At 38.7% G+C, this 59,731-nt stretch overlaps 4 protein-coding genes across 5 annotated transcripts; all 4 read left to right on the top strand.

Moving 5' to 3' along the window:
- The first annotated feature begins 20,006 nt into the window (after positions 1-20,006).
- On the top strand, positions 20,007-27,896 carry LOC141633564 (protein DEEPER ROOTING 1-like). Of its 2 annotated transcripts, XM_074446014.1 has the most exons (8): positions 20,007-21,121; positions 21,272-21,377; positions 22,549-22,678; positions 25,669-25,741; positions 26,344-26,897; positions 27,118-27,292; positions 27,404-27,462; positions 27,563-27,896. In XM_074446014.1, exons 4-7 carry the CDS (start codon positions 25,681-25,683, stop codon positions 27,421-27,423), a joined length of 810 nt encoding a protein of 269 aa, XP_074302115.1. In that variant the 5' UTR covers positions 20,007-21,121; positions 21,272-21,377; positions 22,549-22,678; positions 25,669-25,680; the 3' UTR covers positions 27,424-27,462; positions 27,563-27,896. The 2 variants fall into 2 exon arrangements, with proteins under 2 accessions (XP_074302115.1, XP_074302114.1); XM_074446013.1 differs by lacking the exons at positions 20,007-21,121; positions 21,272-21,377; positions 22,549-22,678 and having other exon boundaries at positions 24,411-25,741.
- Positions 27,897-29,904: 2,008 nt separating this feature from the next.
- LOC141633560 (sm-like protein LSM1B) lies at positions 29,905-33,795 on the top strand. Its single transcript, XM_074446010.1, has 5 exons — positions 29,905-30,089; positions 32,302-32,370; positions 32,458-32,573; positions 32,668-32,730; positions 33,411-33,795. The coding sequence occupies exons 1-5, from the start codon at positions 30,029-30,031 to the stop codon at positions 33,486-33,488; spliced, it is 387 nt and encodes a 128-aa protein (XP_074302111.1). The 5' UTR covers positions 29,905-30,028; the 3' UTR covers positions 33,489-33,795.
- Positions 33,796-40,586: 6,791 nt separating this feature from the next.
- Positions 40,587-46,747, top strand: LOC141633559 (uncharacterized). The gene is made up of 5 exons (XM_074446009.1): positions 40,587-40,868; positions 42,183-43,098; positions 43,752-43,847; positions 44,723-44,859; positions 46,287-46,747. Exons 1-5 carry the CDS (start codon positions 40,672-40,674, stop codon positions 46,444-46,446), a joined length of 1,506 nt encoding a protein of 501 aa, XP_074302110.1. The 5' UTR covers positions 40,587-40,671; the 3' UTR covers positions 46,447-46,747.
- Positions 46,748-56,337: 9,590 nt separating this feature from the next.
- LOC141633558 (exocyst complex component EXO70B1-like) lies at positions 56,338-59,010 on the top strand. The gene has a single exon (XM_074446008.1). The coding sequence runs from the start codon at positions 56,499-56,501 to the stop codon at positions 58,515-58,517; it is 2,019 nt and encodes a 672-aa protein (XP_074302109.1). The 5' UTR covers positions 56,338-56,498; the 3' UTR covers positions 58,518-59,010.
- Positions 59,011-59,731: the final 721 nt, after the last annotated feature.

Raw genomic sequence — 59,731 nt, 5'->3', positions numbered from 1 at the left:
TACATAATTTTGTTTGCGTAAAGTTATATAATAATTTCATATACTTGTTTACTGTTGTATCATATGCACTTGTTAGATGAAGAATGTAGTTAAAATAGATGAATTGATTGGAAAAGATGAAGTAAGGAATTGCATGAGAATATGAAATTCATGTGGAGAACATGTTTATGTGATGGAAGTGGATTTCTACTCTTACTATGTTAGTAACATGTGAATAGGATATTTTATGTTGTATATTATGTTATTGTTGTATGTAAAGGTATAGAATAAAAGCATGTGGGTAAATCATGGTTGACGAGTTAAATAATCTATGTGCATAATGAATGTTGTTGCTTGGCTTTTGAAGATAGTAACATGTGATTAGGAATACTGGTTTTATGAGTATTGAGTTGTTTTTATTTACCTTGTTGTCGTTTAAGTTGTTTGGAAGTAAAAATCAAGTAGTTGTATTTTTCGATTATAAAGAGGTTGTCTTTAAACTGTTATAACTTGAGATGTATATATGATTTTGATGCGATTCCAATTGGAGCTGATAACTTGTTCTTTTACGATTCTAACGATAGGTCACATGCCCAAAACGACCATGAAACGAGTGAGTTATGACCGTTTTACGAAGATTGGACAGTGCTGAGAAATGCGTAGGGTACTCGATCGAGTGGCCCTCACTCGATCGAGTGCACCTCTTGGTACTCGATCGAGTATCCCTAGTAATTTGTTATACGTGTCTCTGACCTTCACCTACTCGATCGAGTAAGTCATTCACTCGATCGAGTGGCGTGTACTCGATCTAGTGACCCCTGTTTTGGGTCATATGCTTGTCTTTTGACTTCGATGCCTGTTATGTTTAATTCAAAGGTGTTATTTCATTTCTTTATGCATTGTTTTACGTATTTATTGGTCCTGATGCGTAAGTTACCGATCTTATGATGTAAGGAGTGGCACCTGTGGTGAGTTTGAGTTCGGTGGGAGGACATGAGATATATGTGGTTGTAATTGATAGTGGGAAAAGGAAAGGAACTTTGTTGAGTTGATTGAGGCATGGTGCAAGTTTTGTGAGACGTGGTGAGTGATATAATTGCGAATTTGAGTGATGTAAAGGCAAGTGTATATGAGCAAGGAGTGATGTAAGTGTAAGGAATGTGTTAATAAAAGGTTGATAGGAAGGATGTGGATAGTAGCAACTTGAGATGTGTAAGAATTATGGAGGGAGATGGTTAGATTGTGTTGGTTAAGAACATATGGAATGGTAAGGTCGTTATAGATAGATGGAAAAAGATGGTGTATAAAGAGCTTAGATTGAGTTATGCAGCGATGTGGATTTGTAGATAGAGATTTAGTTTGGGAATTTGGATTATCAAGAGGTGAGCCTAATGTGTGATTTCCTTGGGCAATTGACGATATGAAATGAGTTTTGGGATTCTAATAAAAAAAAAGAGAGAAAAAAAATTATTGGTGATCAGTGTGAGTGATAACATGAGATGGTCTGGACTGATTGGTGATAAGTGTGAGTGATAGCATGATAAGGGAAGATCCACGGTAAGAAAGAGTGAGATGATACTGATATGAAATAATGAGATTTGAGCTTTGGAGCAATGAGAAGGTAACCGAAGCACTAAAGAGTTAGATAGAAGTAATAAGGAGTTGACCTATTAATTGGTATTGTTGAGTGTAAAGAGAAAAGAAGGATAAAAGTAAGCCGAGAAAAAAAAAATGTTGACCGGAGTTGTGTGATATAGAAGTAAGGAATCGTCGAGATGTATGATACTATCATGAAAAATTGAGTTAACGGTTATATTCCAGGATGACATGTTAATCATGAGTTTCGGGTAAAGAATTTGCACGGTATGAAATCTTGGTGGTGAGTTAGATGACGATACAATTAAGGATAGTATTGGAAATAATGTTGAGGTAATTTATTTGATGGGTTTGATGTTCGTTATTTGGGATGTTAACCAAAGATAGGAAAGAAACCGTGATTTTTAGAGTTGAGTGTAAGAGGCTTGATATCCGAACGATGGTAGTGTTGAGGTGTTGTCACTAGTGGTTAATGGTGATGATAAATAGGAAAGATGGTCATTCTAAAGAGGTTGATTTTGTAGAAGACCAGATTGATGTGTATGGTTGTGAGGAAGTATAAGATGTTGTTATAGGAGGCGGTTGCTAGTAGTTGAGTATTAATGGTATGGTTATGTTTGGCAGAAGGTGGTGGTTATGCGAATGAGAGAATGTGTTATGAGGGGCATACGAGTTAAGCTCGGGCGAGAGGTAACCTATATCAGGTGGTAACTTACGTGATCAGGACTGACTAGTTGGATGTGATTACGGGTCTATGATGTGTATAAATGTTTATGTGAGGTTCTGATCTCACGAGAAATAGTAGGGTGTGATAGTTATAAAGTTGTTATATGAATGTTTTGGTGATTTATGTTGGGTATGGTAAACTAATGGAATGAGGTTCAAAAGGTAATAATTTGACTGATCTGGCATGGCTAGTTAAAATTATATGTGAATTGATGATACATGTTTATTCCGTGAAATGGTAAGGATGATGTTCATGAGGTTCTTATCTGTTCATTCTGTATAATATGTTGCGTTGTGATCTAGTAAAGCGGTTTTGAGTAAGTTTTCTTGTTCGTGAAGTTGTCCTGAGTCAGTGTGTATGAGAATAGTGTAAGTTGTGATGTCTATCGATGTGGTTGTTGTGCCTCGGGTGGTGATCCGGGCATGGTACTTCGTGTTGTGATGCGGGTGTTTTCGCACTGCGGTGCGGCTGTTGGTGGCGGTGTTGCGATGCCGTCACCGGTTGTGGTTGAGTAGGCGGGATGATTATGATACGAGTTCTCAAAAGTACATACCAGTTATACATAGATCGTTGTTTTGTTTGCTGCTGCTTCCTGTGAGTTTCAGTTTGTGCAGATAGGCAGTTGTTTTGTTTATTGATGTTTCTTACCAGTTTGAGTTTGGGAATGAGGGTAGAATATGATATAAAAAAAGTGATAAATTTTCTTTTATATAGAGGGTAGAGTACACCATTCAACTCAAACACTATTAGCAAGGAATGTAGACCAGCTGTTTAGATATAGAAATTGGGTCTGCCCGTGATTAGACAAAGAGTAAACTCTTAGATTTTAATATTGCTCGAACGCATTTCACGAAAGTTGGACTCTCTGTAATCGCTTGAAAAAAGCTTTCTTTATTAATATAGATAGATAGATATATAGATAGATAGATTATTATTATTATTATTATTGTTGTTGTTGTTGTTGTTGTTGTTGTTGTTGTTGTTGTTGTTGTTGTTGTTGTTGTTGTTGTTATTATTTTTTTTTTTTTTTTTGCAGAAAGTTAGGATCATAATATTAATAAAGAAAGAGGTTACAAGATCCTAATATTCCTACAAGGAAGGCCAGAGAGACCACCTTACCATAACAAACATCCAAAGAAAAACAAGAACCAACAAAAACCAAGCTAGTTAGACAAACTAGAGGACCGAATAAGTACAAGACTCTTTATTTTCCAAACAAGGCTTTCAGGGGGAGAAGACTTGTTGGAAAATATCCTCTTGTTCCTCTCCTGCCAAATGCTGTACAGAGCACAAAGGAAAGCACATCTGCGTTGATGCTTCAGCAGGCTACGACCTCTATTACAGAGTTGGAACCATCCAAAGAGAGCACCGAGGTCAAAAAGAACCCTCATATGCAACCACTGAGAAACATCCAGCCAAACAGCAGCAGAGTAAGAACATGTAAAGAACAAATGATCCCTACTCTCTGCCTGTTGCTCACAAAGAGCACACCTGTTAACCATGACAAGCCCTCTGGTACAGAGATTATCCGTTGTAGGGAGCTTATTCTGGACAGCTAACAGACCAATAACAGCATGTTTAGGATAGGGGAGAGTGTCACACAGAGTTTTAGGCATAGGAATCAAGCTACCCCTGGTCCTAAACAGATCATAAGCCTGCAACTTATAATCATGCTGGCATAAAAAAGAATGTGCAGCAGCAGGAGATCCTACAGAATCAATCAAGAAATCCCGACAGGAAATAATGCTACTCCATCCTCAAGAGCAAGCAGAAGTAGGAGTAAAGTCCCATATACTAGCACCTTTCAGTACATAAGCATTAATACACTTAACCCAAATGGTAGGAGAATCAAGAACAATCCTCTTAATCCATGATAACAAAAGACACTTGTTCCAACTGAGCACTTCCTTAATATTAACACCACCTTCTTCCCTAGGACAACAAAAGCTCTCCCAGCTTTTAAACACCATCCTTCTTTGGCCATCACCAATACCCCATAAGAAATCCTTGCACATGTTGTTGATATTCTTAACCACACCCTTGGGCAACAACACACTAGCACCCCAAAAATTCTGAATACCAAAAATCACAGAATTGATCAAAGCAATTTTACCTGCATAGCTTAAATAGTTATTAGCCCAATGAGTAAGTTTGCCCCTAATTTTATCCAACATTGGAAGGAACATCTTATGAGTCAACCTGGCACTGAATAGAGGAATACCTAAGTATCTGACAGGAAAATCACCTTCAACATAACCTGTAGAGGCTAAAATAAGCTCCTTAACTGGCTGAGAAACCCCACCAAAATACAAATTGGACTTCATGGGATTAACAGTCAATCCAGAATAAGTAGCAAAGAGATTCAAACATTGGTGCACAGCTAACACTGAAGGCAAGTCCCCCCTAGCAAAAACAAGGAGGTCATCAACAAAGATTAAGTGAGTAAGGTTAATCTTAACACACTTAGGATGATAAGAAAACCCAGGAGATTAGGGCAATCCTCTGAGCAGCCTGGACAGAACTTCCATACACAGGGCAAAGAGATAAGGAGATAGAGAGTCTCCTTGCCTGAGTCCCCTTCTACCAGGAAAGAAGCCTTCAACAGAGCCATTGACATTAAGAGAAAAATGAGAGGTGGTGACACAAGCAAGAATCCAAGTCCTAAACTGAGCAGGGAACCCAAACAGCATAAGACAGTCAGCCAAAAATTGCCAATTTACAGAATCAAAGGCCTTCTTGATATCCACTTTTAAGATACACCTTGGGGTAAGATAAGCTCTATTATACTTAGCAGCTAACTCATGAGCCAACATGGAGTTATCAAAGAGGTCTCTACCCTCAATAAAGGCAGCTTGCTCTAACCCAATGATATCATCCAAGACAAGCTTCATTCTATTTGCAAGAATCTTGCTAACTGTCTTATAAAAAACAGTACAGCAGGAGATAGGCCTGAACTCAGTAACAGATTTAGGAGAAGCAGACTTAGGAACCAAAGATATAAGGGTATAATTAGCAGCTCTAGGCATGATTCCTTTAGTGAAAAATTCAGTAACAGCAGCTACAAACGCAGGTCCAGTAATATCCCAGGTGTCCTTAAAAAAACCAGAGGTGTACCCATCAATCCCAGGACTTTTATTACTATCAATAGAAAACAAAGCTCCTTTAATTTCAGAAATAGTAACCATAGTATCCAAGGAGGCAGGTTGATCTAAAACATGATCCTGAAAGATAGCAGTGGGCAAAGGGACACAAGATTCAGAAGACCCCAGCAAATCCTGATAATAAGTTAGAAAGGCCTGAGCAACTTTCTCATGACCAATACAAACAGTACCATGAATATCACTAATGGCTCCAATAGTATTCTGAATTCTCCTAGCAGAGATGTTAGCATAAAAATACCTAGTATTAGAATCACTGAGCTTCAGATGCTGGATTTTAGCCTTTTGAGCTAACATCTTTAACTCAACATTCTTAATTTGCACAAACTCCTGAACCAAGAGCTTTTCCTTATGCAGCAACAACAAATCTTGTGGGGAAGATTGAAGTAACTGTTGGCATTCAATTAAAGAATTCTTAGCTGCTTCAACACGAGAAGTGAGCCCATTGAACTCAGATTGATGAATTTGCTTCAGCTCAGGTCGAAGGTTCCTCAAGTGAGAAAATAAAGAGAAGATATGACTACCCATCCTGGGAGACTGCCAATTCTGAGCAACAAGGGCACTGAAATTGGGAGAGAGAGCCCAACAATTCAGATATCTGAAGGGCCTACGAAAAGAACAAGTAGAAGCAGTAGTGAGAAGAATAGGAGCATGGTCAGATATACCAGGAGGTAGAAAAGTCACAGTGGCAGTTATAGAAAGGAACCAGGCAGGATTAACCAGGAGCCTATCCAATTTAGCCCATCTGGGAGAAAGACTTTGCTTATTGTGCCAAGTATAAACACCCCCTGTGTAAGGATGGTCTACTAGAGAGCAAGCATGAAGGCAGTCCCTAAATTCTTGCATATCTCTCTCAGGGCTAATACATCCAACCCTTTCATCTAAGCTAAGGGAGACATTAAAGTCACCAACACAGAGCCAAGGACCAGTAAGACCAGCAGAAATATCAGTGAGCTTATTCCACAGGTCAATTCGCTCATTGGCACGATTAAAAACATAAACAACAGTAAAACCAATAGTCTGCTGAGAGTAATGAAACAGTGAGCAGTGAAGAAACTGAGCCCCTTGAGCAAGCACCTGAACATGAACAGAAGCAGGGTTCCAAAGGATCCATATTCTCCCTCCACCATGATCCAAATTATTAGTTACCAGAGAATAAAAACCAAAAACTTTTTTATGGATAGCCTTAACAAATTGAGGTCTGATGTGAGTCTCAAGAATAGCACCACAATCAACTTTATTCTTTTTAAGAAAACCTAAAACTTCCTGTTGTTTTAGAGGATCATTCATCCCCCTCACATTCCAGGAGGAAATGATCATTGAGGTGAGAGAGGGGGGGAGACACCCCCAGGTTCAATTTCCACAACTTGCCCACATTCAAACCCAACCTGAACTTGCTCATGGTCTACCTCCAAGTGCAGTGAAACTGACTCAGTAGGTGCCAGCACAGAGAACTGATTATCCAATTTGGCAATAACAGAATCAGTAGATAGATCAGAGGATTTCCTCTTTGTATGAACCACCTCAAAACCATCAGCATCCTTCTTAGCAGGAGAAGCCCTAGGTTGAGCTACAACCACTACTTCCTTTTGTATAGGCTGATAGACCTTTTTAGGCTTATTTTTGTGACACCTATCTTGAGTATGGCCAATCTTGTGACATGAATGACAGAAATGAGGCAGCCATTCATACTCAATTTTTTGAAGGACTGTCTGTAACACTACGGATTTTCTTTGGAGCCTACTCGACCGAGTAGAGCCTACTCGGCCGAGTAGTACTCTGAGTGCGTGTTATTTTGGTTCTGCCGAGGAATACTCGGCCGAGTATAGTGAATACTCGACCGAGTATTGGACACTCGGCCGAGTATGCACTTACTCGACCGAGTGTCCGGTTTGGCGAAGTTATATTTCGACGGTTTGATTAAGGAGTGATTAGGGTATTTTATATTTCCGCGTCAGTTTCTAATATCATTTTTCACAGCATTATCATTTCTACGTTACCCTAATCATACCCAGATCATTCCCTAATCCTTCCATTGAGCATTTCGTAGCATCTTTGTGTGGATAATTGCGGTGATTCTTGCGTATAAGTTCTTGTTGCACTGTTGGTAAGTTCTATCTTTGTAATTATTGCATCTTTTTGGGTTACTGTACATTTATATGGGAAGGGGATGTTGGGAATTGTACAAAGTGTAATTGTGTTGTATGATCATTGTATAGGAGAAGACTTCGTAGAGGAGCTTTTTTGATTGTCCGTGTTGCATACTGCTGTGATTGCTACGGTAGGGTTTCCCTACTCAGTTTACTGTGCTTTATATGACATGTTGTTGTAATTATCGTTGTCTGTTGATCATCGTAGTATGGAGATTGTTGTGACAGTGTTGGTGTGAGGGGTTTGAGATGACAGTAATGTCATGTGATTGTGATTGTGGTGGAGTCACTTGCGGGAGTGGCTTCACACCCTAGTTCGCCCTCCGTGGAACCCGCCACGGGAGGGGATGTGCACATTAAGGGACAGGGATCGTTGTCGCTCGTTGAGGAGCTGGACTAGGTGGGATCGGCTGCGGTCACCCACTGGCGGCGAGGATTACCTATTGCGATGGGTAATCTGGCAGGGCTACACACTTTAGTGTGTAGTCGGTTACTATGGGAGCTTGGGTGATTGGGAGTTGATGATGATCAGACGAGTATTGCATTTGTTTGTCTTGTTTGTTGCATAATCGACCCCGTTGTTGTTTGTGGAATCTGCGGTGATCCATTCGGGGATGGTGAGCAGGCTTGACAGGTTTTGCTAGTGAGAGCTTGGGGATTATCTTGGGAGATTTGCCACCACGAGTCATAGCATCACCGTCTGAGTCTTAGCGAGTTTTCTTTTATTGTTAAGACTTTGAAGTTGTATTTCATTAGACAGTATTCGGTTTTGGATATTGTAAACTTGGCATTTTACATTACTTTAATAATGATGCTCAATTCAGACGCTTTGGTATATACTAACCTCGGGAAACCGAGATGGTAACGCACTTTCATGGTAGGGTGGTCCTGGTAAGGCACCTTGGTATGAGGGGGTGTTACAAAGTGGTATCAGAGCCGAAGATTCCGGCACCTAAACAAATGAATTTAATGAACCTAGGGAGTCTAAATAAAATGAACCCGGGGAGAGTTGTTTGGAGCTACCGCAAAGACTCGGGAGACGTCCCGGAGTCGCACATTGGCCCTTACTAACTCGAGCCGGTAACATGGGGGAAACTGTGATGAGGACTAGGCTTTGTATGTGCACGTATGTGAAGATACATGTTGGAAAAAGTCGATAATTGCATATATGTGTGATGAAGTTCTTAACTGTTGTGATGGGAGAAGTAATAGATGAAACGGGTTGTGATTTCAACGTTGGATTTAGCATATGTGCAAATTGGATGTTGATATGGTTACAATATGGTGTTAAAGTTTTAATATATGCATTACATGCTGACGTGATTATAACATGGTTTTAAATCCTTAAGTATTTGCTGCGGGAATAGTGAGCATGATAGGGGAATCGTAATCTGTAAATCTTTTTATAGCGTAACTCGGCCGAGCAGGGTAGGCACTCGACCGAGTATGGAGTACTTACGAGTAGCCAAAACTCGACCGAGTGTTGTTTGATAAGAAGTAGCAATTGCTACTGTTTGTGATAACTCGACCGAGTATGAGTGTATACTCGACCGAGTAGCGTCCACTCGGCCGAGTGTTGTTGCACTCGACCGAGTGTTCTTTTTGGTGTTTGTCTCTGGAGTCGATACTCGACCGAGTATCTGGAAAGGTACTCGACCGAGTTATCTTTACTCGACCGAGCATGATGTATACTCGGCCGAGTGTTCTTATGGCGGAAGGGTGTTAAATTTTGAGCATGTGTTTACGTTTCTTTCTTTCTTATCAGCTCAAAATGCCGCCCAAAAGAACTCCGCGAGATCCAAGCTTCGAGATGTCTCTTGATGAGGTTGCTCGCATGATTGAGCAACAAGAGGCTCTCCTTGAAGCTCTCAAAAATGTGGGAAAAGGAAACGAGAAGACGATGGATGCAACCCAGCTTAGCATCAACATTGCTCGTTTCCACCCTCCCACATATGACGGGGTAGGTGAACCAAAGCTGCTCGAGAAGTGGCACCGTGAGATTGAGGCTCTCATGGAAATGGTTAAGTGTCCTGAGGACATGATTGTTGAGCAGGTAGTGTACTACCTAAGAGGAGAAGCTGATTTGGTGGCGTAACGTCAAGGATGATGCTAGAGCTTACTACCGGCGGAAGGGGCTATTCCGTGATGCAGGTTGAAGAGTGCTATGAGAGAGCAGTTTGTGCCAGAGCATATCCGACACAAGATGAGATCCGACTTTGAATCTTTCACTATGTCTTAGGAGATGACAGTCACTGATTACTATCAACGGTTTATGGAGCTATCTCGTTATGTGGAAGATTTGCAGCTCGGACAAAGAGGTTTGGCTCTCCGATTTGAGAGGGTTTGTCTCGCTAAGATCGTGAGTCGTATGCCGGTGGGGTTGCTCTCGACCTCCAAGGAAGTGTATGCGAGAGCGGGTCAAGCCGAGAGAATGGTGGATCTCTCAAGGGAGATCGAGGAGAGGATCACACTGAGTAAAAGAGGAAGGTTGATAGCGGGAACAACAATCCCAACCAACAAGAAAGGGAATTTCAACCATGCCAAGGCTTTCTCTAGTGGAGCGGGTTTCTCTGGAGGTTCTCGTGGCTGGGGAAAGAATGGAGGTCGGGCTATAAGTGACAACACCAACTTTACGTGCTTCAACTGTGGTGGGATAGGTCACAAAAAGCGAGAATGCACGAGCTACAAGCCCGGCAATGGTTCAGGAGCTAGATCAGGAAATTTCTCTCGGGGCCGACTCGAGTTTTGCTAGTAACCGACCGGGAGGTTCATGGGGCAACGAGAGGTGGACGGGGGTAACCGGGCGGTTACAACCGCGGTGGTGGTGGATCTTACCAGCGCCGAATAACAAATGATGTCACCCAGGATTCGGCAGCTAAGCCTAGTACCTCCAATGCTTCAGTTCAGGGTGGAGGACAGAAGAATAGTGGAAAGCTCTTCATGATGGATAAGCAGGAAGCACAAGATGATGCTCATGTAGTTACCGGTACTTTTCTTGTTAATAATGTACCGTCCTTTGTTTTGTTTGATTCCGGGGCTACACATTCTTTTGTGTCTAAAAGTCATCTTTGTGTCTATGGGTTTGGGACAGTTTGAGGTTGTAAAAGATGATGTGTTCATACCTTCGGGGAGTCTCGTGTCGTGTCTCAAGTTATATAAGGGTATATCTATGGTGATTGGAGGGGTAGATTTACCAGTAAACCTGTTAGAGTTTCCGAAGGATGGGTTTGAGGTGATTGTCGGGATGGATTGGCTAGGTAGGTATGACGCCAGGATAGATTGTAGACAAAAGAGAGTATCTTTAAAGGGTCCCAAGGGTGTTAAGGTGTCCTATAGAGGGTTTGTGGTAAAGCCTAAGTGTAGGTTTATAGCGGTTATGACTTTAAAGTCATGTTTAAGGAAGAAGTGTCCCTTAATTCTTTGTCATGTGAGAGATCACCGAGTAGAGCCGCCGACAACTTCCGAGATTTCCGTGGTGAAAGAATTTGAAGATGTATTTCTGAGGAAATACCGAGTTTGCCTCCCAAGAGGGATGTCGATTTCAGCGTGGAGCTTAAGCAGGGAACGGGTCCTATATCTAAAGCACCTTATCGTATGGCACCTAAAGAGTTGCATTTGAGTTGAAGAAGCAGATACATGAGTTGTTAGACAAGGGTTATATCAGGCCTAGCGTGTCACCGTGGGGAGCTCCAGTTCTTTTTGTAAAGAAGAAAGATGGGAGTATGAGACTGTGCATTGATTACAGAGAGCTCAATCGGGTCACAGTGAAGAATAAGTATCCGTTGCCAAGGATTGACGATTTGTTCGATCAGCTAAGTGGAGCTGGTGTGTTCTCTAAGATTGATCTGAGGTCGGGGTATCATCAACTGAGGATAGCGGATGAGGACATTCCTAAAACAGCGTTCCGATCTCGTTATGGTCACTACGAGTATGTAGTGATGCCTTTTGGGTTGACCAATGCGCCGGCGGCTTTTTATGGATTTGATGAACCGGATCTTCACACCGTTTTTGGATAGGTTTGTGGTTGTTTTCATCGACGATATCCTAGTTTATTCCAAGACTAAGGAAGAGCACGAAGAGCACTTGAGGATAGTTTTGCAGACTTTGAGAGAAAATCAGCTTTATGCCAAGTTATCCAAGTGTGAGTTCTGGTTAGAGGAAGTGGCTTTTCTAGGCCATGTAATATCCAAGAAGGGGGTATCTGTGGATCCTAGTAAAATTGAGGCCGTTACCAAGTGGGAATCGCCGAAGAACGTTGCTGAGATTCAGAGTTTCTTAGGCCTTGCCGGCTACTACAGGAGATTTGTGAAAGATTTCTCTACCATAGCGCGGCCTATGACATCTTTGATGAGGAAGGAAGCCAGATTTGTTTGGGATAAGAGTTGTGAAACGGCGTTTCAGACCTTAAAGGAACGCTTGACCACAGCCCCTATCCTAGCCTTGCCAGAGGGTTGTGAGAACTTTGAGGTCTATACCGACGCTTTAAAGAACGGTCTAGGTTGTGTTTTGATGCAGGGAGGGAAAGTGATAGCTTATGCTTCGAGGCAGTTGAAGCAATATGAGGAGAACTACCCTACTCATGATTTGGAGCTGGGTGCAGTTGTGTTCGCTCTTAAGATTTGGAGGCACTACCTTTATGGCGCAACTTTTAAGGTGTTCTCTGATCATAAGAGTCTAAAGTATATCTACACTCAGAAGGAGCTTAACATGCGACAGAGGCGGTGGATGGAGCTGATTGGTGATTATGATATGGAGATCATCTATCACGAGGGTAAAGCTAATGTTGTCGCAGATGCTTTGAGTAGGAAGTGCGTTCATTCGCTATGTACATCTATGTCCTTGCTGAAGTTGAGAGATGAGATGTCTAGATTGGGGATCTTTATGATTCGAGAGGGGAATACCATCGGGGATTTGTCGATCGAGCCAGAGTTGTATGAAAACATCAAAAGTAAGCAAGAGCTTGATCCTAAGATCCAGGAGTGGAAGTCAAAGGTAGAGAGTGGAGTAGCTTCCAGGTTCTCTATACATCCAGATGGGAGTGTTCGTTTTGATGGGAGATAGTGTGTTCCTGACGATGCAGAGTTAAGGAGAATGATCTTGTCAGAGGCTCATTGCACTCCTTATTCAGTTCACCCGGGTGGTGACAAGCTTTACAAAGACCTTAAGAAGACTTTTTGGTGGCCGAACATAAAGAGAGATGTAGCTGAGTTTGTGGCTAGATGTTTGACCTGCCAAAGGGTCAAAGGTGAACAAAGGAGACCTCAAGGTAAGATTCAGTCTCTGACAGTGCCCGAGTGGAAGTGGGAGTCGATCTCCATGGACTTTATTGTGGGGTTACCTAGGTCACAACAAGGTAACAACATGATTTGGGTGATTGTGGATCGGTTAACCAAATCAGCCCATTTCGTCCCCATGAAGGATACTTGGTCTAAGATGCAGCTGGCATTGGGTTACAGAAAGCATGTGGTTCGGTTACATGGTATTCCGAAAGATATTGTTTCTGATCGTGATGCGAGGTTCATATCAAAGTTTTGGCAAGAACTGCAAGAGTTGATGGGTACAACGCTGAAGATGAGTACATCTTTTCATCCGGAAACCGATGGTCAGACAGAACGGACCATCAAGACCTTAAAAGACATGCTAAGGGCATGTGTTATGGACTTTGGAGGCAGTTGGGAAGACAAACTTGATTTGATCGAGTTTTTATACAATAATAGTTATCATACAAGCATTGGGATGGCACCTTTTGAAGCTTTGTATGGCCGGAAATGCCGAAGTCCAGTTTGTTGGGATGATAGTTCCGAGACAGTGGTTTTAGGGCCACAATTGGTTCAAGATATGGTTGAGCAAATCCAGTTGATTCGCCAAAAGATGAGAGCAGCTCAAGATCGTCAGAAGAGCTACGCCGACTTACATCGCAGGGACATTGAGTTCGCGGTAGGTGACAAGGTGCTTTTGAAAGTGTCACCTATGCGAGGTGTTATGAGGTTTGGGAAAAAGGGTAAGCTAAGCCAAAAGTTTATAGGTCCTTATGAAATTCTGGACCGTGTTGGCGAGGTAGCCTACAGGTTAGCTTTACCACCAGCTTTGGATAGAGTGCACAATGTTTTTCATGTGTACTCCGGAAATATGTGAGTGATCCGTCGCACATCCTCGAGATGGAGAACATCGAACTCGATGAATCCTTGTCCTATGCCGAGATTCCTAAGGAGATTCTTGATCGCAAGGTTCGTAAGACCCGGAATGGTGAGACGGTCTTACTCAAGGTCCTTTGGTCTAATCATAATGTGGAGGAAGCCACAAGGGAACCCGAGGAAGCTATGCGAGACCGTTTTCCTAACCTTTTTGATCAGGTATGTTTGGTTACGGGGACGTAACCGTTGTCTTTTTAAGGGGGTAGGAGATGGTCGCGATGGTGTTTTGTTGTTTCTTTTGCTTTGTTTGGTTCGAGTCGGGAGATGCGTTTGGGGTAACTTGTTGTGATGCTTGTATAGTTCCTTTGAGTTGTCTCATGTGATTGTTAGAGTCTTGTGTCGTGGTGTTGTGCTTGCTTGTAGTAGAGTGTGAACTTCGGGACGAAGTTCTTTTTAGGGGGAAAGATTGTAACACTACGGATTTTCTTTGGAGCCTACTCGACCGAGTAGAGCCTACTCGGCCGAGTAGTACTCTGAGTGCGTGTTATTTTGGTTCTGCCGAGGAATACTCGGCCGAGTATAGTGAATACTCGACCGAGTATTGGACACTCGGCCGAGTATGCACTTACTCGACCGAGTGTCCGGTTTGGCGAAGTTATATTTCGACGGTTTGATTAAGGAGTAATTAGGGTATTTTATATTTCCGCGTCAGTTTCTAATATCATTTTTCACAGCATTATCATTTCTACGTTACCCTAATCATACCCAGATCATTCCCTAATCCTTCCATTGAGCATTTCGTAGCATCTTTGTGTGGATAATTGCGGTGATTCTTGCGTATAAGTTCTTGTTGCACTGTTGGTAAGTTCTATCTTTGTAATTATTGCATCTTTTTGGGTTACTGTACATTTATATGGGAAGGGGATGTTGGGAATTGTACAAAGTGTAATTGTGTTGTATGATCATTGTATATGAGAAGACTTCGTAGAGGAGCCTTTTTGATTGTCCGTGTTGCATCGCTTTGTGATTGCTAAGGTAGGGTTTCCTACTCGGTTCTCGTGCTTTACATGACATGTTGTTGTAATTATCGTTGTCTGTTGATCATCGTAGTATGGAGATTGTTGTGACAGTGTTGGTGTGAGGGGTTTGAGATGACAGTAATGTCATGTGATTGTGATTGTGGTGGAGTCACTTGCGGGAGTGGCTTCACACCCTAGTTCGCCCTCCGTGGAACCCGCCACGGGAGGGGATGTGCACATTAAGGGACAGGGATCGTTGTCGCTCGTTGAGGAGCCGGACTAGGTGGGATCGGCCGCGGTCACCCATGGCGGCGAGGATTACCTATTGCGATGGGTAATGGCGGGGGCTACACACTTTAGTGTGTAGTCGGTTACTATGGGAGCTTGGGTGATTGGGAGTTGATGATGATCAGACGAGTATTGCATTTGTTTGTCTTGTTTGTTGCATAATACTGACCCCGTTGTTGTTTGTGGAATCTGCGGTGATCCATTCGGGGATGGTGAGCAGGCTTGACAGGTTTTGCTAGTGAGAGCTTGGGGATTATCTTGGGAGATTTGCCACCACGAGTCATAGCATCACCGTCTGAGTCTTAGCGAGTTTTCTTTTATTGTTAAGACTTTGAAGTTGTATTTCATTAGACAGTATTCGGTTTTGGATATTGTAAACTTGGCATTTTACATTACTTTAATAATGATGCTCAATTCAGACGCTTTGGTATATACTAACCTCGGGAAACCGAGATGGTAACGCACTTTCATGGTAGGGTGGTCCTGGTAAGGCACCTTGGTATGAGGGGGTGTTACACTGTCCCTCTGTAAGGAGTTTGGAGTGTCATCCCTTTAGGAAGCTCTTTAGATAAATCCACCTCCACCAAGATTCTAGCAAAAGCTATCTTGCTCTTAGTGGTAGTAGGCTCATCAGCACATATGGACTTACCCACAAAACTAGCAACCTTACTCAAAGCAGTTTGAGACCAAAAGCAAGGATCTAAATTAGGAAATAAGACCCATACAGGCACTGTAGAGACTACCTCTAATTTCTCAGCAATAGTAGGCGACCAAGTCTTAAAAACCAGCGGATAACCATTAACATTCCAGGACTCAGTTTGAATCGTTGCCATATCATCAGTAGATAGGAATCTAAAATAATACCATCAACACCCTTAACAAGGGATAGTGACATACCCTTACCAGAAGACTTCAAAACCTGAGCATAAGGCTTCTTAACAGGCCCATACATGTTAGAAATAGGAGCAGTTTTAGCAGCAACACCAGAGTCAACCGTAACCTTACCAGAGGTAGGCTTAGAAACACCAGAAACAAGAGGTGAAGAAGATACCTGTGGAGCCACCCTACCACCAGATTGAGAAGCAGAAATATCCCCAACATCAGCAGAAACCCTAGATCCAGGAGTTCGAGAACAGCCTTCCCCATCACCTAGAGTACCACCAATAGGACCACTAGAGCGTGTATTACGAGAGATGACCTGAAGTTTGGGCGGCCGACCCCTCGGCATGGCGGCGGGCCTTCAGAACGAAGGATGAGTGAACCACTCGTCGTCGCTAATTTGAGAGAATTTTCGTAGAGAGAGAAAGAAGAGAGAGGTCGTTAATTATATTATTATTATTATTATTATTATTATGATGATGATGATGATGATGATGATGATGATGATGATGATGATGATGATGATGATGATGATGATGATGATGATGATGATGATGATGATGATGATGATGATGAGGTTGCATGAGCTACTACACGGTTACACACGGTCCAATAAACGACCCAACTCCCTTTCCCGACTCATTCATTATTTTATTATTTTATTCCGTCTCACAACATAATTCTTTAATTAATAAATATAATAACAACATATGTTGAAATATAATTTATAAATCACATATTGACATTTCCACCGTTGACTAGACGGAGTATTACAAATAATACTTCCGCCTCAGTTATTGATGAAGTCACAAATATTCTTGGGTTTGAAACGACTAATGATTTGGGCACATATTTGGGTATGCCGGCTATAAATGGGCCTATAACGAAAGATACATTTGTCCATCTTGAGGAGAAATTTAACAAGCATCTGGGAGGCTGGCAAACCAAGCACTTATCGTTGGCGGGGTGGAATACATTAGTGCAATCAACCTTGTCCACGCTTGCTAATTATAGTATGCAAACGGCGAAATACCGCGGTCTACTTGCGATTCTCTTGATAGAAAATCCCGGCGTTTTCTTTGGGGAGGCAATGAGGATCAAGGGAAAGTCCATTTAATTTCTTGGGACACCATCCAAAAACCGAAAGCTTTAGGGGAACTAGGCATAAGATCTTCGCGACAATCTAATGCCGCTTTTCTAACCAAGCTAGGTTGGCGAGTGTTAACTGAGCCGCATAGCTTGTGGGCTCGTGTTCTCCGTACAAAATATTATAATGGTCGTTGCGACGTGGATATGTTTCAACCCAAGCCAAATATGTCAAACGTTTGGTCAGGTATAACCTCGCAGACGAAAATTATTAACAGTTGCAGTAGGTAATGGTCGCAAGACTCTCTTTTGGGATCACTCATGGGTCGATATGGGCTGCCTTTCAGATAGAACTTTGGCACCAATCCCAGAAGCTACTCTAGGTGCTAAAGAACAACATATGGGAAGAAGGATCCAGGTTGGAAGTGGGATATTTTTTCGAGTATTTGTCTCGAATCGACATCCTCAAAATTGCCGCTTATTCCCTTTCAGGAATCTTGTTTAGAGGATTGTGATTATCTTATTAGTCAATCCCCACATACACGACGATTTTATTGGTTTTGTTTCGTAAATTATAACTTCGTTAGGTGTTAGATTGATATGAAGGTAGAACTTTGTTGAGTATATTAACTCACAGTACAAAGTATAGTTTTGTGTAGTCAAGAATAAAGTTGATTAGCTCCAAATCTACTTTTTTCTTACATTTCAAACATTTTATTTTCTTAGTAATTTTGATAAGTCTAAAGATCGACAATTGTTGATCAACAACTTAGTGAATGTTAAATAGAGAATTTAATAATTTTCCAAATAATTTTACCAATCATTTAACCTTTTTCATCTCTAAATTTAGTTTTAATTATACGCTGTAACAAATATCACAAATTGTCAATAGTTCATGAGGTATAACCTAGAAAACCGAAAAATTTAAAGATACCCAAATAGCAAAAGCAAAATTTCCCTCCAACTCAACCTTGCCGCTGCTCCAATTGCATGATCACTCTCCCCATTTGATTTCAATGGCTTCTCACTTCCGAAATTAACCTTTCAATCTTCCGAATTTCACATTCCTTCAATTTTTAATTCACATTTACCTTTCAATGGCTTCAAAATTGCACATATATTTCTCTCTATTTACCGTATTTCATACCACAAGGTAAATTTTTCGCACTTTTTTCTCTCCTAATTTTAACACGATAAATTTAGCTATGTTATCGCTGAGATTTATCATAATCTTGTTATTTGTTTCTTTGATTTTACAGGCGTATCTTCGCTGAAGAAATCAACGGTTTGTTCCTCAATTGTTTCTGCCGATTGATCATAATTGAGGTGTGTTAATTGCTTAATTTGTGTTTATTTTTAGCATTATGACCTAATTTTTGCGGAATTATTGCTGAAAATTTGATTATTATACAATTTAGTGTTTGTTTGACACTCGAAGTGCTATATTTGAATAATTAGGTTAACTGATATGTGAATTTCAAAATGGACTTAAAACAAATGAAATTTTAGTGTAATTTATATATTTGTTTGATTGATTAATAGGAGTATAATTTGGTGCGGAGTAGTCCGAATGCCGCGTGTAATTTGGTATAATGTTGTGATAAAAATGGGATAATTCGGAGATATTAGGAAATAATATTACTAGGATCAGGTTGTTTTATCTCATATTATAGATCTTTACGGCAGTAAATTACATGTGTTAGTTAATCTTGAAGCTTAAATTTTGTTTCTAAATAAATTTGCTTAGTTGCATCATGTGTAGGCGTGAATGGTGTAATGGAGGCGTTGTTTGTGTCTGAAACCGTTATCCTTGCAGGTAGTGATGTCGAGTGTCAAAGTAGCACAAGTGGTAGGCTACTAGGCATATGACTTGCGTGTTCAGAAGTAATGAGTAGTGCTTGTCAAGGTGTTTGGAAAGCGAAAGATGTTTGAGCGGTCTAGCCTCAGTGTTTCACATGTAGATGAGGGTAGAACTTAACTAATTATTTTTTGATTAACCGCGGCTTGAGAATTGTGAATATGAACGTGCGATAGTGTCAACGAATAAATACTTTACTTGACACCTTTAAGATAAATGGATGCCGATGCAGTGTATTTTTATGAGAGTAGACGAATGATGATCATGTATAGAGCTATGTCTCTTTCAGATATTGTGTGTTTTCTTTAACTAATGTTTTACTTTTCTTTGACATGGGAATCCACCCCTTTTGTTACGCTCGTATGACTCTTGTTTGTTTGTTGACATATTTTTTTGAGATGTCGTGTGGCTCCGTAGACTGTCCAAATTGTCCGTAGTTAGATGAACAAGTATCTCCAGCATCTTCTACAGTTTTTAGTTATATGTCTATCTCTAAGGCAATGCAATCTCCATGTGATGTCTTCATGATCTATGATGCCAAGCTTGCGTAGGCTAGTTCTTAGTATCAATTTTCCCTTAGAAATGATTCGACATAGACCTGTGTTATTTTGCCATTTCTGCGTTCATGCTTTCCTTTAATCTTAGTTTGAGAAGGCGCAAGTCACACTGAGGCGATGGGGTCCCAAGGGGCTGAGGCGCAAGGCGAACGCGCGCGCCTTTTGCACAGGAGGCGCACTGATTTTTTAGAAGAACATCCATATTTTACAATCAAATTTTGTGCGAAAATATTCCCTTTTTTGTTTTAAAGAGGGCTAACATGTACTTTAAAAGTGAAAATTAAGGATAAGGGGGAGAAAACAAGGGTAAAATAAAAGAATTTGGAAAACAAATATGGAATTGCACACTAATGCGCCTCGTTTACACCTTGGTGCGCCTCACTAGTTGCGCCTTGTGTGTGCCTCATGCGTCATAGGTGTGCCTTTTGTATCACACTGTCTAATGCGATTCCTCACTGCGCCTTGCGCCTAGGCGCGCCTCAGGCACGCTTTTTAAAACTAAGCCTTTAATTTGAATGTTTGTGATCACTTCTCTCGGAGACCTGACTCTCCTATTCACTGGATTGTTTCAAGTTTTTTTTACAGAAAGTTGATCATTTTTGGTTTCACATTTTGTATTGGTTTGAGTCATTATCACCATTGAAATTATTTCGCTGTGATGGTGTAGCTCTGCAGAAGGAATCCTGCATTTATATGTTTTTCTTTAGGTGTACTATGGGTAACTGGATCTAGAAATTTGTTTGAAACCGTGATTCCTGGAGTTTGTGGTGTTGAGCGTCAAAGTAGTATAGAGTGGTAGGCAACTAGGCATGTGACTTTTGTGATTTTGAATTGATGAGAAATGCTTGTCAAGGAATTTAAAGATAAAAAATGCTTAAAAGGTTTAATCTTTGAGGTTCACTTGTAAATGAGTTGTGCGGAGCAAATTTCAATTATCTTTTGATCAACAGCGGCTTGAGAACTTAAATATGGATGTGCAACATTGTCGAAGGTTAATTAATATACTCCTCACATATAAGATAGAAATTTATGCAACTGGAGTGTTTTTGTATGAGACTATGAGAGTAGACAATTGATGGTCATGTTTAGAAATTGTGTTCTCATATAAAATTGTGTTCTCATGAACTAAAGTGTTACTTCTCTTTTACATGGTACCACATCTTGTTATTCTGGTACAACTCTTCTCTATGTGATGACACTTTTTTTTGTACTCTGGCATTTTAGACTCATAAAATACTTGACGTTTGAAGAACAAGTTTAGCTATGTGTCTATCTAATGCTTTGGCTATATTTTCACATGAAGTTTTCATGAACTACGATGCCAAGATTGTTAGGGTAGTTTATGCTTCTGAGTAAGTCGAATAGTCATGATTCTCTCTCTCGGAGACCTGACTACCCTATTCATATCATTGTTTTATTTTTTTATGTACATCTTTATTATTTTCGGTTTCATATTTTATATTGATTTGAGCCATTACACAACCTTACCCCTGTGTTGAAGAATACATATCAGGGACTGCAGCTGGAGCCATTTGGCTTAGTTTGTCACTCTATAATTAGTGGTTCAGTGTAAATTTTGTCAATCACTTGCCAGTTTGTCACTCTATAATTAGTGGTTCAGTGTTGGTGATGGTTCTGGAGAAGGACAAAGCTGTCGCTAATTGGCGTATGCTGATGCTGAGAAATCCAGGTCAATCATTGTTAAATGTCGCTGGCACTCATGATCAATTTTATGTTATTTTGTTTTGAGATTGAAGGCTGAATGTGTTAACATTGACTGTAAATTGTGATTTTGTTAGTTAATTTCTTTATATAAGCCCTTTGTAATCCTTCTTATCAGGGCAATGTCTGGTTTTGAATTTTTGATGCTACAAGCCGACAAGGCATCGCTTTCCATGTGTCAGATTCTGTTCTGTTTGCTTCAAGGGAGATATTGTTTTTCTTTGGTAATAATTTCTGGCTGATCGCATTTTCTTTTTACAACTTTACGTCTGTAGACAATATATTCACATGCTTATCATGTTATGGATTGTATAGTTTAATGTTCTTGCTCTAGGTGATTCACTATCTTGTTATTCCTTTTAAGTTTATCTGGCCAAACATGATGCTGAGTGCGCAGTACCTTTCCTGTATGACCTGTTCTTCTTTCAATCACAGATATACATGAAACAAGGGATTATGAGTAATAACCATGTAAGGACTCTGGAACATATTTAGTATCGGGAAGTCTAGTGCCCTTTTTTCAGTGAGGTCGTGATTATTAGTCCGTATCTTAGCGTTCACAGTCGGATTCAAAGAAATGGCGAACACAATGTTGTAACTTTGCGTTTGACGCTTGGTGATCACCATGCTTAAATCAGCAATCTTTAACACTTTAACAACTAGAGTACAAATAGTTTGTAGTAATCTCCTCTCAGAGGTTACTACAAAGGCTCAAACAGGATGAGTAGCGCCTGAACCTTCTCCTTCCTGCGGTCTTTTAGTGTCCTGGTATTCACATAGAATGTTGATACTGTTTTCTGGCCTTAAGCTATAACAACCATAATAGGCTCTTTACCTTCCCTCTATATATCTTTGAAGTTTGAAACACCCAAGAGGCAAAAGAGTTCTCTCTTTACATCTGACTTTTCTTCAGGGTTCTTGAAAGTCATTTGCTTACCTATTGTCAAAAAGTTATCATCCCAAATAAATCGTTTCTATAGGAGTTCCTCTTCATAGCTTTTTTTGCGAGCATTTACCTAAACCTGGGAAGTAACAATATGAATGATGCTGTTCATAAAAAAAAATATGATCGTAGTGAATTCATTTCCAAACCCGTTCTAGAATAAATCACATACGAATTTAGCTCACAGACTACTTAGTTCTTGTAAAGTGAGTACTCAAGATTTGAACATTTTCTCACCTGATCCTGAGTTCATAACGATACATACACTCGTAGCTGATCATTGTATTGTGGTTTTATTTTAAAATCTGTAGTTATTGTTGATAGTTGTGGAACTCTTACTTTTCAAAATGCCTATATTCATTTGCACTTGTGATTGCGTTCCTCAATTTTACTTGCAAGAAATTTTTATGAGTGAGTCTGCCTAATGTCAGCTATTGTTATGTGTAAATAAGGTACAATCTATCCCAACAAATTCGGGTTATCATAATCAAAGCCCACACGAGGTGACCTTCTGAACTCACACAACATCTCCAACGATTATTACTTCTGTAGATATGATGAACTGCATCCCGCGTTATCAAGGTTAGCGTTTCTATAAAGATTTCAAGTTTCATTTTTGGAGTTATTATTATTTTGAGTCCTGTGTTTTTCCAAATAGAAACCTGTCTTTTCTTTTAAATAAGTTTACGCATGATAATTTGAGTGCGTAATTATCTCCCTCATTGTGTATAATGGGCGTCACATTTAGGATGTCTTTTTGTGTATAGCCATCTCCCCCATTGTATCTTTTTATTAAAGGGCGTCAAACTTCCATGGAAAAATCAGGCTCACATAATTCATATTTTGGTTTAAGAAATTTCCGTTTGTCGGAAAATCTAGCTCATTCTTGCTTTTAGATTATACAAATGGCTTTCCCACAATTCAATAGACAGGCAAACTTGTCCATTTTCCGCATGAGTCTAGATATTTCATTCTTGTGCAAGTTTTTTATTCCTTTAAAACATTCTACCATCTTCTCACACTTTCCATCTCTTGCATCTCGAGGTGAAATATTGGAAATTTGAAGGAAATCACATAAAATAAAGTATCTAGGTTCAATGACATATTTCATGATGTAATCTTCTAAATATTTTAATCTTGATTAGTTACGTGCTAAACTGTTAATTACCCTAATCAGGCCACCGTACTCATGGTTTTTGTTAAGCCACAAATGTCTAACGTAGCTTAATGAAATGTATTAAATATAATTAATCCGGATTCATAGACGTGGCTCTCTTAAGCACAAGTTAAGTTTTGTACTTTTAGAATAAAGAACTTCTGAAATAGAAAGATTACCTTTTTCACAAATCACAAGCATATAAATGTGGGGATGCCTTAAGTGGTCCAGGCAGCTGTGAATCTGTGATGTGTCTGCCAATCATATTATCTAGTTGAGCGCTTTGTTTAGAATCAAAATTCAGTTTTTTTCTTCCTGAACCTGTGCATGCATGGCTTAGCCAATAGATGCAGTTTTGCATTTTCTGCCGACTGAAAATTAAAAGGAAATATGGTATCGAAGATCCAAAGCTCCGCTTATCTTTTGCCAAGTGTCGGTTGTTACTTTTTTTCCTGTGGAAATCATTTCCATGGATTATATTGGTCTAAGAAGACAACATGCTGCCATATAATATACTGAGGTATGTAACGTTGTTATGTTTGACTACTGTTTTTGCAAGGGCTCCATTGTAGTTGAGTGCAGGACCATTTTATGAGTTAACTACAAGATTGACATTTATTTTTATACTCTTTGACTAATCTAGAAATATATACACAGGATAATAGGTGCCTACTGCCTAGTGTGTTCTTTTATGTGTAATAGGAACATTACTTTAATATCTCAAAGACTTTCGCTTATTACAATCTGAACGGTATGATAAGGTCAAATATGTTCAACCTTATTTAGATATATTCATCCTCCTATAACTCTTACTCTTATTTTGATAGAAAAATAGGAGGGAAGGGACGGGAGGGCATTAAGGAGCGGGGAATGGATCAATCCCATTTTCAATCCAATTTTTTTACAAGTTTGAAAGATTTTAATTTGGCTTGTAGCAAGGAAAATTGATCCCTTCATTTCCCTTCAACTGAATATTTTTAGCCAAACAAAAGAAATAGTTTAGCCCGCTTTCCCTCCACCCTTCTTCTCAGAATCCCGCTCTCCGGATAAAGCCTCAGTAACTTTTCTCATAGTATACTAAGGGTTTCTGTTTGTGTACATTCAGAATCTTGAATTCTGAACTGTTTGCAAATGGCCTTATTGGTCTTTGTCTTTTTTGTTTTGTATTTATTATGGTCTTGATTACTATTATTATGTTCATAATTTATACAATGAAGTGCTATGTTGCATGTAGTTACAAGGATCCGGAAATCAGCATTACTGTGTTGTGCATTCTAGTCAAGTTAATGAGTTGACACAACATTACCCCATTACGTTTAGGGCTTTTGTCCATGTCAAAGAAAGGGGATTGGCTTTTGCTGCCTTACCCTGTCAAATTTGCGCGAGAATTGCATCAAATGACTATTACTTTCATAATAAAACAATCACAGGTGTTATATTACTTATTCTGTGATAAGAAAATGACTGTAAGTAGTTGATATGTTGCCTTATGGAGTTATGGTTTGGTTATCTGATGCCAATTACAGCTTGTTGATAACTATAATTCCATAGACTCGTATTCGAACAATCAGAATGTTCTGTCTTTGAAAGTCCGTAACTGATACTGTTACACAATGTCGTATGATCAGAATGTTCGATCTTTACAGAACTGCCTATGAGACGGTCTTACAATAAAAGTATGGTCGGACCTAGTAGTCATCAAGTTGAAGAGTGAGATTTCATTTTTTTTTGTGAAACCCCACAAGTCGTTGACCATACTCTTTCTAGTCAGACAATACTATACAAGTTGTGATTTTTTATGGTTTGGGGGATTGGATATGAACATTTTTGCATAAAGCAAGATTGTTTTGGGATTCGGAATGCTAGTGATCTGAGGGCTATTGTTTAGACATGCAGGCTGAGCAAGTTTGTTAGGGAAGCATGCCTACGACAAATGCTCGCAATCACACAAAGTAATATTTAAACAATACACCTTTTGTGATTAATAAACAATATTAGAAGAGAATGTTCCTTAGTATAAATAAGCATGCTAGTTGGAGTTTATGGGAGAGAGTATAGTAACTGATATCAAGGTTAAGAGAACTAAGAAGAAAAGTTAAGATCAGATAACCTGAAAGTGAGTGGAAAAGGAGAAGAAAGTTTCGGAACTTGAGCCGATACAAAGCTCCGAATCAAACAGTTTGGACTGGCCTTAAATTGCTATTCAGATACATTCTTTGATAGCTTAAGTCTCACTGCCTTCTAAAATCTTGCTTACTCTTCATAACGACTTCTGAATTTACGGAATCTTACTTGGCCACAATGAAGGTTAGGGGAGGATTAATACGCTGTGCTCGTATTTTTTTTTTTTTTGCTTGGAATGTTAACAGTATAATCCTTGCTAAACGATATCCTGATTTGGTTTTAAATGTTGCAGTTCTTGAGCTGGATGCAGAACAAGATTAATGGAAGACCGGGGAACCGAAAACCTAGTACCGCACCACTTAATAGTAAGACTCTCATCTTATTTTCTAGCTACTTATTTCTCAGCTAAGGGCTTACCCTGCAACAAGATTCTCTGGTCCCCAGAGTTGAGTAGTTTTTCTTATAAATTTAAAATATGTCTCCTTCTATCAGGGAATTACTCCATCCATACATCATTTTATTGTTTCCATTGACTTTGGTGGTCAAACAACTTTAATCTTACATCTAAATTACTATTGGGTTTTCTATTAAACAAAACTTGCTTAGATTCTCGTGAAATGAATCCTTGAACTGGCATCATCTACTCATATTTTGAGTATTCTCTCTTTTCAAACTTGAACAGCATTCCCAGTTAGGGTCTCTTTGCATAACTTCCGTCTTCCGGTTTAAAATCAATAACTTCCTGTGGTTTGATCATATTCTGAAAGCACATTGCTGTAGGCATACCGTTACAGCGTTATGTCGTCAACAGTAGAATATATTTTTCTCTGCTCTCTAAAAGTACATCTTAAACTGGACTTTGTATCAGTGTCCTCGTTTTCTTTTATCACAGAATTTGAAAGTTGATTAATTGTAGATGCATTTTCAAAGGTTCCTAATCTTCTGCTGCTCTATTATCATTTTACAGATCTACCAAAGCAACCTTCTGAAAGAGAAGAGTTCAGTGACTGGCCTCAAGGATTTTTAACAATTGGAACATTTGGTAACAATGCTCTCAGAGAACAGCCTCGTATTTCTGAGATCCAAACTGTCATCAATCAAGAACAAGAGCAAAATCCCACCTGTGCTTCATCTCAAGAGTTCTCAGAATTCACACCAGAAGAGATTGCACAATTGCAAACTGAACTAACAAAGCTTCTGAAGCGAAAACCAGCCAAAGAAGAAGTAGAAAGCCCGAACCTTCCTCTAGATAGATTCTTAAACTGCCCTTCAAACTTAGAGGTCAGCAGAAGGATCTCAAATGCCAGGGTTTGTACCGATCTTGAGTTCAAGGAGGATGAACTTGAGCGCACCATTAGTGTAATTATTGGCAAATGCAAAGAGGTCCGCGCAGAAAAAACTAAGAATGCAATCGGAAATAATTCTCTCTCTTTCCTTCTCAAGAAGATGTTTGTCTGTGGAAGCGGGTTTTCTCCAGCTCCTAGCTTGAGAGATACTCTCCAAGAAACCAGAATGGAAAAGGTACACATTTCTGACTTGGTGCTTCTTTGTTGCCAAACAAATTTATTCGAAGTTGAAATTTTTAGGAATTTGGTAAATGGGTTTTTGTTTGATGGAGATTTTTCATCTTCTCATAGTGAATCAAACAAGCACTTCATTCCGCAAAACTGATGGATATAAACTATTTGTTCTGTGTTTGTTACAATCTTACTGAAGTACTTCATTCTTTGTCGTTACTCAGTTACTACGAACCATTGTTCATAAGAAGATGTGTCCAAAAACTGACACTCAGATGTCATCATTGAAGAGATATCTGGAAGACGGACCCAATTCAGAAAACAGATCTAACGAAGATGAAACAGAGCAGAGACCAAGATCGATTGAGGCTTGTAAATGGGACAAAACCGATTCAGACTGTAAGTCCAATGTACTTTGATCAATGATCATCATTCTTTTTTGTGAGAAATACAAACACTATGTAAATGGTAGATCATGGGATTAACGGATTTGTTTTCTTGTTGTTGCAGTTATTGTTCTAGAGATTTAACTTCGAAGTCCATACTTTTACCGAGGTTTTTCTTGCAAGGTAATTTTCTTGTCAAGATATCAATACTCAGTAGTGTCTTCAGTTTAAGTGTTTTTTGAGTTTTAATGTCTAACATGCTGCTAAACTATCGTCTTTGCAGATTCAGTGATACGCACGCATATGCGTTTTTGGATTCAGTATCTTGGATTTGTGTATAGAGTGGATGACTTTATAGAACCAAATTCAAGATAGGAAGGAATCAGTTAATGCTTCGAAGAAAGTAGAAACCAGAGACTGTCATATATATATTGGTTGAAGCAGTGTATATCTTTTGTGAACCGGGGAATTCTACCGTGTTTTTTCATGGTTGTATGATTATATCTGATGATACAGATCAACTCATGCTATATGTAACATTCTGTAGCTTAAACCGGCAAACTTTAAAACTTTCTTCTTTTTCAGATACGGGTGAAATCCACAACCGCTATCTTTATACCGAGTACATTTTTTCCCATCCTGTACTGCTCATTTTATTTCGAAACAAAGTTACGTAGATTAAATGAGATGACAAGTTAAACTCTCAACTAGAGTACTTCCAAATGTTCCAATTGAAATAATATTTCCCAAAAAAAAATAAAAATTGAATTTGTTGGATTAAAACTATTTAACGAAATAACTAAATAAGGTACAGCGTAGATACAGAATAGAAAGCTCAAACGGCCGACCACTTTGTGTGGTGAGCTTAGAAGAGACGTGTCTAATACGTTTGTGACCGAGGAGTAAGTAAATAACTTATAGGGACAATTTGATTCTTCAAGTAAGTTCTCTCTTTAGAGTTACTTTTAACGTATTTTAATTTGTTAAAATAATGAAAATTTACTTAGAACACAACTCGTTGCACTTTACTTTACTCGTATTAGCTACTCGCCTTGAAAACTAAAAAAAATCAAGACTTTAGAGCATGTTTGGCCTTAATTCTCAAAAATGAGTTTTTATTTTTCAAGCTTAATTTTTCAAAAGTGTTTTTCAAAAGCAAAAATAACAAATAGCTGCTTCTATTTCTATGGGCAAAAATATGGATTTTTAGTTTTTGAGAATTTTTTTTTAACTTTTAGAAAACCATGTATTTGGCCAAAAAGTGTTTTTGAGTCTAAAAACACTTTTACAAACTAGGCCAAACACACATAGTAATAATTTCCTTTAAAACCATTTTAAATATAAAAAAAATTAAAAAAGGATTCTCACTATACCAAACACAAATTACTAAATTAGTACTCCGTAATAATTTATACGGTTTTTTCCCATGGTACCCTCGAACTTTGGCAGATTACACATGGTACCCCTCATTTTAAGTTTCTACATATGGTACCCCTATGTTTACCTATTTCTTTCCCAAAATACCCTTCACCAAACTTCCGTCATCACTCCGTTACTCCTTTGTCTAATGACCCCATTTTTTGTTATTTAATACACTAAATCTCCATCATCTAAACATTAATCCTAATTTTATACCATAAACTAACTTTAATATCTAAATTCCCAACCCACCCATTATCATTTATCATCATCTTCTTCACCATCACCCCAAAACGCCTACTTTTTCACCCACCACTGCATCGGCCCGCCGCTATCATTATTCAACGATGACGGATTGGCGCCGTCAGGAGAAACTAAACTCACCATCAATTTCCGCACTCAAATCTATTAATTGAAAGCCACCTACCTCACACCTCTGCACCGCCGTAAATCGATTTAAAAATGACATGGCAACGGCGACGATAACGAAGTGTTTCTCGCACCTCTGTCTCCTCCTTAACCATCCATCACTTTTTCAAACCACCTCTCAATCATAGTCCACCATTACCACCACCGCCTCCACGTAACCACCATCTCTTGAACCCGCCATTACGTAATCCGCACTACCTCGAAAATCCCCAAAACCCTCCGATCAGCCGCTACCCTCTTGTATCACCTCCTCTCCTTTCACCTTCCCTTCTACCCCTCACTAAACCACCATAACTCTCGTCACCCCACCATCACAATCGCAACCTCTCCCCTCAGTGACCCTCAACCACCAAAAGACCGCAACACCAAAGTTAATAGCGCGCCGCCGACCTTAAGAAGCAATAAGAGAGTGGACGCATCCTGGGTTGACCGACGTCGGCCCTATGAAGTGGCGGTGGGTTCCGTTGATTGAGAAACATGGATGATGGCAACTATGGTGGGTTCCGATGATGGAGAGCATATGAATGATGATGAATTGATAATAGAGGGTATGGTAGTGGGTGAAATAGGATTAGTGAATTAAATAACAAAAAAATGGGGTCATTAGTAAAAAGAGTAACGGAGTGATGACGGAAATTTGGGAAAGGGTATTTTGGGAAAGAAAAAGGTAAACATAGGGGTATCATATGTAGAAACTTAAAATGAGGGGTACCATGTGTAATCTGCCAAAATTCGAGGGTACCATGGGAAATATCCGTAATTTATATATGAATCGTTTTAAATACAGAATTTACGATCTTTAGACAAGTACCAGTCGATTTTAAACCTCAAGTTTATTGCTTACCTAAATTTCTGGGTAATTTTTTCCAACTCAAAATATTGGAAGTTGATCATCCAACCAATGTCGTGGGCAGGCCCAGAAGATCTCTACCTTTCAACATCTCTCGCAAGTTATCTTGATAGTAATTCCACTAATTCTCTCTTTATATATTTCTTTAATTACTAAAGATTTCATCTTTCACCCTTTTGATTGTTGTTTATTCTTAAAGTTTCTGTCTTTTTAGTTTCTTCTTGAACCAATTATCATCTTGGGTCATTCGGAAACACCCTCTTTGTGTTGGTAAGACAAGGGTAAGGCTGCGTATACCTGCAATTTGCGGGGGCCATTGAGGCACTGGGATATTGTTGATGTTATATGCTATATGTGTGAATTGGGTTTTTTTGTAATGTTCTGATGAATTAGATGTTGACTTTAATTTGTGGGTTTTGTTTGAGTTTTGGGTCATCTTGTTTTTGGATTGAAATTCCATGTTGGGTTGATTGATTAGTCCTTGAGATTGATTGATTATATGGAGCTAGCAGTAGATATTGGGAGAGCAAATGAAAGGTCAATTCGGATTAGCGGGATCGAAGATTAGAGGATTATTAGTCATGATTTTAAGGTTTTGATCAACGGAATTAAGGGGTTTACACATAGTTTGCCCATAAATGAGGCGATTGGTTTCACCTATTGCTCAAGAATTGTTGTGTCATTTGAGGTCTTTAAATGCAAAGTATTATGCTACTCCCTTCGTCTCAGTCATTTGTTTACTTTGTTTTTGTTTTTTATGAGGGGTGTTTTAATCAAAGATAAACAAAGGACGGATGGAGTATCATTCTATCAACTACTCTTATATTGCTATGTTTGGGTGTTTAGAGAGTTTGGAGTCGTTTGGTTGCATGTAGGAATTTCTATTGCCTAGGAAGTAATAAAACACGTGATTTTGGAATTCACGTGAATTAGAAAATAATGTTTGGTTGCCATGGAGGAGGTGCAATTCATGTAGGCATTCTGACTTACTTAGGGGGGCCTAGTTAAGTAACTTCCTCCATTATGGTGGAATTGGAATTCACGGGAACTTCCAATTCATATGAATTGGGGTAACCAAACAATATGCCCATTTTACAATTCACATGAATTTAAATTCCTGTGTTGTTTATATTTACCATCAGGTTCATATGCATGTTTTATCATGTGTGATTGTATTTTTAAGTAACACCGGTTAATCGTAAGTTGGTAAAATGACACCTTTCTTGCTGTGAGATTTTTTTAATCCATATTTTTTGTATCTCAAGTAATACATTGCTTTTGTTGGTCAACATTTGTTTTTTTTTTGTAATACCAACTGAACATTGTAGAATTCTGGAAGGTCCAGAAAGATCTCAATGTGTTTAAGTTCTAATACTGTAGACTATGAGTATGCATGTATAGCTATGGAGAAAGAGGACTCATGTTTAAGATACTGGGTAGATTATGGGGAATAAATTGTTGTGATGTTTTTGGTTGTTTTGTGAAAATATAGTCGACAGATTGGAGTCTTTTACCGTTTTTTTCTTGTCAATCACTGCTAATCTAGAGATAGCCGGGTTGGCATCAGTTCTAAAGGTTAGTTTAGCAGCTTTGATCTTAGAGACCAAAGGCTTAATTCCACTAATTGTCAAGTGGGCTTTGCCATTTGCTGCAACAGTGGAACGTCAAGCCTATTGGTATAGGGAGGGACTTATGGGAGTCTGGTTTTGGGATTTAATCAGAGATGAACCCGGCAAGACTGTTGGTGGCTAATATGCCTAATGCTGGTCATTCTTTCATTGTAAAACAAAATTTATAATATTAGTAATAAAGAGTCTGGCATTCAGCCTCTTTCGTGCTTGATAAAGACTGAGACTCTACAAAATAAACGTTCCCTACTCCTATATTTTTAAAATTTCAAGTCTCTTTCTCCTCGATTTTTCTAGTTGACTTAGTACTTGACAGAGGGATTTTTTCTTTAACTTGCTCATCCCTGTGACTCTGTGAGGCTGTGACCTTGAACCTGATCTCGAGTATTATGTTATTCATGGCTTTAGGTAGAAATTGAGGGAAATTGCAACCTTGTCTTCTGTAGACAATATCCTAACTGTTGATTTGGGGCTACCGCCGTGGTGTTTGTAAATAAGGTGTTAGTATGTAGGAACCAGGCAGTATCCTTGTTTATTTCAGTGCATAATGTTGTCATATACAGGGTATCTATGGCATAAAACCTCGAGGACATTGTTGGCCGAAGAGCTGTAATACCTATAATAGAGTGCTAGATGCCCATTTGATCTATGAAGTCAATATATTAAGTTCCTTAATCATCTTTTAATTACATACAGGAAAAATTCTTGTCTTGCTGCGAGATGGGAAAAAACTCCTTGGCACACTTTGTTCATTTGATCAATTTGGTATCTTTCTGCTTAAGTTTTGTGTTTGATTAATCCAATTTAGTTTCGTTCTATGCTTATTCAGCTGAGTATGTTACTTGTATGTAGCAAATGCTGTTCTTGAAGGTGCATGTGAAAGGGTCATTGTTGGTGAACTTTATTGCGATATCCCTTTAGGTTTATATGTTATACGTGGGGAGAATGTGGTCTTAATTGGTGAACTGGTATGTGATATGTTCGGCACCTCGCATTTCTCTTGAATACGCCTTTTAAGTTCTTGTTTGTATATTGTAATCTTCTACTTGAATGAATGGTTAGGATTCAGAGAAAGACGATCTTCCCCCTCATATGACTCGTGTATCAATCCCCGATATTAGAAAGGTAAAGGATGATGCACTGTTTTATTATTTACTTTTATTTGTCTGATGTATGCGTCAACTATTTCATGTGTATGAGTGAGTAGGTCATTGTTATCCAAGGAGACTCCGTATCAGTTTGTCTCTTAGCAAGCTTATGGTGAACCAGAGGACTTTCGGAATACTAATGTAGTAAGGTTATTCTGCATGGCTTTACGTGTTACTTAAACCGCAAAAAAACATCCCAAACCTAGACCTCTGATCTAATTCATAATTCCCTAATTCTTTTTATGACCAATGTTTTTATTGGAGCCCAAGACTTGTTTTTCTAGGGCTTTGCACGATGTAAGAAAGGAAACTGTCTTATAAGTTGTTTACGGTTCTAGTTTTGTGAATTGGGTATGGGTCTGCTGGAAAAGAGAGGAAACCAAAAAAAATCGTACAGTTTGACACAAGTGAGTGGGTAAAGGTCATGGCCTCATGGGCGGGAGCCGTGCAGGGGCAGTGGAAAAATGTTATTGCTTTTGTTGTACTTTCCGTCCATGAAAATTCTTTTCTTTTGGTGCAACTTATATATCATTTGCAAGCTCAGAATCTTACTTGAGTTTAATCCTTTTGTTTTCTTTTTTTAATTCATGTTCTCGTCATTTCTTAGTTAGTCAGTCTTGAATCTGTGTGTTTGTCTCGTCTTTTGCTTTCTTTCAGGCCCAAAAAGCAGAGAGGGATGCTTGTGATCTTAAAGGCACAATGAGAAAGAGGATGGAGTTCCTCGATATGGACTAATCGTTCTAGATCCTCTGAAGCCGGTATTACAGATTTTTCCGGTTATTCTCTGTGTGTGAAATATTAATGCTTATTTTCAACAATGTTTTTAGTTAGTAAATCAATCTTAGCACTCTTAATGGCCTGTACAAGCTTCTGTAGTATTAACTACAGTCATTAGTTAATGGCTGTATTCTATGCCTAAGTCTTCACTTTCTTTGGTTTGTTTGTTGTATTTCAATTAAGATCCTCTCCATTTCTTTCTCTCCATTTCCTCTCACAAGCCAATTTAATAATATTTTCCCATCTACATCCTATTAAACTTTTATTTCCTTGCATAAATCTTAAACCGTTCGATATTAGTAGGATGCAATCCGACCCGTTGATAGGAAATGGCCTCTCCATTTCTTTTTAGGAAATGGAGAGGATCTTGACTCGTTGTATTTTATGCAAAGTTTTACATTGTTGGTTTATGCATGGCCCATTGGCCCTGTTTTTTTTTTTTTTTTGACAACAATAAACTTTCGATATTAAAAACAAAGAAAATACAAGAGAGTTTAGCCTGTTGCTAGGCTTACAGACCAGAAACGATAAAGCATAAACGATTATACGGATCCAAGAACGAGTTCCGTACATTAACGGCATCTTGCGAGGTTAGCGTGAACGGAAGATAGTTTTCGACATGTGACTTGAAAGGACGTTGTCGTAGCCCGCACGCCGAGCATAAAACATAGCAAAAGGAGCCCTCTCGAGTAGCATCCACCGTGGTTTCGCACGGATTTGGTGTGGAATAGTGCGGTTCAAAGCAAAGATAAAAAACCAAGCGGTGAAAAGAAAAGAGGCCGACGGCGTTGTGTAGATATGAGTATCCAATGACATCCAGATTTTGATGAAAAAGAACCGTGGATGAAAGAGAAGGAAAGCACACAAAGAAGTGTCGTGAAAAAGATAATCTAGAAATCTTCAAGTGAGCACAAGAACTTACAAGTTCAGCAGTAAGGCGAAGGACAAATGCAGGATTCACCGGCTGATTTTGAAAAACAACCAAATTACGCGATAACCAAATTGCACGGAGTAAAGAGCAGAAATAGATCAAGCTGTAATCGCGGGTTTGGTTAGAAGAATGATGCGAGAAGATATGATAAAAAGTCAAGCCATGTAGTAAAGGGGATAAGCGGGTTCGCCAAAGAATTTAAACCAAGCCAGGAAGATCGCCATAAATGTTGCGCTATCGAACACGATCGAAATAAGTGGTCCATCGACTCAATTGAATTGTGACAGAAATGACATTCTTGAGCTATGTTCAAACCACGTGAGAGCAAAGTTGCATTTGTGGGCAAGATATTATGAACCATTCGCCAGAGGAATATCGAAAGCTTTTTTGATATCGTCTTTCTCCATATAAAATGCCAAGGAAACCGCGGTGTAGTAGACCTAACAAAGGACGTGACGATGTTTGAGCCCAAAGGAAATAGTAAACTCGACTTAGCCGAATAAGATCCATCTTTAGTAAATTTCCGGTAGATAAAGTCGTCAATATCCGCAGGAGGTTCCATAGCAATGATTCTCTTCGTTGTTGTTGCGGAAAAATAGCGGAAGAGCATAGTTGGATTCCAATTCCCGGATGGCAAAATGAATGATGATAAAGGTGGTAGTGGGAAAAGACATGGTGAACTAAGCGTCGGTAGCGCACCATTAACCCAAATGACTCGACCAAATATCAAGCAACTTACCACCGCCAATCTTCCACAGACAAAGATCTCTAGTTAAGTTCACAAAGACGACAAATACCGACAAGCGTAAGAAACATTTGAAACCACAGACCTGGATTTCGGAATGGGTAAATCCCTCTTGTATTTTGATATCCAGAACTTTGCCAGTAAGGTATTAGGTTGAGAAGTCATGCGCCAAAACTTTTTGAGGAGTAAAGCTTGGCCAAGCACAAAAGTATTTTTGATACCAAGGCCACCATACGCTTTGGGAGCATGTAAAAAATCACGCCGAAGCCAATGAATTGTCTTCTTATTCCAGTCACTTCTCCACCAAAACGCTGCAACTAAAGCATCGATTTTCCGGCAAACACCATGAGGTATAGGAACACAGGATAAAATATGGTTTAAGGAAGCCAGCAGAACAGAGGAAATAAGAACAAGTTTACTTGCTTGGCTTAGATGTAACGCAGACCATGAAGCAATGCGAGTAGAAATCTTGTCAATTAATGGAAGAAACGGCTCGGATTTTTTCCGAGGAATATCAATCGGAACACCCAAGTAGTTACCAAAAAAAGAGACCGTAGGCATCTTCAGAATTGACTTCAAATGTGTCTGAAAATCAGGCGGAGAGTTCGGACTAAATTTGATATAAGATTTATCCAAGTTAATCATTTGTCCCGAAACAACCTCGAAATTTTTAAGCAAATCTCGTAGACCTTCAAAAGCAGTAGGAGTAGCTTTACAACAAAGGAAAGCATCATCCGCGAAGAATAAATGTGACAAAGTGGGTGCATATCGCGAAATTTTGATTCCAGTAAATGTTTTCAGTGTTTCTGCCATAGTCAGCTGGCGAGATAGCACCTCCATGCAGATAATAAAGAGGTAAGGGGATATTGGATCACCTTGCCGCAAACCAGAAGAAGGCCGTAAAACATTGGAAGGTGTCCCATTGAGAAGGACTCTGTAGGAAACCGTCGAGATGCATTCCCAAATAATGTTGCGCCAGTGATTGGGAAAACCCATATGCCGTAGAACCGCCATAAGGAAAGACCAAGACACTCGATCAAAAGCCTTACTCATATCTAATTTCAGTACAGCATAACAATTTGTGCCCCTCTTGGTTTTGTTGATATAGTGTAGAATTTCATGCGCAACAAGACATCCATCTGACATTAGCCGACCTGAAACAAAAGCTTGCTGGGATTCCGAAATAAGTGAAGGAATAATAAGCTTGAGTCTATTTGCCAGGCACTTAGAAGCAATACGGTAAATAACGTTGCATAAACTGATAGGACGATATTGAGTAATCAGCTCAGGATGATCAGTCTTTGGAATAAGGACAATGTGCGTGTTATTCCATTCCTTAAGCATAACCCCGGAATTTAAGAACTGAAGAACAGCAGCAGACACTAGCGAGCCAATTTGTGGCCAAAAAAACTGGTAGAACCGAGGTGTAATCCCATCTGGACCGGGAGACTTCGAACCATCCATAGTTTGTAAAGCGCGAACTACATCCAAATCAGTAAAAGGAGCAGACAGAATGGAGCAATCCTCCAAGGAAAGTGATGGTAAATCCAAAGTCGAAAGAAAGGATTCAGTAGATATGTAGAGCGAATCGTCTGATGCCAAAGGTGGTGCACACAAAAGCGTCCGAAAATAAGATAAAATTTCACATTCAACCTGTTCCGGTTCATGTAGCCAAATGCCATCGGTGTAATGGCGAAACCCACATTGCATTGTTTAATGTAACATTTGTCGAACACGATTAAAAAGAAAACGGGTTGGTAAGCCATCTAACACTTCATTGCGAAGTTTCACACGTTGAGCCCAGTAGCCATGTTGTTTAGAAATGAGCTGAAGCTGATTTGACCGAGTAATTTGGAAATTATCAGCCGAAGCAAGGTCCGAAATATCAGCTGCCGACAAGTCAAGATCCCTCTCAATAGATGACCAATCAATACCATACGTAACTCGATGGCGAATAACCCATTGCAGGATAGCATACCGCACATCAGCTAATTTGCGGGAAAGAACATAAGGTAAGGATCCTTTGAAAGGGGTTTGAAAAGTGCAATTGACAAGCGAGACAACTTGTGGCAAATGTAAACACCAGTTATCAATACAGACAGGCGCTTCGAAGAATTCCGAGCATGAAACAACTGCAAGATAATTGGGGAGTGATCGGAAATGAGAATAGGTAGATTGAGAAGAGAAGTATGCGGAAACATGTCAAACCATTCCTGGGTTGCATAAGCTCTATCAAGGCGTTCCATGATACAGTTATCACCCAATTGTCCATTCATCCAAGTGAAACGTGGTCCAAAAAAAGGAATATCAACCAAACCGTGTTGAAATTTCCATGTTGTGAATTCAACCTGGCCACGGATAGAACTAGATCCACCCAATTTGTCGGTGTAAAATTCAACCTGATTAAAATCCCCAATCACAAGAAAAGGGGTACAACCCGAAATAACATTAGATATGTGATCCCATAAAGATGAACGATACTGAAAAACAGATTCCCCATATATAAACATAATGTACATATCGTTATACACACCCTGAGGTAGTCTTAAACCCAATTTACAAAAGATAAAATGTGGGTTACTACACAAGACAACAACATCAACTGAATTTTCCCAATACAAAAGAAGACCGCCACTCCTACCATTAGAATCCACCCCAAAGTGATTGGGAAAACCTAAATGAGCAGTCTTCATAAACGCAACATCTACAGAAGTATGAGTCTCTTGCAAAAACAAAATCAGCGGATGGAATTTAAGGACACATCTATGTAGATACGGAATTGTAGGATCATCCGCTTCACCAAAGCCCCTACAATTCCAACAAAAGGTAGTCATTGATTCCCGGGTGACGATTTAAGGTCCGCCACCTGACCTAAAAAGAACCGCCCATCTTCAACGCTGGGAGAAGACAGGAAAGGAAACAAAAACCATGTTAGAGAAGGTAAAAGAGAACTCCAAACACCGCAACCTACAGACACCTTTAAACGCTTTAAAACACCAAAATCCGGGGCAACATCCTCCAAACGCGAAAGCTTGCGTTTCAAATGCCCAGACCCATCAGCAGAAGCCACTGAATGAGGAGATTTAGCCATGGTATAATTAAAACCAGGGAGACCCAGGAAATCATAAAGACACTCAGGGGGGAGTGTATGAAGCTCAAAAACAGAGGAGTCCCAAGTTAAATCCAAAAACTTGGAGCGACTCGACTTCTTAAAAGATGTTCTACTCAAGCAATTAAGATAAGAAAATACCTTCCTTTTGAAGATAAATTTTAACTTCCTACCAGATGAGTCCATAGGAACTGGACTATTACCAGGCCTAGCAGAAGGACGAGCAACCAAATTGTCACGAAAAAGAATACCCACATCAACATGTCGAGGTGGTGTAACTGGCTCAGCTAAGCCCAAAGCCATAGAAGTATCCACATCCTCTTCTGGAGCCGACATCTTGAAAGCAGGGGAAACTGGGGTCGCTGAAGTAGAAGCTCCCATGGGATTAGGCAGAGCACGAACCAGGGGATGAGTCTCCAAAAGAACTTCCCTGGACGCATCCTCATGAACAACAAGTTCCGGTGCTGGTACAGAGAAAGGAGCCTCATCATCATCTCCGTCACCAGAAGAGGACGAGGAGAAGGAGAAAATAGGCGAATCACCACCAGAATCCACATGGGCAGAAACTTCAGGTTCAGCAATGTCAATCCTTGACGTCAAATACTTGGCCCTTGATGGTAAACCCATAATTTCCGGAGTGTAAAATCGTGAACCAGGGGGACCATGTAGTACCAGCAATCCACGGTTACTAAGCTCATCCATGCGGGCATGAATGCGACGTGCACCTTGAATTTTCCCCGACGGACAAAAGGATACACGATGACCAACCTCACCGCAAGTTTTGCAGAATCTAAAAACACCCTCGTACGAAAACCCAATCCACTGGTGATCACGATCACTAATCGAAAGATAGCAACCAGGAATCAACGGCTTAGATAGGTCAACCCAGACCTTCACACGAACAAAAGAGCGAGTTGGAGTTAAGGAGTTCACCAATTCTTCCTCACATATGTCACCAACATGTGACAAGAGGAACGCCGCAACAGAGGAGTGCATCAAATTGAAAGGAAGATGTAAAACACGCACCCAAACCGGAACAATATGAAATAACATATTGTCCGGAAAGGAAGTAGCAGAGCAGGGGCGAAGAACTAAAAGACCACCATCAATATTGACTGTTAATTATCTTACAATGGTGATTTATGGACTTACAGGACCCGAACTTAAAAACCGCTCAATTGACCAAACCTGAAAATAACCATAACGAAAAGTATACCGGCCAAAATGACTAATTTCCAACAGAAAATTTATAAATCTGACCGAAACATGTAAGCCGGCCCGAATGTTTTATTCACTAATCTATCAAATATTTCCATTCATATTATTATACCATGTTTTGGCAAACAAGAATTGTAGGAACATCTGTTAGTAAGTTTATTTATTCAACATATCAATTATCAACCTAAGATCTGACAGCACCGTCAATCCGAGGTCAATCTTCTTTGCATTCCCCCAACAATCGTTCGAACATACAAGTTCACTATCAAGCAGTATTATATGCATTCGATATCTAGATAACGTGTACTAATCTTAAATAACTTCAACCAGCTAAATTAGTTGACGTTTACGTAAATTATGCTAAGTACCTTTAACTCCTGAAGTCCTAATTTTGCTAGTCGTTTCAAAGATCTCAACTCTCGAGTCAACTGGTTTTTTTAGGACGGTTGTAAACATGAAATGAAATCAAAAAATCCATCTCTTTATTTATAAACATGAAATGAATTCAAAAATATCTTTATGGTATGTTTGGAAACCTTGAATTAGAATTGAATTGAAATATTTCAAGTATTTGGGAATCCCTATAATTTGAAATTGAAATTGACTCAATTTCTTATCAATTCCTAGTTAAAATTGGGGTTCTCAAATACCTACCATACGGTAGTCATTTTAATTCTATCACTTCTTACTTTTTATTTTGTGACGCAAATCTCATCAAAATATTTTTATTTATGATATTTTTTCCGATCGCAAATATTTTCCGAGACAATATTTAATTTTTACAAATATAAAACATCCAATGATCTCGACTCATATCCGTCTCGCCCAAGTTCAATTCCAATTCCAATTTTATGGGTTTCCCAAACGCAATTTTGGAATCGGATTTGGAATTAAATTCAAACATTTGAATTTCTACAATTGAAATCATGAAAATGAAATCAATTCCGTATTTTCAAACGCTACCTAAACTTAATTAATGCTTATTACTAACCGGATACATATCAAGTCAAATTAAGGAGTTCATATCATAGAATCTAAGTCAAATCCAAGTCTCTATTCCTACTCTTTTAACACTTCACTCACACTGACTATACTCTGAGCAGATCCACACTACCTATCCTTCTTTCTTCAACGAGCAATGACGACAACCTCGAGCAAGCTTACGTCACCTCCAATGGCGGCACTTCTACTCCTCCTCCTCTTTATTTCCGCCATATCAGAAGCTTCGGTGCACGAGTACAAAGCTCAAAAGTTCATAAGCAAAGGAAACTCTTTCGTCGTCCATGGCGGTAGCGAAGGAATGTACGCTTCTCCTTCTCGCGATTCCTTCATTCGGTATTACGCTTTCGCTCTCCTCTTTTTCCTTTTTTTCCGCTCTTACTTTTAATCATCGATTTTTATTATTACTAGTATTAGAGCTCGATCTAGTGGTTTTTGAATTCAATTGAAGTGTTTCGTTATCGATTTCATCAATTAAGTGTGATTTTTAAGTTATTTGTTTTGTGTATTGAAATTTGATGTTTAGAGGATTTTGTATTGTTGTGATTAGCTGAGAATTTTATGTAATTGTGATGCTGTTAATTTGCGAAACGTTGAGAAGAGAATGTATGTGTTGTATTTTTAGGAGAGGTGTTAATTTGAGCTTGCGACGAGGTTATTGGAAGTGAAGAGATTTTGCTGAATTGGTGTCGCTGGTAAGTGTTGCACATTGGATTAAACAGGAGATAGCTGATCACGAGAGTTGTCAATTAGAGCTTGAGATGAGGTTATTGGAAGTTGAGAGATTTTGCAGATTACGTGTCGTGTGTGAGTGTTTCACATTGATTAAAGAGGAGATAGTTGATCACTTTATAAACGAGAGTGAGAGTTATTAATTAGAGCTTGAGATAAGGTTATTGGAAGTTGAGAGATTTTGGTGAGTTGGCGTTCGCGTGTAAGTGTTTCACACTGATTAAACAGGAGATAGTTGACACTTTATGAACGAGTGTCAGAGTTGTTAATTAGAGCTTGAGATGAGGTTATTGGAAGTTGAGAGATTTCGCTGAGTTGGTGTGGCAGCAGATAGCTAATCACTTTCAAAACGAGTGAGTTGTTAGTTAAAGCTTGAGATTAGGTTACTCGAAGTTAATAGAATTCGCCGAGTAGGTGTGACATGTAGGTGTTTCACATTGATCAAATAGCATTCCCTGATCAACTTATAAACCAGTGATTTACTTTACCTATTGTCATTTGGATTTTGGACAAAACCTCATTCAGGCTTATGAATGGACTCACTTTTGTGTCACGAGGATGGTTACTCTAATTGATTCGTCCGGTCTATCTAGTTGGAGGCTTGGAGCACATTCGTTTTGAAATTGTCTGCCATATTTGTCTCGTACTATGCAAGATTACAAGGCTTAACATAAGAATGTGGTACTCTTAAAGAAGTGTTGGAGGTCGGTCCTTGATATTAATATGCGTAAAGTGAAAACATTATTGTAGGAGATACTCCGTACATAGGACCTTGCAGAATGCCAATGAATAGTCTTTTTTTCTCATTCTTGTAGTTTATAAGTAGTGTTTTATTATATGTTGATTGCAACTTGGAATATTATTTACGCAGTTTTAAGCATGAAACTTCATCGACTTCCTCATTCTTTCTAAATCCAGATTTGAGAGAACGACATTCCGAAGACCCCTAGCTTCCTCCAACTTCAGTACTAGGGTCCATGCCATAATCTTTGAGGTAGATGATAGGGAAACGATAGGTGGTTCAGCTTATGGAGGTCAAAGAGCTGTCTGCTGTACTCAAGACCTTGCAAAACTCGGTGTTTGTAAACAAAAAGAGATTATTCATCGCCAATCTGCTATAAATCCTGGTTGGCCACAAGTATTTAGTGTCCCTTTCGAGGTTGATGAATCTGAAGCAACTTTTCCTTCTAGATCAATTCAGATTACAAAAACCGGGATGTACAATTTGTACTTCATTCATTGTGATTCAAGTCTACAGGATGCGGTAGTGGAGGGTAAAACCGTGTGGAAGAACCCTACTGGCTACCTACCTGGTAGAATGGCCCCTCTCGTGAAATTCTATGGATATATGTCACTTGCATTTGTGATTCTTGGCATTTTCTGGTTCTCGCAGTACGCAAGATTCTGGAAAGAAGTTCTTCCTGTTCAAAACTGTATAACATTAGTTATAACACTGGGAATGCTTGAGATGGCTCTGTGGTACTTTGATTATGCTGAATTTAGTGAAACTGGAGTAAGACCAATTGGGATTACTGTTTGGGCTGTAACCTTTGGTACAATCAAGCGTACTGTTTCCCGTCTGCTCGTATTGATGGTTGCGATGGGATATGGAGTTGTAAGACCCACTCTTGGTGGTATCACGTTCAAAGTTGTTACGCTTGGAGCAACGTTCTTTATTGCATCGGAAGTGCTTGAGTTAGTGGAAAATGTTGGAACTATTAGCGACCTTTCTGGAAAAGCACGACTTTTTTTGGTCCTGCCTGTTGGATTATGGGATGCTGTTTTCATATTATGGACATTCAATTCTCTTTCTTCTACATTAAATAAGCTTCAGGTAGTTTTCCCTGCTTCTATCTTCCATTACTTGCGTCAAAGTAACTCTTGTGAGACCAATGACCATGCCTGTTTATATGCCAATATTTTGTAAGTTGATTGATCAATGCATATCATTGTTTGCACTGTTTGTGTAGTCATGGTACTATAGGGATTATTACTTGGGCGAGGAGTTATGTGTACATTCTAAGCTTACTTGAAACTTCTGTTTGTTATGTGACTTACGTTTGTATGATTATACCTTAGGGCTTAAGGTGACCCTGTGGCTTGCAGCTGTTTGAGGAACTCTCTTTTGGTTGTGGTTGCAACTTGCAAGTGCACAACATTATACCAATAAAAAATGTCATCAAGCGTCCCCTGAAGCACTATCAGACTAGTATTGAGATCATATGGTTTTCTGCAGTTAACCTTGTCCAGTTTGTCTATGACTTCTTGTTATTGGCCTTATTGATAATTTGCAATTTAGCACCCAGAAATAGTACAGAGTTTACTTGAAACCTCTGAACTATCTAGGTGGTTAAGATACCGAAGATGCAATAAGATGTTAAAACTCTTCATGTTGCCCCTATCTTATCTGTCTGGTTTTGTGTGATGTCGAGATATAATAAAAATTTGTATATTTCCTTTTCGTTAAATCTTTGTTGTGTTATTCAGGCTCGTCGGATAATGGCAAAGCTGGATATATATAGGAAGTTCACCAATGCTTTGATGGTAGCTGTTCTTGTGTCTGTGGGTTGGATATGCTATGAGGTACATAAAACTGCAGACGTCTTACTAAGATTCATATAGTTTCTTGCTTTCACATTCAGGGCCGTTCTTGCGAGAATTCTTTCCTTCTATCTGTTTAGAATTTTTTTTTTTTTGCTTTTTTTGTATGTGTGTGTACAACTAGTTTTTCTTTAAAACATTCTGCAAGCATATCCATTCTGCGGTTGTCTTCAAATAGCCCAATGTATTGAATGCAACCTTGCAACAGCCCTCATTTTGAACATACATCAAATGAAACAAACGGAACTTTGTACGAAAATAAAAAGAGCTAGTTCCTGATTTCTTAAACCAGAATTAACTGGGAGTTCCAGGCTTCAAGAAACTCAGGCAGTTACTTCTGCAACGAAAAATCATGATGACCCTCATACAGCAACTTAACATAACCCCTTAGTTTATCTGATTCACTTCTAGGTCTAAACAGTAAAATTTGTTGCTACCATCATTTGTATGGTTGGCTAAAGCAGTTATGTAAGGCGTTCCTTTCCTCCTAAATACCTGTGTGGATTCTGTCGTCATAAGTTGGACTGTAAAAAATAATAAGAGGCGAACTTCTTGTGGATGCAGAGCGCTCTGCTAATTGGTTGTTTGTGAATTAAATATTTCAAGTGAGGCCATGATGGCTAGTTTTTTTTTTTCTTTTTTGTGGATAAAGCAGAAAACTTGTGCTTTATGTTGGTTCGAGATCATTACTATTTACTAGTAGTTCTTCAGTTAATGGAGTGATTCATGGAAACATTCTGAAACAAAGCTACCTATCAAGTTTTCTAGCTCTAGTGTAAAACTAATTTTCCATGCTCTTTATTCTATTATACTTGATGCCATTATAATCTCTTAATTTGTTACTTTGGTACTTGCAGATATATTTCAAGTCGCATGACACATATAATGAGCACTGGCAGAACGCTTGGATTATTCCAGCATTCTGGCATGTCTTGTCATTCTCTCTTCTATGTGTGATCTGCATCCTTTGGGCCCCGTCTCAAAACTCAACGAGGTAAAAAGCTAATTCTCATTGCTTTCCAGATTTATTTCCCGTTGCCTTCAGGTGTTTATTTAGGTAGAACTCTCTCTCAGAGGGGAGCATATCATTGTTGATGGCCTAGGATAAAGTCACGTCTTTTTTTTTTGGACGACCACGCTTAGGCTTGAACCTGAGACCCTTAGGAATCACCCAAGTTTTAATCACGAGACTCCACCCTTGCGGGCAATCAAAGTCACGTCTTTTTTAGGTTGGAGTACTTGAGGATATTGTTATTGTGCCAATTACGTGATATAGGTTCACGGTTACCTAAAGAAAAACTGTCTGGAAGTTTGAGAGCCTTTAGAACTATTTCAAGATATTGTTAGAGTGCCAATTACTTGATATATTTCATCCTCGTTAACCGATATTTTAAGATACCAGCATTATCTTTGACTCGTACAGTGACTTGAGTCACAACTCACACTACATGTTTACATGTGTATTGGCCACTACGTGTTACATTATCTTTGTGACATCCCATTGCCAAGATCTCATGCCCGTTATCCCAATTGCCACTAACACTTCATTTTACTACCGATATCCACCCACAGGCATGTTCATGTCACATTATGGTACGATAGAAGAAGAAAAACAATGCAAATTCAGTCCAATCCCCTATTTACTAAATGAATAGGTGAACTCCAAAATTTTCCCTCCAAAAAGCATCTTTATAAATAAGGAAACTATTGATAATTTAATTGTATTCACTAAATAAGGTAATTAATAATTATAATGTTTTTCATTATATAATATTTTTCATTAAATATTAACTTTTTCATCAAATTTTATAATTTTCACTAAACACTAAACTATAGTATTTTAATAAAAATATAAATAATATAAAACTATAAACTATTAAATCTTTTATTGATGCTATTATTTGAGAATGACTTGATTCATACTATGTATAAACAAAATTATAAATCGTTTTGATTACTTTCATGACAAAAACAAATGAGAGAATTAATAAATTGGAATCATTAGCTTTGTGGTATAAAAAATAGTTTTTAAAAAATAGATTTCAGTTTTTTTTTTTTCTCGAAAAAGTATTCAATAACGAAAAAAATGAACAATTAATTAGATACCACTATTATTTTACAGTTCAATTTTACTCGGTGTTCTTGAATAAATTTACAGTTCAATTTTTTTTTCTCATATCAAAATATAATGACATGCAATATGAAAAATTAGTGAGGCATTAATTTAGCATTATTAAGTAATATAAAAGTAAAAACTCTATAAATACCGCGTATTTATTGCGCGGGATCTAAACTAGTTTAAAGTAATCGATTAGTAAACATAATGGTTATTTGTATTCTCTCTTCTCATAGTTGTGTCTTGTAAGACACAGGCAAATCATTGACTTTCTTCCCTCACACGGGACTTGTACCTGCAAACAGGTATGCTTACTCGGGGGACGAAGATTTTGACAAAGATAGCACCTTGACTCTCATAAAGCCAGCCCCATTGCCATCAAGTGATTTTCGAACCCCTTCTGATCCTATGCTGGGAAGCAAGGAGCTATCTAATCTTGACTCGGAAGTAGAAAAAACTGCCTAAGTCCTGTCTTCAATTTAAGTTAGCTATGTAACCATTTCGCCATATTTGTGTCCTTGTGAAGATCACATTAGCCATATGTATTGCCAGGACCGATCCATAGAAGCGAAGTTCACCGGGGTTAAATACTTATTAGCTTTGCTTTTAGTTTGTAGTTACTTGAGTAAATTGGTTTGTTATGTCATGCATATAGATTTTGTATGATTGTAGACTTGTAGTCAATTGTTTAATATCTGCCCAATAAATTCTACGACGTAATGATATGTAGTTCAGTTATTATCGATTTTATTTCAATAATGGTACACTAGTATAGATCCCCGTGCTACAGCACGATATTTTTTAGTTTTGTTTTATAAAGAGACATTCTCGTTAAATTAATTGAATAAATTAAGTGTACCTTTAATGTTATAATGTACTAATATAATCTTAGTAAGAGCTAGAAAATGAAAGTTTATTACCATCAAAAGACATTTTAAGTTAAGTTATTTTTGTCTTAAACCATTTTTTTTTTGACAATCGTCTTAAACCATTATTATTTTACTATAAAAATTAACTCTATCATTATATATCATTGCATGAAAATAATTTATGACGTTAAATTACAATTAAGCGATGTAAAAATGTAAAATCTAATTAAAACGCATATAACTTTATTCCAAAAACAGGTTAAAACAATATACTACGCACTTAAAAAGATGATTTACGAATAATTAGACTAATATTTTTCTTACTTTTAATAAAAAAATACATAAAAATTGTTACGTCCTTTAAAATATACACCATATTTAGAGTGTAACTGATGAAGGATAATATAAGAAATAGATTTACATAATTTTAGGGTGTAAGTGATGACAATAATTATGTTAAAGACTGTATAAAAAGCAAATTTGTGTAATTTTAGAGTGTGATTAATGAAAAATAATATTTATGGAAATGAAAATTATTGCATAATAAATTACAGATTTTAATGAAAAATAAATATTAATTTTAATTAAAAGATTAGAGTTTAATTATAAGAATATATTGATTGAAAAGATAATAATGTAATGATTTTTTTTTTTACTTGTTGCCTTATTTAGCTAGATGCCTTTTGGAGGGAAAACTAAGAGAATTTTTATTCTCTTAGTAGAAGGGGGATTGGTACCATAACAAGCATGGTAGATAACTAGTAAAGTGTAAACATAATGTGATACGGTCCATACGTAGTAATTTACGTCATATTAAGTGTCGTTTTTCATATATTGACAGCAATAATAACGGTGTTGTGTTATCGGTCTTATTACTCTTATCTACAATTAACCATTAGACCGCTTTCAAGTTAATCTATACTAGTAGAGATCCCGCGCAAATGCGCGGTTTTTTAGATAGGAATATTAGAGAATTTAACAATTATACTATTGGTATTTAACTGCATTTGAAATTTAATTATAAAATTTACTATTAAAAATATTTTTTATTAAGAGCTAGAAAAAAGATTATTCAACACTTTTACTCCGTATAAGATTGTCGAAATTGAAATTATTTTATTAACTTTGTTTTAAAAAAATATTGTTTTTAATTATATCATTATATCTACTAAAGCCGTTATATAAACAATTAAAAAAAATAACCAAAATTTAAGTTTTCATATAGTATGGAACAAAGATATATATTAAGTTAAAGGGTAAGAAAAATTATGTCATAAGTTTTTCTTTTTAGAAGGCATAACAATTTATGAATACTCTCAACCTGTACGTTTGTTCAAAAGATAGAAAAATAGAATTAATTAAAAGATGTTTCCTAAAAACATGTTCATGGCCGTAATGTTTAGTTTTAAAAATAATAATAGTAAAAATATTTCTACCACATTGTACATATAATTAGTGCAATTTCATGTATGTAATAAAATAAGAATATCATATTAATATATCTATACAAATTAAAAAAAAAAATTATCCCCTTCTTTAAATGATATAGAATTATTTATGTATGAAATTAATCAGTATGATGCATTTGTAGATTTGATATTATGAAGCCCATTTATAGCATAAGTAATATTAATCAGGATGGCCCAGTTGTATATATGATGTTATGAAGCCCATTTATAGCCTAATTAATTTAGGCGGGAAAACTTAGAGATCTCTTATTCTTTTAGTTTAAGGGGGATGATTGAGTTTTGAGTAATCTTTTAGCGGCAGTGCGGGCAGAGGATTTGAACTTGGGGGCGAAAAATTTTAGGAAATGAACGACTAATTTCATAAAGCACCCAAAAAAAATTTCGAAAAATTTAACTAAAAATTTTGAAAATTTCATCCGTTAGAGGGGGCGACCGCCCCTGCTAGCCCCCCAGCTCCACCAGGCTAGCGAGAATCTAGTGCTAGAATATATGGCTTTTGCCGAGAGGCGAGGCAGGCGGAAAGGGGATGGGAAGGGATAGACAAGGTTCTAGATTCTTCTTAATGTTGGCAGCAATTTACTGTGAACCACCCGTGCACCTTGAATTAATAATACGTCATGCTGTCCTCTTCATTTTTATAATGTCACCCTAATTAATGCCTCCATATGGAGTATATATCGAATAATATGCTCAATGATTCTGATACACGCTGTCAAATACTACCAATAGAAGAGAGCTCTGGGTAGAATTAGAAAATTTCATGACGGTAGAAATAGCTAGAAATGGAGATTTGCCTTGGTTCTTTTCTGCAGTATATGCAAGCCCGGATCCTACCAATAGAAGAGAGCTCTGGGTAGAATTAGAAAATTTCGCCCGAAATAACAATCATCCATGGATGCTAGCAGGTGATTTTAATGAGACCAGAAATCTTAATGAAAGGCACGGAGGGGACCAAAATATGATGCGTCGTTGTGAAAAGTTTAATGAATGGATTGAGCAATGTGAATTAATAGAATTAGCTTTCTCTGGCTCATCGCATACATGGGCTCGTGGTAACTCAATTGAAACAAGACAGAGTGCAAGACTTGATAGAGCCTTATGCAATTCAGCTTGGAGTACTTTATTCGAGAATGCTTTAGTTCGTCATCTGCCAGCATTCCAATCAGACCACTGCCCGTTATTGATTTTGCCCAACGGTTTCGCTCCTACGTCTAGTATTAATCGTCCCTTTAAATTCCAAGCATGCTGGTTAAAGCACGAAAATTTTACAGATTTTATCGAAGAGAATTGGCCGAGCAATGGGGTTTTTACTGATCGCCTTGACAAACTGTCGAAGGACTTGCAAGAATGGAACAAACAAACTTTTGGCAATATTTTTCGAAAGAAAAGAGAGCTGATAGCAAGGATTGGAGGATGTCAACGTGAGTTGTCAAGAGCAAGAATAGGATACCTCATTAAATTGGAAGCGAAATTACGTAGAGAACTTGACGACGTTTTGGAGCAAGAGGAACTTCTGTGGTACCAGAAGTCGAGATTGGAGTATATTAAAGATGGGGACAGAAATACAGCATTCTTTCATGTCAGTACTCTAGTCAGACGATGGAGGAACAAAATCAGTATGTTGAAAAACGCAGACAATGAATGGGTCGATAACCCGTCTGATGTAAAGCAACTCATTGTGGATTACTACAAAAAACTATATACAGAAGAAAGGAGCGACGATGAAGCTGACCAGCTCCCATGGGATCTTTTTCAAGCCTTTAATAATAAAGATTGGGAGTGGCTAACTCGACCCTTCAGTATTGCCGAGATTGAAAACGTAATAAATCATATGGGCTCTCTTAAAGCCCCGGGTCCGGATGGATTTCAAACTCTTTTTTATCAAAAAAACTGGCCTTTGATATCCGAGTCGCTGTGTGACATGGTGATTAAAGCATTAGAAGGAAAAGGATTTCCAGCAGGACTTAATGACACCTATATCGTCCTCATTCCTAAAGTCGCTGCCCCGGAGATGGTCTCTCAATTTCGGCCTATTGGTCTATGTAATGTAGCATACAAAATTATAAGCAAGACACTGGCCAACCGAATTAAAAAAGTCCTTCCACATCTTATTTCCGAGACTCAAAGCGGCTTTGTTCCAGGAAGACAAATTACCGACAATATTGTTGTTTTCCAGGAAGCCATACACTCGATTAGAAAGAACAAAGGGCGATTAGGTTATATGGCAATTAAAATTGATCTTGAAAAAGCCTATGATCGTCTGAGGTGGGAATTTATTCGGGACACTATGAGCGATATGATCTTCCCGCAATTACTTATCGATGTGGTAATGGAATGCGTAACAACAGCCCGTATGCAAGTATTATGGAATGGGGAACCAACCGAGCAATTTACACCTACTCGAGGAGTTAGACAAGGTGATCCCCTCTCATCCTACTTATTTGTTATGTGTCTTGAAAAGTTACAACAAGCAATCGATCTCGAAGTGCGAAACAAGAACTGGCGACCCATTGTTCTAGGCCGAGGAGGTCCTTCAATAACAAACCTCTTCTTCGCAGACGATATTGTAATATTTGCCGAGGCAACTGAAGAACAAGCCTTAGTAATAAAGCATGTTCTTGACATCTTTTGTAAAGCTTCAGGCGAAAAAGTTAGTCAAGCAAAATCAAGGGTTTTCTTCTCGGAGAACACAGATGCTAATGATAGAGAAAGCATACGGTCAGCTCTAGGTTTCGATGAAACAACCGATTTGGGCACTTATCTGGGGATGCCTACAATTAATGGACGAGTGACCCGTCACACATTTGCTCACTTGGAAGATCGAGTAAACAAACGACTGTCCGGTTGGGCCTCGAAACAGCTCTCCTTAGCAGGGAGGGACACTCTTGTAAAATTCACGCTCACTACTCTCGCCAACTATAGTATGCAAACTGCAAAAATTCCGAAAACAGTTTGTGACAATATCGATCGAAAAACCCGTCGCTTCCTATGGGGAGGAAATGAAGAGAAAAAATCCATCCACCTAATCAAATGGGATACGATACAACAGCCAAAGTCGAAGGGTGGCCTTGGAATAGTTTCGGCACGGCAAGCAAACGCTGCTTTCCTCACAAAACTTGGATGGAGAGTGATTACGGAACCAACAAGCTTATGGTCTAGGGTCTTGAGAGCGAAATATTGCAATAATAGGTGCGACATAAACATCTTCCAACCCAAACGAAATATGTCCAATGTTTGGGCAGGTATCTCGACTCAAGCAAAGACTATAATCCGTGGTACCGCTACAGCTGTAGGCAACGGTCGAAGAACCCTCTTTTGGGACCAACAGTGGGTCGATGGGGAGTGCCTTTCTGACCACGCGATAGCTCCTATCCCGGACAACTTGATCAACGCAAAAGTAAGTGACATGTGGTGTGAAGGAAACGGATGGAATTGGGAGCAATTTGCTGACTATCTACCACAACCAATCCTACAAAAAATAGCCTCCATTTCACTAGTCCCTGACCCCGACCAAGAAGACACTTTGTATTGGCAAGGAACTTCGTCAGGCAAATTCTCTTTAAAGACGGCTTTAGGTTTTTTAAACGAAACCGCCCCTTCTCAAGAGCCTGAAACGCCTTTATGGAGAACGATTTGGAGATTGCCAGTCCAACAAAAGGTGAGAATGTTCCTTTGGCTCGCGGGTCAAGGCAGATTAATGGTCAACGTTAATCGAGTTAGAAGAAATATGGGCGATAATCCTTTATGTCCACGGTGTAACGAGGAGGACGAAACAATTGAGCATCTTCTCCGGTCTTGCCAGGTATCTCGACACATTTGGTTTCTCTTGGGGATTCGTCCCTCGAATAACTTTTTCTATACAACCCCTTTTTCTACCTGGTTAACCAAGAACGCGAGTAATGATGTCGAAGTGAATGCGAAAGATTGGCCCTTGGTCTTCGCAATTACCAACTGGTGGATTTGGAAATGGCGGAATAATATTGTCTTCGGTAGAGATAATGAAAATCCGAGTCAACCTCATATCTTTTTGCGCCAACAATTCGAAGCCACAAGGAAAGCATTTAACAATTTCGACATTCTTATCCCACCACCTCGACCCCAAAATGTGGAGATTCATGTTCGTTGGATTCCGCCACCATATGGGTGGATTATGCTAAACACCGACGGTGCTTCGAAAGGCAATCCTGGACCCGCGGGAGGAGGAGGTGTTTTTCGAGATGCTTCAGGCGACCTAATATCAGCGTACTATCTATCTTGCGGAGTATGCTCGTCGATGAAAGCTGAACTTATTGCACTGCTCGCTGGGTTAGAGAACGCCAAGACGATGAATATTTCAAGACTCATGATTAATATGGACAACGACCCTTGCATTAAGTTAATTAACGACGATCAGCTCGTTAGCAATAGTCTCAAGTTCATTGTGGAACGATGCAAGCGACTCATTCGAGATACTAATTGGATAGTGAAGCTAGAGCATATCTATCGTGAAGGAAACAGAGCTGCGGATCATTTGGCAAACCGAGGAATAGGCTCGAGCACCATTCCTACTCTTTTTCATGTCCCAGACACGGAATTGAGTAATATTCTTCGGGAAGACGTCTTCGGGGTTGCATTTCCCCGTGTAATAGCTAATACTTAGTCTAGTCGGGGCTCAGCCCCTCTTAAGCACCGAAAAAAAAAATACTTCACGTACTACCCATGTAGATTATTTTAATATTTTCTATAGGCTAGGGTAGATGTTAGTATTATCTTACCAACAAGTCTTTTTTAAGACACGGTTATATCCGTTTTAAGTTAAAATGGGAAGTAGTATCCCACTTGTATGGATAAGACAAAAATGAAATATCTAATGAATAACAAGATGTTTGTCTTATCTATGCAAATGAGTTATTGTTTGATCCTTCTTAAACTTCAGAGGATACTTCCGTCATAAATGAGAATTTGTGTCATTTTAATTGGTACAGTATATGTTTTAATGATAAAATTGATTTAAATCCCGGCCCGGCTGAATGTGGTGGAATTATACGAGATGATTCTCAGCCGTGGAATTATACGAGATGATTCTTGTAATTTTGTCTCAACTTATTTATTTTCTTCTGGAGTTTGCACTTCAATGAGAGCCAAAATGAGAGCTCTCTTGGCCGGATTGGAACATGCCCGTTCTCTTCATATCACGAAACTTCATGTGCTTATGGATAATAAATCGTGTGTGAGCTTCTTTCGGGATGATCAGCTACTAAGCAGCGGGTTACGTCCCCTGGTCCAGCGCTGTAAAGAGATAATAAAGCTAGATGGGTGGTCCGTTAAGATAGACCACTCCTATACAGAAGTCAATCGTGTTGCTGATTGGCTCGCTAACCAAGGAGTTTCTTCGTCCTTGTTAACTACTATCTTATCTGCCCCTCCTTTAAATTTACGCACATAACGTCTTGTAACCGATTAAATTGACGTAAAAATAAAAAAGGTGATTCTCAGTGATTACAACTTAAAAGGACTTTTTTTTTTGAGAAACTTATAAGTACTTTTTTTTGTCAAGAGGGAATAGTGGCCAACTATTAACAATACATAACAATTTCCATCTATATTTCGTTTGTTTTAACAAAGTGAGTTGCTTGTGACGGACACTAAAAATGGAGCACCCATGAATAATGCCACTTATATATTGTGAGAGGTGTACTATCCGTCTTCAGCTTGTGACGGATAGTGCACGTCTTCAATGAAAATTTGTGTTGTTTTAATTTGTTTACTTGAGTGTAATTAGCATTTATGTTTTGGTACTTAAGAGAATGATATCATAAGCTTACGTGTTAAGCAATGCATGCATGCACGTGGATGTCGGCATAATTAGGCTGTATATTGGTTGACTTGAATAATAAATAGAAGATGATGATTTAATAATTTGTGTGATTAAGCGAAAATAGTTGTATGTATGGGTTCGACGCAACATAAGAAAACCATGGTCACAATAATTCACGCTTATTTGGGAGCATCCAGCTCACCCACCCTCTTCATCAGTTTTCCTGCCTTTTTTTTTGGTTTAACCAATGTATTTTATCGGCTAGTTTCAATTTTGGAGACTCTTTGTTTACCGGTCCGAGTTCTCTCCATTTACTTAAAGAAATAGATATTATTTCTTATAAACGGTCCGGATTAATTCTTGTGATGATCTAATATTTGTAATCATTTCATAAAAATTAAGTTTTAATAAATAAAAAGAGAAAATATATTAAAATATGGATGTATTAGAGAGAAAATGGAGAGAAGGAAATAAAGAGATCCAAATTCTTTGTTTACTTACCCCAAGTTCTCTCATCCAATTGGTGAGTTATGCAATACTCCGCAAGTTGGTGCCATTTTCTACGGAATCAAAATTGATCTAGCAATAAATTGTACTTGTGATGACCCTCTCTTCCAATATAATCCTCTTTTATTAGGAGAGAGGGTTATAAAAGGTCTTTTTGAAAAGACACTCACAATGAGATTATGTGCTAACTAAAGATGACATGATATCTACAAATATAAGTACATACTCTCTCCTATTCCGAATAAGTGTCTCATTTGGCCAATAGCACGAAAATTAAAGAATATAGTTAAAATAATGAAAATTATTAGATAGAGGTAAGAATATAGGAGTTAAATAATGAAAAGTATTGAATACTTCCTCCATTCAACTCCACTCTACATATTTGTATTTTGCACAAATATTAAGAAGGGTGGGGTTGGGTGAAAAATATTGTAAATAAATAATGAGGTATAATGTAATTAAGTGGGGTATGAGTGGAAAAGGGTGGAGTTTGATGTAGAAGTAGTGGGGTATGAGTGGTAAATATTGTAAATAAGTAATGGGGTATGAGGACAAAATGGTCATTTGACATTCTTTTTTAGGAAATAGGTAGAGTGGAGTTGAATGGATTAAAAAGGAAAGATGGTAGGGTGGAGTTGAATGGAGGAAGTATGATGGATTAGGGGTGGTTGGGGTGGTAAATAAAGAAAAGAGTCAAGGGTAGGAAAGTAAAAAATCATGTCCAAATATGGTAAATGGGACAGTTATGTGAATAGACGGAAATGACAAATGGGACAGTTATTTAGAATAGGAGGGAGTATATTTTATCTAACTAGAATTTTCACATATGAAATTAATATTGGTATAAACGAAATAAAATAGTATGTATGTTTGTACAATTGAGTACCATACTATAATGTAGAAAGAAAAATTCACTCGTGAATCTTAGAGTAGCTCGATTGTCTACATAATGGGTTCATTGTGCATTTGTGCCAAAAAAAATGTAATTTGGTCATCGAGTAGGCTATCCATAAGACCATAACTGGTAATTTAGTCACTTCATAATTATTGTAGGAAGGTCGGAATAAGGTATGAAAACTCGTGACAAAGTATTCTCCATTTTATATGAATAAAAAAACAACTCCTCAATTTCTCATAGTAGTTTTAACTTAAAATCAACTTTGCCAATCTCACACTCCATTAAATTCACAAGTTCGGTATAATCTCTCACATTAAGACAAAAGTTATTCTTATCTATCTCCAAGAGTAAACCCTAGTCGTGATCGATATTAGTCACAAATATTAATCGCACATCTACAATAATAACAATTAGATCTTTGTAGTGTGACTTATCAGGTCAAGTTTTCAAGCAAATAATACTTCCAATGTTAACATCTTGCACTCTATATTGTACTTAATCTCGTGACTACTTTTGTCATTTCCATTTTACAAACTAAACCGGTTAACCTATTAGAACGAATATATTTACAATCTAATCATATAAAAAATTAGGATAAATTATCTTAGATTCATAAATAAACAACAAAACAGATACAATTGACAATCCTGTATATGAATTAAATCAACTTCTCCAATTCCCCATTTCATAAATTACAAATTTTTTACTTGTGCTACGATACTCGTCACTAAATTTGTGATCGTCACATAAAATCAACTTCTCCGATTGTACTACTAACTACTCTACTTCTCTAATCATCTATACTCTATACTATACACTACTAGTCGTCCGTCTACAAGTCTGTTCATTTCTATTTCTATCCCCTTTTCATTTCCAAGCATCCAACACAAAAACACCAACTACATCATCCATCGCTCACCAATTCCACCACCTTTCTTTCATACTAGTCATACTACTAGTAGTAAAAAAAAAAAATAATGGACGGAGCCGAAAATAGCTCCTCTCCGCCACATACCGCATCCGAGGATGGATGCGGTACTTTTAGCAGTAGCGGAGAGGTAGGAGGAGTAGTATTAGTAGAGAGTTTGGGGTCGGCGGAGAAGATCATCCTTCGGTGGGATTCCACCGTCTCTGAGGAGGCCAGAGATAAGATGATCTTCTCCGGCGATCGCCTTGAGGTCGACCGCTACCTCCAAGCGGTCGACCATATTCAAAACTCTCTCCGTTCCGTCTCCCTCTCCTCCCCGACCCCCAACCCTGATACCACTACAACCACCACCATCCAAATCGCCATGGCTCGTCTTGAGGATGAGTTCCGAACTATTTTGCTTTCCAGCTCTACTCCCGTTGATGCGGAGTCGCTACTCGTCGACACTCCCCGGTCTAACTCCAATTCCCGCTCCTCCGATCACTTCTCCGCTGCCGTCGCCGCCGCGGCTGAAGCCGACGGTAGTAGTCGTGGCGGAGGTAGCGGCAGCGGCGGTGGAGGCGGATCGTTTATGCGAAGTATGCGGTTATCGACGAGTATACGCGAGATCGATTTGATCGGTGAAGATGCGGTCGCCGATCTACGTAGTATCGCGGAACGAATGATCGCTGCCGGATACTTACGCGAATGCGTACAGGTATACGGCAGCGTTCGTAAATCGAGCGTTGATGCGAGTTTCCGAAATCTAGGGATTGAAAAATTGAGTATTGGTGATATTCAACGACTTGAATGGGATGCGTTAGAGAATAAGATCCGCCATTGGATTAAAGCTGCGAAAGTTTGTATTCGTACTCTTTTCGCAAGCGAAAAACGGTTAAGTGAGCTCATTTTTGAAGGATTGAGCTCATCGTCGGCGGTTACGCCTCCGTTACAGCCGCTGTTTTCGCTGTCGTCGCCGTCTCGGTCGTATTCGTTTTCTTCGTCATATTCGGAGGCTTGTTTTCTTGAAACGGTTAAAGGCCCGGCGATTCAGTTGTTTAATTTCGCTGAAGCGATTAGTATAAGTCGCAGATCACCTGAGAAATTGTTTAAGATTCTTGATTTGCATGATGCATTGGCTGATTTGTTGCCTGATATTGATGTTGTGTTTGAGTCGAAGGCGGCGGAGTCAATTAGGGTTCAGGCGGCGGAGATTTTGTCGCGGTTGGCGGAGGCAGCGAGGGGGATTTTGTCGGAGTTTGAGAATGCGGTGCTTAGGGAACCTTCTAAGGTTCCGGTTCCTGGTGGTACAATTCATCCTTTGACTAGGTATGTGATGAATTATATTAGCTTGATATCTGATTACAAGCAGACTTTGATTGAGTTGATTGTTTCAAAACCGTCATCAAGTAGTAATTCGAGGTATTCAGGGGAGTTATCCGTACCAGATTTCGACTTTACGGAGTTGCAGGAGGATAGGACTACCTTGGCATTGCATTTGATTTGGGTGATTGTTATTTTGGAATTCAATTTAGAGGCAAAGTCGCAGCATTATAGAGATACTTCTTTAGCTCATTTTTTCATGATGAATAATGTGCATTATATTGTGCAAAAGATTAAAGGAACGCCTGAGCTTCGGGAGATGATTGGGGACGAGTATTTAAGGAAGTTAACCGGAAAATACAGGATTGCTGCTACAAATTATCAAAGGGCTACTTGGGTAAGAGTCCTTAATTGTTTAAGGGATGAAGGTTTACATGTGAAGGGGAGTTTCTCGTCCGGAGTGTCCAAGAGTCTGCTTAGGGAACGGTTTAAGTCTTTCAATTCCATCTTCGAGGAAGTCCATCGGGTTCAAGCCACTTGGTTGGTGCCTGATACCCAGCTTCGAGAAGAGTTGCGGATATCTATAGCTGAGAAGTTGCTCCCGGCTTACCGTTCCTTCCTTGGCCGGTTTAGGAGTCACATTGAAAGCGGTAGGCATCCCGAGCAGTATATCAAATATTCATGGGAAGATTTGGATACGGCTGTGCTGGATTTATTTGAGGGTAACCCAGCTACGCAACACTTACGGAGGAGGTCACAGGGATGATGATTTTTTCCACCATGATGCTAGAAACTAGAAACTATGATGCGAGGGTAACCCAATTATACAACAATGCACATGACATCTTTCTTAGTTGGTAAAGTTTTTGAGATATTTACTTGTGATCTAGGCCCGAAACGAATCAGCATCAGAGTTTTCCTTGTAGCTCTCGTTACACCAAATAAGAAGAAGCTAGGAACTGATTCTTTGAAATTTTGAAGTAATTGGGTCTTTGTATCACTATTCCTGATCAATGGTGTATCTTGGAGATTTCAAATTTTGGGGCTGCTTTGGCTGATTGATCGAGGATATCATGATAGTAAGCGGCAAAATGTGAAGGAAAGCCACTCCGAATCCAAGACTTCGCACGCTTCTATCCTGTAAGCATGTCTTGTGCTTGTACCGCCGTTAGATTCTTGCCTTTTGTTCATATGGAAACTGTTCAACGTGTGCTTTTATCCTCAATGCGCAATTATTTATAATCAGCATTCTTTCTCTGTATGGTATTTATTCCACTGGAAATAACTTCATCTGCTTATACCATTATTTTGTTTTCTGACTAGTTGGTTTAGATGATAGATTACTTGAATTGAATTCTACTGTTATCTGTTCTTTTGAAATACTATAGCTGTATTAAAGCATTCAAAATTTTTGCTGTTATAAGCTCAAGTGTGGTTATTAACCTGTGGGTCCTTAAAGTATGAAAAATCCGGTTGAATAGTTACTGAGACGTAGTCTTAGAATGTAAGGATTTATTGACCAGTTTGTTAATCAAGCTATGTTACTCTTGCAAGCTTCCTACATCGTCCGATACTAGGGATGTTGACTGTTGTATACTAGGTATAGCCTTTGTTCATTTTTGTGAAGCAAGCTATCCGTGATAAATTTTCTAAAATAAAGGTCATCACCATGCTGTCGTGCTTTTCTTTTACTCCTTATTTCTTTAGGGAGAGGTTAAGTGGAGTGATCCTTTTCAGAAAATGACTGAATCGGTCAGATGCATTTCTGGAGAAAGAGGAATTAGTTGCTTGGTATTTAAAGGCCTTTTTCCGGCAGAATGCCTTGTTTTGGATCCTGAAGATGGTTGGTTCTTTGTGTTACAATTCCAATACCTTCTAGATGGTCTCCGACTAGTAGGGAATGGGGGCTCTTATTCTGGTTGTTTATATCAGGGTTTTTATTCTATTTTGCAGGAACATCATTCATCTATTTTGTTTCAT

The sequence above is a fragment of the Silene latifolia genome, chromosome Y, assembly GCF_048544455.1.
Source record: "Silene latifolia isolate original U9 population chromosome Y, ASM4854445v1, whole genome shotgun sequence".
In the NCBI taxonomy this organism is placed as follows: domain Eukaryota; kingdom Viridiplantae; phylum Streptophyta; class Magnoliopsida; order Caryophyllales; family Caryophyllaceae; genus Silene; species Silene latifolia.
The sequence above is the reverse complement of the archived record's forward strand: the minus strand, read 5'-3'. Positions and strand labels throughout refer to the sequence as shown.

Bases quoted from the DNA above. Each gene is read 5' to 3' on its own strand.
- LOC141633564 (XM_074446013.1), top strand. From the start codon at position 25,660: ATGTTGCAGTTCTTGAGCTGGATGCAGAACAAGATTAATGGAAGACCG. The intron at 26,898-27,117 runs GTACACATTTCT...GTCGTTACTCAG, and splicing joins AAGAAACCAGAATGGAAAAG to TTACTACGAACCATTGTTCA. The intron at 27,293-27,403 runs GTAAGTCCAATG...TTGTTGTTGCAG, and splicing joins GGACAAAACCGATTCAGACT to TTATTGTTCTAGAGATTTAA.
- LOC141633560 (XM_074446010.1), top strand. From the start codon at position 30,029: ATGTCGTGGGCAGGCCCAGAAGATCTCTACCTTTCAACATCTCTCGCA. The intron at 30,090-32,301 runs GTAATTCCACTA...AATTACATACAG, and splicing joins TCTCGCAAGTTATCTTGATA to GAAAAATTCTTGTCTTGCTG. The intron at 32,574-32,667 runs GTATGTGATATG...ATGAATGGTTAG, and splicing joins TGGTCTTAATTGGTGAACTG to GATTCAGAGAAAGACGATCT.
- LOC141633559 (XM_074446009.1), top strand. From the start codon at position 40,672: ATGACGACAACCTCGAGCAAGCTTACGTCACCTCCAATGGCGGCACTT. The intron at 43,099-43,751 runs GTAGTTTTCCCT...TGTGTTATTCAG, and splicing joins CTACATTAAATAAGCTTCAG to GCTCGTCGGATAATGGCAAA. The intron at 43,848-44,722 runs GTACATAAAACT...TGGTACTTGCAG, and splicing joins TGGGTTGGATATGCTATGAG to ATATATTTCAAGTCGCATGA.
- LOC141633558 (XM_074446008.1), top strand. From the start codon at position 56,499: ATGGACGGAGCCGAAAATAGCTCCTCTCCGCCACATACCGCATCCGAG.